The sequence below is a fragment of the Microcaecilia unicolor genome, chromosome 1 (genome assembly GCF_901765095.1).
Source record: "Microcaecilia unicolor chromosome 1, aMicUni1.1, whole genome shotgun sequence".
In the NCBI taxonomy this organism is placed as follows: Eukaryota; Metazoa; Chordata; class Amphibia; order Gymnophiona; family Siphonopidae; genus Microcaecilia; species Microcaecilia unicolor.
The window spans coordinates 641,482,372-641,552,068 of record NC_044031.1 but is presented as its reverse complement, the minus strand read 5'-3'; the positions used below and the strand labels follow the sequence as shown (position 1 = coordinate 641,552,068).

At 42.6% G+C, this 69,697-nt stretch overlaps 2 protein-coding genes across 2 annotated transcripts; both read left to right on the top strand.

The window, feature by feature from the left end:
• Positions 1-9,573: 9,573 nt before the first annotated feature.
• LOC115460526 (lectin-like) lies at positions 9,574-57,675 on the top strand. The gene is made up of 7 exons (XM_030190294.1): positions 9,574-9,629; positions 24,251-24,301; positions 33,189-33,307; positions 34,804-34,944; positions 40,629-40,743; positions 52,774-52,846; positions 57,508-57,675. The coding sequence occupies exons 2-7, from the start codon at positions 24,253-24,255 to the stop codon at positions 57,548-57,550; spliced, it is 540 nt and encodes a 179-aa protein (XP_030046154.1). The 5' UTR covers positions 9,574-9,629; positions 24,251-24,252; the 3' UTR covers positions 57,551-57,675.
• A 4,767-nt stretch (positions 57,676-62,442) lies between these two features.
• Positions 62,443-67,967, top strand: LOC115461177 (olfactory receptor 1020-like). The gene is made up of 2 exons (XM_030190808.1): positions 62,443-62,453; positions 67,028-67,967. The coding sequence occupies exon 2, from the start codon at positions 67,032-67,034 to the stop codon at positions 67,965-67,967; it is 936 nt and encodes a 311-aa protein (XP_030046668.1). The 5' UTR covers positions 62,443-62,453; positions 67,028-67,031.
• Positions 67,968-69,697: the final 1,730 nt, after the last annotated feature.

Below are 69,697 nucleotides of genomic sequence, written 5' to 3'. Positions count from 1 at the left end.
TCAGACCAGCAAAGGTGAGATAGCAGGAAAATACCGCTACACTTCTTTGGTATCAATCCTAATGGGGACCCCACAAAATCTTTTAAAGGAGGGAATTCAAATGGGCTCAAAATTCTTTGAAGTTATAACTCTTTTTCCCATACAATTTCCTTATATACTTACGTATAATCCTTATATAATACTACTTATGTTCTTAAGTAGTATGGTGCATTAGCACATTTATACATCAAAGGAGGACCGAATCACAAAATCCAAAGAAAACCTACCCCACAGAAACCAAACTGAGACTCCAACTGGATAGAACTGCAATCAATCTCTCAAAGCATCAACTTTAATGGGCAACTGGGCCTTGCCAAACTGGTCCAGATGATCCAACTGACCAAACTGGACTGGAGGTGGTGTTTATAATTTGGACTGTTCTGAATTTAGATTACATGAATGGGAAATTTGTGATCTGATCCCAGAGTGCTAAATTACCATTATTTGTCATATTTATACTTCACTCTCTTTGCCAGCTCTCTAGCGAGGCCTGGTTATTGTGTTTAGTCCCCCTGGATTCCATACAGCACACCTAAATATCTGCACAGGAATCCAGGCGTATTCTTTATAATGCACACAACTTAATTGTTCAACAAGCCAATCAGCAATGTTTAACAAGCAATTAGCAGCACTAATTTAAATTTATGCACGGTATTTACTAAGTACATTCTATAATGTAGTCTGTGGAAATACTACTGCGCAAATCACAAAAGGGAGCATGTCGAGGGGCATGACATGGGCATATCAGAAATCTATGCTTGTGCATGTGGAGATATAGACACTGGCATTTACACAAGCCCTCAGTGTAAATGGCCGGTTCTACCGGATCGGTGCGTATCTCGGTTTTCAATGTATTCTATATATGGCGCCTTGGACTTAGATTTTCTTTTGAGCAGACTGCTACTCCTATGCAGTAATCTGTTCCTGTAGCTTGGGGTATTTATATGAACATTGTGGCCAACCATGCTTTTTGCTTTCTTTTGTGTTTCATTAACTATCTAAAGTGTTTATTGAACAATAACAGATATACAGTCAGAATGCCAACTATTAAAGCAAAACCACCAACCAGATAAAGCCACAATTCCCCCTGCCCCTCAACAACCAAGCATGAAGAACCCCAGAGCCCCCCCCCCCCCCCCCCCCCGGACCACTAAAGAGTCATGCTTGCTGCCTCCTCAGAACTCTCTAACCTTCATGTTTGTGGTTTGTATGATGGTAAGCGCTGGTTGTTGCTTCCAAGGGGAGAAGGGCATGCCTCCAGCTCACAGCTGGCCTGACAGTCCCTACAGTGATGAGATGTCTCATCACTAACCAAATTTAAACAAATCAACATGAGTATGAAAGGCATTATATGTAGAAGTGGGAACAAAAGAGAGATCTCTATTTAAGACATTCATCTCTGTTTGGGTCAAATTCTTTTTAGAAATATTATTTACTCTGTCTTCTGGCCTAACTTCTCAATGTGTTGTTCTTGTGTTGATATGGTCTCCCTCTCCCTCTGTTGTAAATAACTGATGTTGATTTACTACATATGGTCTGTCTATAGCAGAGTTCCTCCTCTATATTTGACCTAATTGAAAAACCTGGTTAGAAATATTTGCACCAGGAGGGGTAGCATAGAGTGAGGCAAAGGGATGAAATGTCTCCTCTGAGTCACTCTTGAACCTCTTTTTGTTTTTCTCTAATAGTAGGACTTTGCACAGTATTTGGATGTTGACATTTCTCCCTAGACTCTATATTAGTATTCAAGGGTTTTCATGCAATAGACACATTTTTCCTGTATCGCTGTTTGCCTTTATGTCAGGGATAGATACTGCCATTTTTGTAATTTTCCTCATCTCTATGAAACTTTTCATTTTGCCAATTTGAGTTCTTTAACCAACTTATCTAAATTTTTTGTATAGTCTTCATATCAAAGGTCAAAAGAAACATTCCTATCTTTAAGCAGCCTCAGCTCATTATCAAATGTCTCTTTCACTTTCTTCTTTATTCTTACATGTCCTTAATAATAGGATCATAAGACCCAATGAGCATTTATTCAACATAACTTCCTATTGTTTCATAAACTGTTCATCATCTGTGAAGATAGTTGACCTCATGGTATTCTCTTATGTCTACAGCAATCAGGCAAAGTTGATCCATGCAATTCAAGTTTTGTCAATCTCTTAATTTAATTGCTTCCTCCCAGTGAGTAATTTGGTCTTCTAAAACTTCACTGTCACAAAACATGGCCGAGTCGGGCGTGTCAGTATTAATGTGTTTTATGCTTTTATGTGGTGAATAAAATTGAATCTTTTTATTTTCAGTCTTCTGGTTTCCTGCCTTTCTTGGAGTTGGCGGATCCCCTGTCCATTTGCTTTTTATGATTAATTTGTTACATTGTCTTATATATATATATATATATATATATATATAATATATATATATTATATATAATAATATATATATTTGTTTATTTATAGTTCTTGTAAACAGCATCTCATCCCTGAAACAGGGTCGCACAAAGTGATGTAAAATAATTTAAGTTACAGTTTAAATAAATCCATCTGCTCAGAGTGCTCACTGTACTCTCTACCCTTAGGCTTGGAATCTGCCTGCTTGTCCAAAGTGTTTCCAAATAACTTTTCCCTTTCTACTGCAATATAAATTCCTCTTAAGCTCTAAGCCTTAGGCCTCTGCTGCTTTCATCTGTGTGGTAACAATGGGTTGTTGTTCAGCAATTTCTTGTTTTGTGCAGATTACCCAATTTGATAGTTCCAAATTACACTTGCCCGAAATTCCGTATACTTCCTCCTATGTTGAGAAATGTGGGCATGTCAGGGACTTTCAAAGAAAGCTTGACATTTTTGAGGATCTTTTATTACTGTGAACTGTAAATTCAGCACATCACAGTTTGAGGACCTGCAGATTATGCTAAAACATGGTCCATGTCATGCATCTGTGAATGCCATTGTTATTACATTGCACTATTGGGATATACAATAAATCTTAAATCTGACAGAACCCTAAGTTCTCATCATCTCTCCTACTGGTCGTCACTGCTTCTTTTTCTCTTCTGGTTTTCAGCAGGGACTTTTCTTCTTCTCAGTGCATCACACAGTTCCTCAAAGCCTTTCTTACACACTCCTCTGACTATATAGGCTTCCCTCACACAGTGAAGCACAACTACTACTACTACATACCAGGACAAATAAGGGATAAGGGAATTACTTAAGGTGGGAATGGCACAACAGACATGGGTACTGAACAAGTGAATAAAGGTTAGGAGTTAAAAGCAGCTTCAAAAAGGTACACTTTTAGCCTAGATTTCAAGACGGTCAGAGATGGAGCTTGACGTACCGGCTCAGGAAGTCTATTCCGGGCATACGGTGCAGCAAGATAAAAGAAACAGAGTCTGGAGGTGGCAGTGGAGGAGAAGGGTACAGATAAGAAAGATTTACCTGATAAATGGAGTTCCTGATAAGTGGCCAGATGGGTGCATATGTGCCATGTATGACCCCAAGACAAATGGGAAATAGGCCATCTCATAGAAATGGTCATTGCTTGTTACCCTCTCAACCTTCCTTCAATCCCTGCCTCATTTTCTTCCTTTTCAGAAATCAATGAAAAGGAAACTGCACATTTTCTTTCCTCCTCCAAACTGACTGTTCCTCTGATCTTATTCTGACTTAGCACTGTCTCTCCTACTATCATCTCTTTTATGTCATATCCTCAGTCTTTCACTTTCCACTGCAACTGTTCCTGATGCCTTCAAACATGCTGTAGTTACTCCACTCCTCAAAAAAACTTCAATACACAGAGCGATAGGGGTTACATTCAAAGGATGTGGCTCATGACGCCCATAGTAGCACCCAGCACGGATACAGAAAAGTGCTAAAATAGGACCCACCACCAAACCAGGGCCATCATTTAGAAGATCTGTGGGCTCCTCAAAATCATATTCCAGTGCCTGGAACAATCTGGGGGAGAACCATTGCATAAGCTGGACAAAGTATGTCACATACGATATTTAAGGCATGTTGCTGGCTCCATTATATGGCACTATGGCACAGACAACCTCTTCCAGAAGGAACAAAGGTTCAAAACCAGAACAACCCACACAGGAGGAGCTATCCCATCTCTGACAGTTGGATCAAACAACAAGGAGTGAGCTCAAACTATACATAGGCATTTTACAGTGCTTCTCATTCTCACTGAGAGTGTGGGATGAAGAACGGTGAGCAGATGCCGGAGAGAGTGTGTACGTAGTAACTGGCTGGAGTGAGTGCAAGCAGTTTGGAGCCATTGTTCAGCATCCATAGGACCATGAGCTACCTCTCTTTTGCTTTTGATCATCTTGCCTTCTTCCCCACTGGGAGATTGCTGTCCCACCCCTAGTAACCTCACTGGGAGCATGGAGTGAGGGGTTGTGCTGATGAAGTCATGCCGACAAAGGAGCTCCTTAGGGCATTCATTTGGGCTTTTGGACATTGGTCTTTTGTTTTTCTGAGTGATAATTTGTGTTTTTTTCAATTTAATGTAAAATGTGTAGGATTTTGGTCGTAATGGGTAATGGCCATCATGTCAATTTGGCCTTTTGTAGGTCTATGGGAGGAAGGGAGCAGGTTTTGCAATCAATATCTATAAAGCAAAATGTGGGTATTAGGAGTTTGGGTCCTTTAAAGGTAGCACTGTTAAATACTCCATCTGTACAAAGCAAAACCGCATTGGTACTGACCTGTTCTCTAAGTATGATTTGGATATGTTAGGGACAACAGAGTAATGGTTAGAGACTTCTGATGTTGTGTTAGCGAATTACTGTTGTCTAGAGGGCTTTTTTATGGGAATGGGTGTTTAGGGAGAGTCAACGGGGGGGGGGATGTTTTTAATTTATCAGGCAAAGATTTTTGAGGGAGTTTGTGATAGAGCAGAGGTTATAGTAATAAGGGTAGGATGTGCTTAATCTGTTTATTATATTGCCTTCCTCAATTGTTTTGCAGAGGTTATTCCTCTCTGTTAACATTTTAGTATCTTTAGATGCGGATGTAAATAGTTTGGGGATTATGGGACATTTTAATATAGCTTTTTCCCCTGATATGCAGATATCCCATCAGTTATTTGATGCATTGACAACACTTTCCCTAGAGCAGATTGTTAAGGTGACCACTCATCCAGCAGGACATGTTTTAGATTTGGCCCGCAAGGGTGGATGTTGAGGCTAGGATGTTGGGATGGTCGGACCATGCTGTGTAGCTTTTTTCTATCCTGATGTAGATTGAAAAGAAGAGTATTTTTGCCATTTGCGATCAAAGTGACCTTGGGTAGAAAGAGATTTGTTGTTGGAAGAGTGGACCCTTTAAATAGGGGATATTTTGCCATTGCCCATCGAGAAGGTGGTATCACATTAAAATGTTACTTTGGAGCAGGCTTTGGATGTTGTTGCCCCTAGGAGAACCCTTACAGAAATGGGATGTTGTAGGTTAGTGCCCTGGTTATCAAATGAGATGAGGCAGGTTAGGAGGGAGTTGCGTCAAGTTGAAAGGAAATGGCAGAAGACCAGATATGAAGAAAAAAAGAGATTATATGGTAAAATTGTTAAAATATACCATTGCTGTAAAGAATGAGCAGGAACCTTACTTTCAAAATGTATTATAGATGCGGTGAACCACCCACATGAATTATATTGCGTGGAGCGTTCTCTTACACAGGTGCCATCTGGTGTTAAAATGGCATCCCCATTTGCACCTGAGGAACATATGGGATTTTATTTTAGCAGAATGTTGCCTGAATAGTGGCTAGTTTTCCAAATATTGCTCCATTGAGTGATGTACAGAGTGAGTTAGAGGATGAGTGGAATGAATTTCCTGTAGTGTGATTAGGAAATTATCACATCCGTCAACAGGATCTGTGATGGATGTTTGTCCTCCAGGTGTTCTGAAGGGTATTAAGAGCTTTGCTGCTCTGGAATTAGTGAAAAAGGTGAACTTGTTTTTGATAAAAGGGTATTGTACCTGTAAATTAAAACTGGCAACTGTTCATCCTGTACTTAAGAATTGAGGGTGGATGTTTTGTCAATCTACAGCCCTATTTCCACTCTGCCCATGTTGGCCAAAGTTTTGGAGCTTCCTGGCTATAATCAACTTGACAGTTTTTTGAAGGATCATTCTTTTTTGGACCCATTTCAATATGGCTTCCATAGGGCACATAGGACGGAGGTCTTAATGACTTCAACAGTGGATGAGGTACGGATAGGTCTGGAAAAGCATGTTAATTTCTTTTTTGCTTTTCTGGACACATCTGTGGCCTTTGATACATTGGACCATACAATTTTGTTCCAGAGGCTCCATGCTTGTGGCCTTGCAGGGGCCATTCTGAAATGGTTTGTATCTTTTTGCATGATAGGAAAGCTGTTATGTGGATGGGTGATAAACTGTCTGATGACTGGAATCTCTGATGGAACTGCATTTTGTTGATTTCGTTTTTGTAATTTGTCATAATCTTGTAATTTGTTAATTTGATTTTATGTATGTTTGCTTGTACTTCGCTCTGGACAAGGGCGGATTAGAAATAAATTCAAATTCTTCCCCATCTCTGCAAACCCAGGTGCCATGACATTCTAGGGTTCATGATGTCATGTTACTTCTGTCAGAGAAGTTCAGTGACCCATCATATTTCTTCCATGGAGCCCAGCATGCTCTATGGAAGAAAGAGAACACCATGGGACCCTATGTTCCACTCAAGAGCACTAGATAAGGCTGTGATTGTGGAGGGTGTCACATAGCTGACAGCAGGACCAAGGGACAAAGAGGCTGAGGAGGTGTCTGGCATGGCTTTGGAGGCTCATTATCCCACAGGTGTGTACTGTTGAGTGACAGCAGACATGTGTCTTTCTGTGGTACTGTGGTAACTCACTGTTCCTCTTTTCTTTCCTTGCAGGCAAATCTGCTGCTTAAACATGTCTCCTACCTCCCTTGCCATACCGGGGCAGCAAATGGCAACAAGCTCTGCCCATTCGCTTACCTCACAGGAGGTAACATCACTGGACTTCTGTTTTAAATCTCTGTGTTTTTCCACAGTACATTCTTCTGGTGCATTCCTCATCATGTACCACAGGAGCATGACAAAGGAACATGTTGTGACTCTTGTGTGCTCCTTTGTGCACTCCTTCAGGCTATCTCTCTTTATCACTGTTTTGTTTCTGGATGCCTCTTTCATTGCCTTCAATGTGGACTGCTTCCATCCTATCTCAGTATTGTTGTCACAATGTCATTGCTCCACTTCACACAGGCCTCACTCATAAGGTAAAACCCTCACTGCTTATTAACGTCATCTGTAGATCTGTATTGCCTAACCCCTTGACTAATATTCTTCACACCAGTTCTATAGCTAGTCCTCTGCCTCTACTACCTGCTTCACTCAATATTGGCCTTCTAGATATTGAGAAAAATACTAAATTAATCCAAGATTTTGTTCATAATGTTGCAAATTTGTACTACTGTTTGTGATACAAGAATTGTTCAAGCATATGTACTGTCAGCAAGCACCCCTCCGTGCTGTCCGCTCTTGTTGCGACACCTCTCCGTGCTGTCCGCTCTCCGCTCAACACCTCTCCGTGTGGTCTGCGCACAACTTAGCACCTCTCCGAGCTGTCCTTCTTCGCCCACACAATTGGGGCTAATCCATCTCCTAAGCGGAACTGTTCCTGCTCACTTGCAAAAAGTAATTCACAGTACTATTTATTCAGCAGAGTACTTTATTTCAGAGCACCACCAGCGGGAAAATAGTATGTCCTCTGTACTACAGCTGCTGGTCTCTGTGCACTTTGCTTCCCTTCTTCCCCACCCAACAGTCCCCAACAGTTCCGAACAGTTCAGTCTTGGAACTCCCTAACAACTTGAAAATAAACCTTTGAATCAGTCAATTCCTCTACTCCTTTCTCCTACTGCCTAGGAGATAGAGGCATTTTCTCCACCCTCGCTTGTCAGACACCAACACTCTGACAACCTCCCACTGAAATGTCCAGACTGACCTTCTTCAGGTAATTACCCTTTGTCCTGAGCAGAAGAACTCCATTTGCTCTTGCTCAGCCTCCTTCATGACATTTTCACTGTTCTCCTCCAGCTCCATCTCCTCCCACTCCATGGAGTCTTCCCCCACCCTCTCTCCCAGGTGCTGCTCCTCCACTTGATTATCCTCCATCTCCCAATCACCTCCTGACTTTTCTGCCTGCTGGGAGTTGGAGTGCTCTCTCATGTTCCCTCTCCCTTGCAAGTGCTGCTGGGTTCTGTAGTTCTCTTCCTTTCTTGCAAGTCTCCTCCCCCCTTTTCCCGGCAGAGAGGGCTCTTCCTTTCTTGGCTTACTGCCCCTGTCAGCTCTTCTCTACTTTCCCTCTACCTCCTCCTTACAGTACATACCAGCTTCCTTTTTCCATAAATGAAGTACTGTGGCACCATCCCCCACTTCTGAACCTAGCCCTGCCCCTGCCCCCTTCTGGTCCCACTCTCCACTTCAAGCCCTGGCCCCAGCCCCACTCCCAATTTCACTTCCTCTTCCTTTTTCTACAAATGAAACCCTGATGACACATCTAGGAATATTCCGATAAAACATCCCAGATATTTTTTGTTTTTATCACAAGAAGGGAAATGTTTCTTTAAAATCCAATCACAATCTGATTCAAGTAAAAAATTCACTACCAAAGTAGTTTTACCAGGTTGTTCAAGAAACTGCACAGATAAATCAGCTAAAGGAGGTAGGGGAACAACTGCCAAGAAGTTTATTTTCATCCCTGTCATCTATTACATTGTTATTCTCTCTTTTGTGTTTATGCTTTTTTTTAAATTGGTTATATTGTACACCACCATGACAGTAACTCCTAGGTGGTATATCAAATAAAAAGACCCTTGAACCTTTGAAGAAGGCTGATCAGGCTTACAGAATCCAGATTTTTCTGATTCCCTAAAATAATTAAGATCAGATCCCTCAGGCAAACAGATTGGATCTGATGAAGAAGGGCAACCTTCGAAAGCTAATCAAGAAATGTATTAAGTTATGTCCAATAAAAAAGGTATCATCTTATTTTCTTTTCCATGTTTTATTTTGTTTGATTTCTATTGATTATCTCATAGGATGGAAAGACAGAGTTTCTGTATATATGTATGTAAAACTTGCCTTGCAATTTTCAGCCTCTGTGCAGGTAGCAGTGCAATGAAGATATGACAAAATATGTTCTTTTTTGCTGCAAAATGTGTGTGTGCTTTCTATTCATGAATAAGGTATGCTCCAGGTGGTGCAAGGAGTTGGAGGAATAAATGTACTGTAGAAGTGTGTATGTGCCTTCGTTCCATGTAATTTTTTCCAGGAGTTCACACTAGTAACAAACATAATTAGACTATAATCCTGGCTCTCTGACCTATGTTTAAATCATTAATCTTCACCTGTTCTGAAGAAAGCTTTCCAAATTTGCATAGTGTTTTGTTCTTATGCCAGTGACATCATTGACTGCCAGGAGATATAAACAGGCAGTTTCTGGACCAGATGGCACTTCTCAGACAAACATTCAGAGATCCATCCTTTCTTCTCTACTGCAAAACAGTCAGAAAAACCAAAATCAGGTGAGTGCTTCTTGTTTTTGAATTTTATGTAAGATGTGTGAGATCTGCATTCCTGAGATCAAATCTTTGTACTTTCTCACATTCAACAAAAACTCCTAGTTAAAACTACTAGCTTTTTTAAAGATCAGTCATTCTCTCAATGTAGTGAAAGGATTTTGATTTTATGACACATGAATTTATATTTAAAAATTATTTAGGGCTCTGTTTACTAAGGCGTGCTGTAGACGTGCTAACTTTTTAGCATGTGCTAAAATAAGCACACACTAATGCTAAAGACATCCATAGGAATACATGGGTGTCTCTAGCATTAACAAGCGCTAAAAGGTTAGCACGCCTACAGCACGTCTTAGTAAACAAGGCCCTTAATATTTTATGTTTTACTTTTTTTTTTTAATTTGCATTTATAATGAAGCAGCACATAACATGAATAAGGAATAGGCGCCTGTGTTTACAAAGGTACGCTATAGGTGCGTTAGCATTATTAACACACGTTAAATGCTAATGCGCATTAAACGCTAATGCACCTATAGGAATGTATTGGTATATTAGTGTTTAATGCACCTTAAATTTATAGGCGCATTAAAAATGCTAACGGGCTTTAGTAAACATACCCCAGAGCTCCATACAAAACGAACAATTTATTTAACACATTTACCTCACATTTCCCACTTAGTTGCAGGCTCAATGTGGCTTACACAATACCGTAGAGGCAGGCTCTGGTTCGGTAAAATACAAATACACAATATAGTATTAGGCATGTAATAAACATAAATAAAAGCAACAAAGAAATAAAGAGGGGGTGGTGATAAAAGTCCAATACGGTCCATAGTTTTTGCTGTGTCGCAGGAAATAGAAAGTTAATTTGGGTCAGCGGGGTAAGTCTTCTTAAACAAGATGGTTTTCAGTGACTTCCTGAAGATAAGATGGTTGTGGATAGATTTCACGGTTCGGGCAAAGCGTTCCACAGTTGTGTACTTATGTAAGAAAAGCTGGATGCATAAATTGATTTGTATCAATATAAAGAAAATAAATTAAGGCAATCTTGGACTCCCTATTAGTCCACAAATTAAGAGAAAAGAGGAGACTTATTTCAGCAAAAAAGGGTAGTTGTTCAAATTAACAATTATAAAGGTAAAGGGAAAAACATTGGAGTAGCTAGACTGAAAAAAACCATATCATGACTTATCTAGCTACACTCCTTGGGTTATGGTAATCAGAGTTGTAAATAAGTTTAATAAGCTGTTAGCGGTTGCTGTGCGCTAATGCCGACACAGCCCATTCATTTTGAATGGGAAGTGTCGGCATTGCCATGTGGCAGCCACTTGTGCAGCTTAGTAAACAGGGGGGTAAGTATTTTCAAGGAAAACGCACAAAGAAATGCACTCCAAGGTTTAACACCTCAGAGCACATCAGTAAGAACTGTTTTCCTTTTTCCTGTGTTTCTTCAGAGACATCAGAAAATACCCGAATCTTACCACCCTAGAACAATTTCACAAGGTTTCTAAAATACAGTCTCATAATCCAATCTTTATCTGGTTCTAGAACAATTGTCACTAATAAAGTATATCTTGCTGTTTCCTCCTCAAGAGAGGTTTCTAACATCTGTGTGACATTTGTTTACTAACATTTGAAATACTACCTTTTCTGGAAAACAAGCTGACATTAACAATAAATTATATTCCACCATATACCTTTCGGTTGAATGCGGATCACACATCAAAGAAGACTGAACATTTCCAGGAATAACAAAACATAACCTAACAAAATAGAACACTGCTGAGCTACATACTCTATTTGATATTATTTAGCACAAATTTTCTAAATAGGTAAGTTTTAATCTGTTTGCAGAATTGGTTCTAAGAGATTTCAGACATTAAGATATCCTTAATAACCTTATCTAATGAACAGCCTGATATGAAAAAGAATATCAATTAGTCTAGTTCGCCTCATATTTTTTTAGTGAAGGAAAAGTGAAAAGTTCTGAAAATCCTGGTGACTCTTGTTTTATTAACAAAAAGAATGATTTAGGGGTCCTTTTACTAAGCCGAGTAGCGCCTATCAGCGGCATAATAGAAAGAGAAGGACACTCATCTTCTGACACAAATCGGGAGATGGGCGTCCTTCTCTCAGGGTTGCCCAAATCGGCATAATCGAAAGCCAATTTGGGCGTCTCAACTGCTTTCCGTTGCGGGGACGACAAAGTTCATGGGGGCGTGTCGGCAGTGTGCCAAAGGCGGGACAGGGGCGTGGTTAAGAGATGGGTGTTCTCGGCCGATAATGGAAAAAAGAAGGGCATCCCTGATGAGCATTAGGCCGACTTTACTTGGTCCAATTTTTTTCACAACCAAGCCTCAAAATGTTGCCTGAACTGACCAGATGACCACCGGAGGGAATGGGGGATGACCTCCCCTTACTCCCCCAGTGGTCACCAACCCCCTCCCACCCAAAAAAAAATCTAAACATTTTTCCAGCCTCTATGCCAGCCTCAAATGTCATACCCAGCTCCATCACAGCAGTATGCAGGTCCTGGAGCAGTTTTTAGTGGGTGCAGTGCACTTCAGGCAGGCAGACCCAGGCCCATCCCCCCTACCTGTTACACTTGTGGTGGTAAATGTGAGCCCTCCAAAACCCACCACAAACCCACTGTACCCACATGTAGGTGCCCCCCCTTCACCCCTTAGGGCTATGGTAGTGGGTTTTGGGGGGGATTGGGGGGGCTCAGCACCAAAGGTAAGGGAGTTATGAACCTGGGAGCAATTTGTGAAGTCTGCTGCAGTGCCCCCTAGGGTGCCCGGTTGGTGTCCTGACATGTGATGGGGATCAGTGCACTACGAATGCTGGCTCCTCCCATGACCAAAGGGCTTGTATTTGATTGTTTTTGAGATGGGTGTCCTCGGTTTCCATTATCGGTGAAAACTGATTTTGTCCATCTCTAAGGTCGACTATCTCAATATTTAGGTCGATCATCTGCAGCTTAGTAAAAGGACCCCTAGGTATTCTTTAAGGACTATTTCTTACGCAAACGTGTAGGCAAAAGAATTCCAGAGGGGCAGAGTCACAAAGAAAAAGGTAGAGCTATGTGTTGATTAGCCACAGAAGCCCTACAAAAGGTCCTATGTGACTTACAATAAAGATAAACCTAAACGAAACAGGGAAACTAGAATTGAAAAATGGGTAAAATATTGCATTAATGAAATAAAGTATAAAACTGACCAAAATTGAGGATAAAAGAAGTTTGGATTAGTTCAGTTCATCATGAATGGAAGAAGCATATAACATACATAAGGAATAAAGCACTGTACAAAACAAACAATATATAAAGAAAATAAATCAAGGCAATACTTAATGCATTTGGGCACCCTAAAGTCCCTATAAGTCTCCATAAAGAAGCCTAGAATTATTTGGTAATTAACGCATTTTATGAGTCATTTCTGCAGGGGATAGAGAGTAGAATAAGAAAGTTCAAGGGATTCAGGGAATGAATGGGAGAAATGATCTGGGATCTGGGAAAGGGGAGAGCTGAAAAGTAAATTCAGGTATTTAGAGGGAAGAAACAGGAAAGAGATCCTCTGCCTGCAGGAGTACTCCTCCTCCTCACATCTCTTTCCAACCTTCTTTTGTCCTAAATATCATACTTACATGCCTGCTTTTGCACCCCTTCCCTAATCCCCTCATATACCTCTCTCTCTCTGTTCCTTTCTCTCCTTACAACCAGTGGCGTAGCTACATGGGGCCTGAGGGGGCCGGGGCCCCCGCAGATTCACCCCAGGACCCCCCTCCCGGCGAACCCGCCCCCGCCGCCGCCTACCTTTACTTTTGCTGGCGGGGGATCCCACTCCCCGCCAGCCGACGTCTTCTCACTCCTTCCTGCTCTTCAATTTGTTTGCTGACGTCCTGCACGTAATTGTACGTGCAGGACGTCAGACTCAGAGAACAGTTCTGTTCTCCGAGTCTGACGTCCTGCACGTACAACGTGCAGGACGTCAGCAAACAAATTGAAGAGCAGGAAGGAGTGAGAAGACGTCGGCTGGCGGGGGAGTGGGATCCCCCGCCAGCAAAAGTAAAGGTAGGTGGCGGCGGGTTCGCGGCGGGAGGGGGGGGGGCGGCAATGTCGGCGGTGGGGTGGCGGCGCCGGGGGGAGGGCTAAAATGTGCCCCCTCCCCCGGGCTCTGGCCCCCTCCCCCACGGAAGGCTGCTACGCCCCTGCTTACAACACTCAATCCCTCTCTTACCCACACTTTTCATTCCCTGTCTCATACATCTAGCCTTCCTCATTCCTTCAGTTCCCCTTACCCCCATTATCCCCATATTTCCTCACACCCTAGCCTATCCTCCTGTAATTCCCCATTTCCTCCTCTTCCCCCTAGCCTTTTTCAACCCCAGTGGCCTAGTGGTTAGGGTGGTTGGACTTTGGTCCTGGGGAACTGAGGAACTGAGTTCGATTCCCGGCACAGGCAGCTCCCTGTGACTCTGGGCAAGTCACTTAACCCTCCATTGCCCGCCACATTGAGCCTGCCATGAGTGGGAAAAGTGCAAGGTACAAATGTAACAAAAATAAAAAATTTTCATGCTTCCATGCTTATCAAAATGTGCCACTGGAGACCTGCCTGAGATTTTGAACCAGAGCAGACACTCTACTAATATATAGCTGAAAGCATGAGTCAGGCCTCAGACAGCAGAGGACAACAGTGTAGCCCAACACATCACCACTCTCCTCCTCCTCCCCCTCAATTCTGGGTTCTTTCAGGTATCATTAATCATGCACACTCTTCTGGAAAGTATGCACTGTTCGTGAAGGGTATGTACTCTTTCAGAAGAATGCATTCTCTTTCCTGATAGTCTGTGGTTGTGTGCACTATTGTGTATGTGCAAAAAGCATGCATGCATGCATACACCTGTGGAAAGTATGTGCACTCCATGAATAGAGCACAGTCTTCATGCGTACTGCACACTTGTTCAGAAGAGTACATACTGTTTCCTGATAGTATGTGCTTGTGTGCACCATTGCATATGTGTAAAAAGTGATCACTACACAAAATATTGGGAAAGTGTGTGCACTCCATGAACAGTGCACAGTTTTCATGCACAGTGCACACTCTTTCAGAAGAGTGTATGCTCTTTACTTTTCTGGAAAAAAGTATATACTATTAAGAATATCTCTCCTGTGACAAAATGAAAATAATAATAGATTTACAGTGAATATTCTCTTCAAATGATACAGAAAACAAAACAACATTAAAAGTTATTGGCTGCACACCCCTTTTTAATAGAGTAGTGCATCACTGTATATAGATAACATCACTGAGCAGTTCACTGTGCAGGTCCATACTCTTAATTTAGGCCTACTATAGGACTAAGTAAAGGTATAAATTATTCATTTAGGGGGAGATTTCATAAACAGCATCCAAAGCAGTGGCAATCCTAGGTCGGCTGCCACTCTCCCCCCCCCCCTCAGGTGCAGTGGCGTCCATCCCCCCAGGGTGCAGCAGGACACCCCCCCCCTTTGGCGCATCAACACCCCCCCCTCCAGCACATCAACACCCCCCCCCCCCCCCGTGCATCAACACCCCCCCCCCCCCCGGGTGCCTTCTTGGCTGCTGGGAGCAGCCGCGCGCCTCTCGGCTCCGCTGGCTCCCTGCTCCCTCTGCCCCGGAACAGGAAGTAACCTGTTCCGGGGCAGAGAGAGCAGGGAACCAGCAGAGCCGACAGGCACGTGGCACCCCCCAGCAGTGTGCACCCGGGTGTGACTGCCCCCCCCCCCTGGGTACGCCACTGATCCAAAGTTAGATAACTGGAAGATATGCACTAAACTATTATTCTGCAAAGGGCACTATGCGCAGAGCACCCTATATGGAATAATAAAGTTTAGCGCGGATCTCACGCCTAACTTTGGGGTTCTTTTACTAAGGTGCACTAACAGATTTAGTGTGCGCTAAATGATAAGACACCCATAGGAATATTAACGTGCATCTTATAATTTAGCTCACGCTAACTCCATTAACGCACCTTAGTAAAGGACCCCTTTGGTTGCTGCAATTATGCCTGCTGAAACCCGGAGTAAATGCTGGCGCACAGCTAATGGCAGTTGGACATGTAAATGACCATATTCTATAACATTGCATCTAATGTCTGGGAACACCCATGTCCTTCCAATGGCCACACCCCCTGTTGAGTTTCACGCTATAAAATTTAGGCACACACTTTATAGAATAGGACCCAGGGAAGATCCTCACATAAACTCAAATGAGTGGCAATTAACACCAGTTATTGATTGTTAATGCCTCTTTAATTAGTTTATGTGCACCACAGATTTGGGCACACAAATTTTGATGACCTATACAGAATCTAAGGATTAGTTGTTGAATATCACTGCTAAATGGATAAGAACATAAGAGTAGCCATACTGGGTCAGACCAATGGTCCATCTAGCCCAGTATCCTGTTTTCCAAACAGTGGCCAAGCCAGGTCACAAGTATCTAGCAGAAACCCAAATCGTGGCAACACTACAAATCCCAAGGCAAGCAGTTGTTTGCCATATCTGTCTCAATAGCAGACTATACACTTTTCCTCTAGGAATTTGTCCAAACCTTTTTTTTAAACCCAGATACACTAACCACTGTTACCACATCCTCTGGCAAAGAGTTCCAGAGGTTAACTATTCGTTGAGTGAAAAATATTTCCTCCTATTTGTTTTAACAGTATTTCCATGTAACTTCATCGAGTGTCCCCTAGTCTTTGTATTTTGGAAAAAGTAAAATATCTATTTACTTCTACACCACTCAGGATTTTGTAGACCTCAATCATATCTCTCCCCTCATCCATCTCTTTTCCAAGCTGAAGAGCCCTAACCTGTTTAGTTTTTCCTTATATGGGAGGAGTTCCATCCCCGTTATATTTTATACCCCCTGTATAGAGCAAAAATAGCAACTATTAATTTCAAAAGCTGACATATTCTAATCACTCAATAAAGATGGAAGATAAGAATCTTCAATAAATATGCTTAGACAGACAATATGTAACTCAGTCACTAAAACTGTCCAAAACGTAAAATGTGTATTTGTGAAGAACTGCTCAGAAATATACAATGTCCCAAAGTGCATACAGCAAACATGTTTAGGCACCCTTACCTCAATCATCATACCTTCCAAGGTAATTCTTAGAAGCCTCATAAATCTTGCAATTCAGCACAGTCCAATAACATTAGAAGTCAAAAATACTTAGGGCCCTGTTTACTAAGGTGCGCTAGTATTTTTAGCAAACGCCGTGTAGGAGCCCATAGTATTCCTATATGGTTAGCATGCATTAAAAACGTTAGCGTGCCTCTAGCGTGACTTAGTAAACAGGACCTTTAGCTTGGCAAATGTACTCCAAACATGTAATAGGCTCTATGAAGGAGGCACAATGAAGGGTGTCCAAGTGTAAATTACATTGCCCAACCAGGATCCAGGATTTGGTTTCTTCAGGGGGGGAGGGGGGGTATAATAATCCAAACGAAAAAGTAAAAACAATTGTTATTGGCACAAAATAAAAAATAATTATATATATATATATATATATATATATATATATATATATATATATATATATATCATATATATATATATATGGACCCCCTCATATCAATATATATATATAAAATACCCAAATAAGAAATAAAGAAATAATAGAGCTACCAGGCTAGAAACTGTACCCGACTTCAACCAGATCAACTGATAAAAACGCCCAGGCTTGATCTGGTATTAAGCAATTCATATGACAACAAAGATTAAAACAGACCAATCAGTGCAATTAAAAAAAAAAAGCAAAATAAATTGGCCTATTCCACCTCTCTATTCAGCCCACCCAATCCAACAGTACCCCATTAAAAAATATATCTTTCTTCTTTCTATAGAAAACACACTGAGGCATTGCCCCCATGAGGCAAAGACAACACCTCCAGAATAGTAAACCGCTTACGATACAGGGAGGTAAGGAAAGACCCAGCTTGGAAAGAGATCCAAATATCCAAAAGTGAATTTTGGAACTACCCTGTTCCATAGACAGCTTAATATCAGGGTCACATCCATTTAGCCAATCAAAAAATTCATGCAATAAGGTCTGACCTCTCTTCCAAATAAGAAAAATATCAGTCAAAACTCAAGGATATTTGAAACTGGTTCTTTTTGGTTTGGGGATGAAGGCATAGAAAAGCTGGTTTAGCTGGTCACATGCTTCCTTGCTGACCAAGTGCTATGATACACACCCCAGAATATACTTGACAAGATTAAGAGGGACATTGTCTGAGAGTTTCAGGTGGATGGTTTTTCTTTTCTTAGACCCAGCCTCTTTGATTGCTGCCAATATACAGATCCTGTTCTTGAAGAATGGTGGTAATTAACTCTCCTGTATCCACCCAGCCTGCTTTTGTTAGGCTCTGGTTGACCATTTAACAGTTCTTTTGTTTCAGGCTGTCAGTAGTTTGAAGGAGGGGGATGGGCGGCTGGGCCAGATATGCTGCCTGAGCAAGGTACATTCAAAGTTTTAGCAAAACATTTTATCTATCTATATCTATCTATATATAGATAGATATATAGATATAGTGATATAGTGAGGAAGTGGTAACCTCCCTGATCAGAGTCCTAGGATCAACACACAAACCAGGAAAAGAGATCTTGTTAGTAATCCTAAGCCTAAAAATGCCCTTCATAGGAAGGACGAACCTCTGAAACCAAGTCCTGCCTCCCAGCCCAATAGAGGGGTGAAAAGTAGAAGGGAGGGAGTTGGGAAGGAAGGGGAGGAGACTGAGCTAACAAACTTCCAGCCAGATGAAAGTCCAGCAGCAATGGAGATGGAAGGAACCGGCTCAGGGGAATCTGAAGAAACGGAGAACCACAACCAAGGAGAAGCTATGGAGCTGTGTTTAAACATTTCTTTACTATTTTTGGTTTTGGAAAGAAAGTTTTTGTCCAAATACCTTGAAAGTTGATAGAGCAGCCGTGGGAGGGCCAGTGTGAGAATCAAACACTGAAAGGGAAGAGGCTGCTCAGCCTTGGCTGAAGCTAGGAAGCACCAAGAGCTGTATTTTCTGTTGTGAACTGTGACTATAATGCTTTGTGCTTTTGGGAAAAGGGGCATTGAAAGACATTTTTTTTCTCAAAGACTCCTAAGGAGCCTGAAAGGACTTAAGGGCATAGGCGCCCGGTATAAGAGGCTTGGGGAGGCTATGCCTCTCCAGCCACAGCAGGATGGATCAGCTGTTTCTATAGAAATGCTAAATAGTAGTAGTAGTAGTTCTCTGGCAGTCCTGCTGCTCTGGGGGGTTTAAATAGCAGCAGGCTGCAGTGAAAGCCTCTAGCCTTTTGTAACCAGTTGTAATTTGATTACCTGCTGGGAGAGCAGAGCAGGGGTGGTTGGCTGGACTTGTCCTGGGTTGCCATGGAGATATTTAACTAGGCTGAATTCCTGCACATGGGCACTTCATGCCAAAGAGAGTTGCACTGACCTCTGAAATTTTAAAAGTGCTAAAAATAAGTTTTAAAAATATTGAAAGATCATTTTATTTTCATTATAGTGTTTGGAATGTGTCCACTTTGAGAATCAGGTGCTCAACATTAAAGTTTATATTTATTTACTGACTTATGGCATTTTATCCCACATTAAACATGAATTAGGGGTGTTTGTGGCTCTACATGAGAATTGTCCCTTGTTTTATATTGTTGACAGTCTGCATTTTCCGTATGGGTGGTATATTGGTGTATTAGGTTCTGCCCAGTGTAATATTTATGGTACAGTAAGGTTCTGAGTGTGTTTTTGCACAAAGTTGTGCATAGTGTTTTGCAGTTGAGCGATTGTGCTTAGAATATGCTTTGAGCAACCACTTTATTCTTTGACATATGATACATATCTAATATCTAAATTTAATAAAAGGTATTAATTGTGACTTTTATTTTTATTTATTTATTCTGTGTGTTATCAGACAATTATGGATTTAAGCTCCACCCCTGGCCCCACCCCTAACCCCCCCCCTTTAGCCTCCCCAGTTGGGCCACCGACCGCCTATGCTTAAGGGGTTAAGAGGGGGGAGGAGGAAGCCCTGTTCGAAAGAAATTGGAGCAGAGTACTGCAGGAGGAAGTTGTTTTCTGTTTAAGTTTGAGTGCTGAACTTTGTCACCATTGATCTACCATGTGCCTACAGTTGTGGTAACAACAGGGATTTTTGAAAGAGAAATGAGAAAGCTGTAACCTAAAACTGCTGATAAGGACTGACTAACAAGGACACTACAAGTCCCCGTGACTATCTTTATCTATCTATCTATCTATCTATCTATCTATCTATCTATCTATCTATCTATCTATCTATCTATCTATCTATCTATCTATCTATCTATCTATCTATCTATCTATCTACCTGGGCACCCCACCCAGGGGTTGGAGAGTAGTACTCACTAGGGTATCTGGGACTCCCATGGTGAGCTTGGTCCTACAACTCCTGGATCATTTGTTACTGCTGTATCAGCTCTCCATCCTTGGCTTCCAGTAACTTAACTTTCTTGGCTACCTCTTCGGTGAGCCCTTTCAGCATTTCTTTGCACTGGTCAGCTGGAACACTCCTCTCCAACTGCATACCTGCCAATCTCCCACATTTAACGGGAGACTCCCACTTTGGCGGGTCATCTCCTGCACTCCCGCAAAAGCGGGAAAGTCTCCTGCTGAATTCCGCAGCTGCCACAACCACCACTTCTGTTGAGCAGCAGCAGGAACAAAAACAAGTGCCGCGCTGAGCCACAGCCACTGCCACCGCTTCTCTCCACAGCTGGTATAAGAACAAAAACAAGCATGGGGCAGCAGCAGCCTTCAGGCATGCACTGTCAGCTCTCCCATCCTCGGCCCCCGCTGACGTCAATTTCCAATTCTGGGGGCAGAGGACCAGCAGAGCCAACTTTGCATACCTGTAGGCTGCTGCAACCCCGTGCTTCTTGTTCTTGTGTCAGCACTGCTGCTGCAAAGAGGGCTAGAGGGAGAAAGGAAACATGGCAGGAAAGGGTAGGGGAAGGGGAAAAGGGTGTCCAGAGAAAGCAGAGGGTAGAGAAAGAAAGAAGAGTGAGGGCGCTGGAGGGTACAGAGAGAGACAGAGAGGAGAGAGAGAGAGATGGGGAGAGAAAGAGGGGACATAGAAAAAAGCAGGGGAGAGCCACGGAGAGAGAGAGGGAGAGAAAGAGGGGACATGGAAAAGAGCAGGGGAGAGACAGGCTGCTGGGGAGAAGGAAAGGGAGCAAAGGGGGAGACCCTGACTGGTCAGATAGAGAGATAAAGAAGAGAAATGCTGGATGAAAGGAGGGAGAGAAAGAGGAAAAATGATAGAAGGAGGGGTAGAACGAGGGAAGATGCTGGATGGAAGAGGGGTACAGAGAGAGAGAGGGAGAGAGAGAGTGAGATGAGTGGAAAGATGGGGAGAGAAAGAGGGCACATGGCAAGAGAGAGAGAGAAGCTGCTGTGGAGAAACTGGGGGAGACCCTAGCTGTTAGATGGAGAAATGCTGGATAAAAGGAGGGAGAAAGAGGGAAAATACTGGAAGGAGGGGACAGAAAGAGGGAAGACGCTGGATGGAAGGGTAAGGAGGGAAAGAGGAAAGACACTGGAAGGATGGGGAGAGAGGGGGCATGCTGTATGGAAAAGGGTCAAGAAAGAGAACTGTCTAGAAGGAAGGGGAGATAGAAGAGACAATGGATGGAAAGAGAGGGATACAATGGATAGAAGGATTGGGAGAAGGTAATGGGTGGAAGGATGGAGAGAGAAAGAGGGATGACATTGGATGAAAGGGTAGGAGCAGAGACTGTCCTTCTTTGTTAAACTGTACAGCGCTGCGTAACCCTAGTAGCGCTCTAGAAATGTTAAGTAGTAGTAGTAGTAGTAGTAGGAGAGAAAGAGGGAAGGTGCTGGATGGAAGGTTAGGGAGGAAAAGAGGAATCGCTGGATGGAAGGATGCAGAGAGAGAGAGGAGGAGAGAAAGAAGGGAGATGCTGGATGGAAAGGGGGAGAGGATAGAGTTAGTGAAAAACTAGAGAATAAGAAGAAGGGGCATGGGGAGAACAAAAGTGAGGAAAAGATGAAAAGCCATAGGCAGATGAAGTAAAAAGAGGGAAATTAAAGAATGGAGTCTAGAATTAGCAGTAGAGGAGAAGGAGACGGATAAGAGAGATTTATCTACAGAACGGAGTACCCGAGGGGGGGAGGCGTAGGGAGAGACGAGAGTGGAGAGGTACTGGAGAGCGGCAGAGTGAATACACTTATAGGTCAATAAGAGAAGCTTGAACTGAATACAGAAACAGATAGGGAGCCAGTGAAGTGACTTAAGGAGTGGGCTAATGTGAGCATAGCGACTTTGGCGGAAGATGAGTCGCGCAGCAGACTCCTCCCACTGACTGGGTCATAACCGCCTCTGGGCGAGTCTCCCGCTCTCCAATTATCCCCAGTGATTTCTAGGTTACTGGAACCACACTCCTAGTGGTCCCACAGTTCCCAGAAAGCACTCACAGACCCAACACACAAACCCCCAGGATTCTTTATCAATCCAGACAATCAAGGCGAACAAACAATTATGTTTATTCTCTTTAGAAATATTGAACAGTGGAACAAAATAGTGCAATTTGCAAACAATAACAGGCAACTGAAATAAGGATCAATCATAACACTAACTAAACACTTGCATACTTCCTACAAAGTACCTGGGGAGATCAGGGCATATATCTGTTCATAGAGCTTCAGCAAAAGAAAGCTCTCTCTCTCTCTCTCTCCTTCTCCCAGGCTGAAACTGATGCAACAGCCAGCATCTGCTGGGAAATGTCAAACTCCAGGCCAATCAGAGCCCAGAACAGTCAAGTTTCAAATAAAAATTGTTACATCACTACAGGCACACAGCCTCCAAACAATGAACTCATGGGCGGACGCATTCCAACTGAAGCTAAACACAGAAAAAACACAATGTCTCATCCTGTCCTCACAATACAACACAAACAAACCCAATACCATAAACACCCCAGACTACATCCTTCTGGTCTCAGACAGCCTGAAAATTCTGGGAGTCACAATTGACCGAAATCTCACACTCGAAGACCATGCGAAAAATACAGCAAAGAAAATGTTCTACTCAATGTGGAAACTTAAAAGAATCAAACCTTTCTTCCCGAGGGAAGTATTCCGCAGCCTAGTACAATCAATGGTGCTAAGCCATCTAGACTACTGCAATGCCATCTATGCCGGATGCAAGGAACAAATCATTAAGAAGCTTCAAACCGCTCAAAACACAGCAGCCAGACTCATATTTGGGAAAACGAAATACGAAAGCGTCAAACCCCTAAGAGAAAAAACTACACTGGCTCCAGTAAAAGAACGAATTGCGTTCAAAGTTTGCACCCTGGTCCACAAAATCATTTACGGAGAAGCCCCAACCTATATGTTAGACCTTATAGACTTGCCTATTAGGAACGCAAAAAGATCATCACGCACATTCCTCAATCTCCACTATCCTAACTGTAAAGGGCTAAAATATAAATCCACATACGCGACCAGCTTTTCATACATCTGCACGCAGCTACTACTACTACTACTACTATTAAACATTTCTATAGCGCTACTAGACTTACGCAGCGCTGCACAAATTAACATGAAAAGACAGTCACTACTCAACAGAGCTTACAATCTAAATTGGACAGACGAACAGACAGCTAGGGGTGGGAGAGCTATGGAATGCATTACCGAAGGCCATAAAAACAACGCAAGACCTAACCATCTTCCGAAGGCTAATGAAAACAGATATTTTTAAGAAGTCATACCTTAAACATCCATTTAAATACTAAACAACAACACTATACACGATCTACACAAAACCGAAATCTTATCACATGACAAGCACTACCACCGTAAACCTTATGTCAAATAGGGTCTCTGTATAGTCGATGACCCAACATAGGTTATAATCCAATTTATTACTCAGGAACCTTCATGCAATGCCATAATGGACTCTTCTCCACCATGTATGTATACCATGTATATATACCATGATCTGCTCCATATATGTTATGTTTCATGTATGTTACCATGTATGTATGCACCTTAACGCAACACAATTTGCAATTCTATTACCCGGAAATGGCAATCGCCATTACAGCAAATGTAAGCCACATTGAGCCTGCAAATAGGTGGGAAAATGTGGGATACAAATGCTACAAATAAATAAATAAATAAATAAATATTATCTCTGTGCCAACTAAAAGAAAGAGAAGTCAGTCCTCTGTAACAGCTTTAAGCATAAACATGCACCATCTGCTGGCCAAACTAGAGAAATACTCTTCAGAATTAATTTAGGTAGGAAAATGTCCAATACAGTGTACAGACTTAACACACACTGTTTCTTCACAGAGGGCTTAATTGAACAAATGAAAACACAATTTAAAGCACTGTCACTCTAAATAGCAAACCTTGCTTCATGAATTATGATAGCCGAATTGGCCTTTCCCTTCAGACCACATTTTTCAGTCTTTATGGGTGAAGTAGGAGATATTGCTTCTCTCATACAGAGTATTGGTTCTCTTCATCTATACAATACTATAGCTGACCTGCTAATCCTCTTTTTCTCTCTTTAGAAATGAACTTCCCTACGTTGCTGTATCTTCTGGTTCTCTTCATTGTTGGAGGTAAGGCTGTCCTGCACCACAAGTACATGTTATGATCCTACTGGGACAGGCAGGGTAGTGACTTGGTCTTGCTCCTGATTGGCCATGTCAGGGATTGGGCTGACGTCTGAGGCAGCTGACGTCAGATTCCAGACCCTATTTAAACATACCTCTGCCTGCATAGGATGCTCTAGCATTATCTCTTTCAGCTGTGAACTTACCTTGTTTGTCCTTAGTCTGTGTCTGTGGCACAGGGTGAATTTTCTTTGTTGTTTGGTTGCCATTTTTCCCTTTGTGTTTGTTCTGTGAGTCTGTAGCAGCCAGATTTTTCTCTGATTACTTAGTTGATGTGCAGCTGTGTTCAGCTTCTCGGTGTCCGTTGCTTCACTGTGTTCCTTGCCTTTACTTCCCTGCTGTGTGTGCTGGCTGAGTCCGTGGTAAGAGCTTACTTCCTTTGTCTGGATTTCCCTATTAACCCTTTATCTGTTGTATCTGTTGTTTGGTTCTTGTGAGCACTGCTCCTTGTCTGACCTGTGTACCTAGAAGCAGTCTCTCTCTGTAGTCTGCTTAAACCCTTTACCTGCTGTATCTGTTGCTTGGTTCTTGTGAGCACTGCTCCTCATCTGAGCTGTATACTAGAAGCAGTCTCTCTCTGTAGTCTGCCTTACCCTTACCTGCTGTTTGCAGATTGCTCCTTATCTAGCTGTGTTGCTTTCATTGTCTTTTGTGTGGTTTCCCTTTTCCTTATTCTTGCTGTAGCTCTTGTTTGGATCCTGTGTAGGTCACTCCTTCGTTTAGCTGTGTGGCACTGCTTGGGTTGCCTCTCTGCATGAGTTCCCTTATTCTGATTATTGTCTGTATCTGTGTGTTTGGTCTGGTGACCTTTCGGTGGTGTCTGTGTGTGTGGTGCTGTGTGCATGGCCCGAGTGCCAGTCCCTTCCGGGACTTTTCTCTGTTCTTTTCCCTTCCCTTGTGTGTGACTGGGTTCCAGTTTGGCCTTGCGACCTGTACGCTTGGACTCTGTATGTGTGGGTTCCAGTTCGGCCTTGTGGCCCGTATGAGTGGTCTATTTTCCTTTCTGGAGGTGCTCACTGGTCTCCCTGAGTGTGCTGGGCTTAGCATGAGCTTGGTGTGCAAAAGGCCTCGGCCTAGGCCCAAGGGCTCACGATCAACCTTACATACATATTGTCCAGAAGGCAGAGCAGTATGTTGAACACTAGGGGCCCTGTTTACAAAGGCGCACTAGCGTTTTTAGTGCGCACTAAAAATTAGTGCGCTCTAACCATCTAGATGCCCATAGGAATATTATTAGCATCTACACGGTTAGCGTGCTCTTTTTAGTGTGTGCTAAAATGCTAGAGCTCCTCGGCAAACAGGGCTCGAGGGAAGCCAGGGTTCAAATCCTGAGGCTCTTTGTGACATTGGTCATTCGTTTTACCATTTGCTGCCCCAGGAAACCAACATATTGTAGATTATAAACACTCTGAGATAGAAACTAACTGAATTTTAACTCACCTTTAGCAATGGATTTTGAAAGTAATGAAATCCTAATCCAGCACAATTCATTTTTCAATAATACATTATTCCCTGCATAAGGTATGTTTTTTTTAAGCTGTACTGTACTGATAGCTATTCCAGTGATTAAATACAATAAATAAACAATGGTTAGATCTGTGACTTATGAGTCTTTAGAATTCAAGTACCCTTTGGTAGCATTTCTCTGACTTTCTTGTCAGCTTTTCTCCCTCTATTCATCTCCCTTGGGTCATTCTAAAAGTTTATACACCTCAATCACTAGGATTAATGTTAATCCAGCTAACTAAAGGGAGGTAATTTAACAAAGCTTTTCTTGCATTTAAAGCATATTATACATCCTGAAAAGCACTCTTTCAAAGGGGTATATGTGGTATTCCAAGCCATTATTAGCTAAGGCTGGATTAGTGGTTTTATAAAATACCTTAACTAAATTAATAAATATAGAATAGATCATGACAGTAGATAAGGACTATTAGACCCATCTCTGTTGATTCTACACAATATCTGATCTCATTTCCTTTCCTTATCATGCCACTAAGGTCCATTTAACACAAGCATTTTTGGTTTCTGCCATTGTTCTGATTTCTACCACATTTTTTTTTACATTGCCTTAGAGCCTTAGCCTACCAGCTTCATATGATGATGTTGTCATGGGGCTTCACATTCTATATTAGAATTGTAAACCACTGAGATCTGATAAAAGTTCAGCGAGTTATCAAATGTTAATAAAACATGAAAACATAAACACATACAAAATGCTACTTGGTTGAGGTATTATGTTGGCACCTTATTGAGCAGACTGGATGGACCGTCCAGATCTATATCTGCCGTCATTTACTGTATTACTGTGTTATTTACTGGAACTTTTCAGAAGATGTTCATATCACAATTTATTTTCCCTCCTTTCTTAAAATCATAAAAATAGCTATACTGGGTCAGACTGCTGGTCCATCTAGCACAGTATCTTGCTTCCAACAGTAGCCAATCCAGGTCACAAGTACCTGGCAGAAACCCAAATAGTAGCAATATCCTATTCTACCAATCCCAGGACAAGCAATGGCTTCCTCCATATCCATCTCAATAACAGATTATGGACTTTTCTTCCAGGAACTTGTACAAATCGTTTTGAAAGTCAAATACGCTAACCGCTGTTACCGCATCCTCTGGTGAGTTCCAGAGCTTAACTATTCTTTGAAATAAAAAAATATTTCCTCCTATTTATTTTAAAAGTATTTCCATGTAATTTTATTGAGTGTCCCTTGGTCTTTTTACCTTTTGAAAGAGTGAAAAATCGATTCACTTTTAGCCATTCTATACCACTCAGGATTTGGTAGACCTCAATCATATCCCCCTCAGCCATCTCCTTTCCAAGCTGAAGAGCCCTAACCTCTTTAGCCTTTATCATTTTGATCGCTCTTCTTGGAACCTTTTCTTATTCCACTATATCTTTTTTGAGATCAGGCGACCAGAACTGAACACAATACTCAAACTGAGGTTGCATCATGGAGCGATACAGTGGCATTATAATATTGTTGGTCTTATTTTGTATCCCTTTCCTAATAATTTCCTAGCATTCTGATTTTGCCTGCCACTTCACACTGAGATTTCAGGGTATTGTCTACAATGACATATAGATCTTTTCTTGGGTGCTGACTCCTAAGGTGGACCCTAGGGGGTGCCTCATGCTGAGGCTCTTGCAGTCAGTCTGAGCTGAGAAGTTGAGGAGGGAGGAGTTCTGTTTGTAGGCTCTGAGAGTGGAGGCGGAGGAGAGGGAAGCTCAGCCTGACTCCCAAATGGGGGAGAGGATGGGTCCTGGGGGGAAAAGAACTGGCAAGTCCCTGGCTGCAAGGCCTGGTAGGCCTAGAAAGAACCCCAGGATGAGAGGCTGGAGGTCCCAGGCACCTCTGGCTTGAAAGAGAGAGGCCTGGGGAAGGAAGAACAGGATCTAAAAGCCCAAAGTAAGCCCAGAAGATTCAGGAACAAGTCCAAGAAAAACCTCAGAGGACCCAAGCACAGCTCCAGAAGGCCCTGGAGTTGCAACAGCGGGGCTTGCAAGTAAGTCTGCAACAGCAAACCATGACACAAGTGCTGTCAGGGCAGCGGGAAGAATGGGGGAGCTTTGTGGAGAAAGGCAGAAGGATCCTGTTTGGAGGAAGTGGGGAAAAAGAGGATCCCACTAGAGAAGTAAGAATAATGGAGGAGTCTAGTGGGGATTCTGATACTGAATCTGAAGACATATGTGGCCCAAAGATGGAGAGAAAGCTGTTGTAGAAAGAGTCAGAAGACTAATGAGTTTAGAAAAAACAATGGAAAGTTTGAAAAAGAGACTTAAGAAAGCAGAGTCTATGACAAAATTGGTTCCAAAAGAGTTCCAGAGACAATATAAAGAAGAGGAAAGAGCTGTGCAGGAAAAGCTGCTGGAAACATAGAAAAAGTTTCAAGAAATGGCTGAGGCTCCAGGCAACCCACTGAGGGAAGTGTACATTAATAGAGCCAGAATGGCAGCCATGCAGAAAAGAACAGTGGTTTTTAGAACTGAGAAGGCAAGCCAGAAGTTCCAGGAGGAAGGAGAGAGGGGAAAGGAACAGAAATGCAAAGGCAGGACAAAGAGTGCAGCTCTGTGGGAAAGCTGCCAGAGGTTGTAGAACAGCAACGCACTAAAGAACAATAGTTTTCAAAAGGAGCAAAAGAAGGGAGCAGTCAGTTTGCATCTACCATGGAAGTCACACAGGCAGTCTGTGGAGAAACAGACCAGTCAGATTTCCAGCTGATTGGCTGTAAAACAAAAGAAGGAAAATAGCTTTAAGAGACTTGTACCCATAAAAAAACAGAAATTGTTTTGCAAGAAAAAGAGGAGAATCAGAGGGCAATGGAAGTGGAGGTGCCCACAAGTAGGCACTAGAAACTGTGGAATCTTTGAGCAGTAGAGAATCTTTGTTGGATGGTCTAAAAGGTCTGGAGGAAGCTTGGAAGGAGGAATCCAGGCAAGGAAAAGGTACTGAATCGACTGATTTGACAGAGGAAAAGATGAAGCAAGCACAGTGTCTGTCAAGTGTTTTGAATGTAGCTGGAGAAAACGTTGGAGAAAAAATGGCGGAGGAGAGCGGTGTTTCCCAGCAAGAAGAAGTTTGGTTGAGCAGTGGGGTTTCTCTGCTTGCCGGGCTGGATGAGAATGAAGCAGAGCAGTTGGAGCCAGAGGGACATATTGTCAGCTGCAGTGGCATCAAATAAAGGAATCCCCAATCTGTGAAAGTGAAAGTTTACAGTGCTTCTGTAAGGGAATTGGAACCCTTATCCTTGCAGTATGCAGAGGAGGTAGAGACCAGCAGTCTTTTCCGGACAGGTGCAGGTCAGACGACAGCAGGAGGAGAAGTGAGAGGAGACCCATCGCAGAGGACAGAAGTAGCAGCAGGCATGCTTGCTGGTGATCAAGAGAAAACCAATACAGAGGAATTCAATCCGAAGTGGAGAAATGCGGGGAAAGGTACATCAGATCCTGATTGTGGAAGAATGAGGAGTGTGGCAAGAGTCCAGGAGCAGAACAACATGGTGGAGGAGTGTATACTTCACCTGGATACAGGAATGGATTGGGCCAAGCAGGAGAAACCAGGAAAAAGGGAGGAGATAGTCATCAGTGCTGTGGAATGCTGTGTTTTGGAACAGAGAACTGAGAAATCCCAAGTAAGTCAGTGGAATGGAGGGCAACAGCTGGTGAAACATCAGATCAAAAGAGGACAGAAATCAGGGGGACTGTAGGAATGGAGGAGATACCAGGAAAAAAGGGAGGAGACAGTCGTCAGTGCTGTGGAATGCTGGGTTGAAGGTACTTTGGAGCAGAGAACCGTGAAATCCCAAGTAAGTGCGGTAGAATGGAGGACAACAGATGGTGAAACATCAGATCAGAAGAGGACAGAAACCAGGGTTCTACAGGAATGGAGGTATACAGAACTGTGACTGAGGGGCATCGGGTGGGGGAGGAGGGGAGGGAGGGAGGGTGGCAACAACAGCATGAGGGGTGGTAGGGTGATGCAAATATTATGTGAAGGACAACATGTGTCAACGTTTTTGTGTGAAGGAGAAGGAGGGAGGGGAAGGGGAGAGGGGGAAGGCAGAAAGGAAGAGGGGAGGCAAAAGGGGAAGCAAGGGAGTGGGTCAGGTTGGGGAAGGAGGGAGGGATTGTCTTTTGCAGAGGTGATGGGAGGGGGAAATAAGGGGGGTTGGGGGGACGAGGTTCCCAGGAGAATTGGGGAGGCTCTTCAGTTAGATGTCGGAATGTGGTACAGTTAAGGTGGGTGGGGAGGGTGCGATGCCAGGGAGGGAGAGGGTTTTGAGGTTGGTTTTGAGCCTTGGCTTTCTCCCAGAAGACCTCTTTGCATGCATACACCCGGTCAATGTACCTGAATATGATATCAGTTTTTTGACGCAGCGTGGCATGGAAGTCTTTTGGGAGAAATACGAGGGGGTAAGGAACAAGGGGGAGTGGAAGGGTTTTAGGGTAGTACCAATAAGCACACCAGAACTAGTGGAGGTCACACTTCTAGTAAGGAATGAGTCAAATCCAAGGTGCAGAACTGATGTATTGGTTAGGCAGGTATGCAGACGTTAGGGTCCCATTGAAGAAAATTCCAGACCCTAGCAGGGTGTGGGCAGGGGGTTGGAGGGCATTGGTAATGCAGAATGGGTGTATGATTGTTATCGACCAGGACTGTACCAGCATACTGGGACATTGTGATCACTGCTATTTTGAAATACTTCTTGTGGATGGCCAGATGCCAATCGACATTACAGAAAAGTTTACTGTCAGTGGACACAATGGTGGGGGACGTGCTGCGGGAGGTTTTTTTCCTGGCACATTTGGAGCAGGAGAGGTTTGGGAGGGCAAGGTGGGAAGGGTAGTGGAAGCATGTACGGTTGAAACTTGATTAGATATGTTTTTGTTATTTTAGTGGTTTTCGTTTTCTTTTTGAACATTTGTATAAAAGTAGGTTTGTTATAAATGATTCTAAGTTTCTCCAATAAAAACATTCCCTATCATCAGGTAATTATCATTTGGATTATTCTTCCCAATGTACATCACTTTGCATTTGTCCACGTTAAATTTTATCTGCCATTTGGATGCCCAGTCTTCCAATTTCCTAAGGTCTTTCTGCAATTTTTCACAGTCCGCATGTATTTTGACAATTTTGAATCGTTTTGTGTCATCTGTAAATTTAATCACCTCACTTGTAATTCCAATTTCCAGATCATCCGGTCCCAGTACAGATCCCTGTGGCACTCCACTATTCATCATCCTCTATTGAGAAAAATGGCCATTTAACCCTAACCTCCTCTAAATACAGTAAAGACTTAATTATCTGATCTAAACAGGACTGACCTATTGTTGGCTAAATGAAAGGTTGGAAACTATGGAAAACATTGTAACCCCTCAAACAATGCAGAAACAAGCGCAGTAAAAGCAGGATTCCAGCTCACAACAATAGCAAAAGTAGGGTCCCAGGTTGGAAAATGGAAAGAGAAATCAAACAATGCAGAAACAAAAGCAGTAAAAGCTCACAACCGCGGTAAACGTAGGGTCCTGGATTCTGAAAATGAAAAGAGAAGTCATGTGACATCACCGAGAAGGTCTGTTGGATATGCCAGATGGTTGATCAGCAAAGATAGCAACATATTAAAAGACAAACTTTCTCTAGCTTATCTAGGCCTGGAAAGAATATGCACTGTACTTTAGAAAAAGCTTACTGAATATGGATCCTTGTATGAAATACATATAAGGGCATGGAACACATATACATATTTGGTAACATGTGCAAATGAGTCATTTTATTAAAAAAAAAAAAACAAGTTAGAGAGCAGCTCAACCTTTTGGCATTTTGAGGCCATTTTCAATTATGGAAAACGTACTGGTGTTCTATTTGCCCGCTTGAATTCCTTTGCCCTTGGTGGCCCTATTTCTCCTAGTCCATAAGACTCTACAATCCCACCAATCCTCTTATCTATCCCACCATCTGACCTCCTACTGCCCTGCTTGGCCTCACTGCTTCTCACAACATTTTTTGTTACAGGTCCCCACCCTTCGCTCTTTCATCTCTTATCTATCCGTTCTTGAATATTTAGTGTAATGGAGCCCACTGTTTGGAATGCACTCCCCCAGTCTTTGTGATTAGAATCCTCTCTCCCTGCCTTTAAGGCCCAACTTAATGCTCTTCTATTTGCCATTGCTTTTGGCTCTGGCCATGCTTCGTTGACCGCTGGCTTAGATGGGACTCCATACTGGTGTCTCTCCTTCCTTACCTCCTTTGATTCCTATTACTACTTGTACCCTCTTCTCTGGGTAGCCTCTGCTTTCCCTTTCCTGCCATTTTTCTAGTTCAATTTCTTTTTACTATAATGGTGTGATTTTGGATGTTGTAAAGTGCCTTGATGAAATGTTCCCCTAGACAGTATATCAAATATTAATAAACTTGGAACTCCTGAAGGGTAAGCACAAATCCCTTCTTCAGCTCTCCTCCCAAGATCAGGTCCAAACGAAGTAGGTACAGTTTTTTGATGAATGTGTCTATTGCTATTGCAAAATATGGAATACATGCACACTTTGAAGGTCTGACCAATCCATGCTCAGAACATGATCTCTTAAAATCTATACATGCCTTGGGCATACACTTAATAGTAGCACCTGTTCTACAACAGATACTTTTGCATGTATGCTAATAGACACATGTGAATGGCTTCTTTTATACATGACAATATCAAAAAAGAAAGTCAATTTGCTCTATGCGTTATGTAAATGGAAAGTAGATGGGGACTTGCTGAAATTTAAAGAAAAAGCCTCAACTACCCCGAGGAGAGTCCTGGACTTTTTTTTAGCAAACCTCTAAAGGGGTGGACATGGCCCAGTATTGAATATCCGGTAACGGTCATTGATTAAAAAAAATCATTGACTGCCACCAGCTGAATATTGACCAGTATATTTCTATGTAATTTGGTACAGATTCGGATTTGAGATTTTATTACTCAACTTTTTTTTCTAAATCTGAGATTAAGGTGAGATATACGCAGGTGCACAAGTTGTTTCCCTGTTACTGGACTTACATTTTAGGTTGTACCTGAGGCAATGCAGGTCGAAATAACTTGTCCAATGTCTTAAGAAGTGTCAGTAGGAGAAGCAGGATTTGTCCGCTCATGTTCCTGATTTTTAGTCTGCCGCTCCAACTATATATGATCATATGAGTTGTGGTTCTAATATCATTATTTCATCCTCTTCTCCCTGTTCTATAGTTTCATGCAGTCTGTTAACTCATAATGAGCTGCTAGGAAACACAGATAGCATACAAAATATAAATTATTATATTAATATCATTATTATTAATAATAGGTAACTGTACCAGCGAAAACTGTCTGTGTGCTCAGGGATTCTGTGCCAGTGGTTGGGTGCAGTATAAAGATGCCTGCTATGCAAATTTTACAACTCGCTTGTCTTGGGCTAATGCAGAGGTAAGAAACACATTCCGCTGGATTCTATATAGGTCACCCAAATTTGGGCAAGGATCCCAGATCTGCACATAAACTAATTAGTTAATGAGATGTTAATAATAACTGGTATTAATTGGCACTCATTTGGGTTTATGCATGGATCTGCCCTGCTCTGTATTCTATAAAATGTATGCCTAAATTTTATAGTGCACAAATCAAAAGGGGGTATGGCCATAGAAAGGGCATGGTCGAGTCAGGTGTGTTCATAGAAATTAGGTGCAATGTTATAGAACAGTCATTTATGCACCGTGACAAAACAGTGGATTTTTAAGCCTGTAAAACTGTATTATTTCTTGAAGTGTATTTCTGTAGTTTTGCCAGCAGGTGGTGCATATTTATGTTTAAAGCTGTTACAGAGAACTGACTGTTCCTTGTTTAGTTATCACAGATAAGAGGTAACCTGCAGTGATGTGGCCAGGTATTTTTAAAACTTGTTGTTCTGGGCTCTCATTGGCCCAGGAGCTCAAAATTCATCTAGGCTTTTTCTCCAGTCTTAGCCAGGGAGAAAAGACAGAAGGGTCTCTTTGCTGAGGCCCTGTGAACAGTTATATTTGATAACCTGTAAACAGCTATATGTCCTGAACTGACCAAGTACTATTTAGATAGTAAACAAATGTTTAGTTAGTTTTATAATTGATCCATATTTCAGTTATCTGTTACTGTTTGCTGATTGTACCTTTTCTGTTCATTGTTCTAATTTTTTCATGACAATAAACATTTGCAGTTTATTGCCTCTGCTTCTCTGGACTGATTAAGAATCCTGATGGTTGTGTCTTGAGTCCGTGAGTGCTTTCTAGGAACTGTGGGAACACTGGGAGTATGGCCCCAATAACCTAGAAATCACTAGGGATAATTAGAGAGTGGTAGACTCACCCAGAGGCGGTTGAGACCCAGTCGGTAGGAGGAGGGCGCTAGTGTAAAGCACAAGTGGTAGGTGTAGGCGGATCTCAGCTGTGCTGGGAATAGACCTTCTAAGTGGCCGCGGGGTAGTCCAGGTGGGTGGCTAGACATTTAGTGACAACACCGAACTGCCATTAGTTGCACTTCAGCATTTAAACCAGGTTTCAGCAGGCATAAGTGCTCGCGCCTAACTGTGAGTGTCATTTATGGAATTCCGCCCGTTCTGTTTGTTGACACACAGAGGACAAGAAGATTTGGTTGTATGATTTTTTAATTTATTCACATTTATTTTGAGTCAACCTTAGTTTTCTTTTAAATTATCCAAAGTATTTCACTATGAAAGTTGGCAGAGATATCAATGAATATTGTTATTCAATAACAATGGATGAAACCAGTAGGGTTTGGTTTCTACTACATCAAATTAGTTATTGTCTATTGTCTGTCTTTAGCTCATGCATTTGCTATGTTTTTCTCACATTCTCACAGTAATCAAGAAAAACCCTTCAATGCATAGGTAGATCTAATACTAATATAAACTTTCTTCTTGTTTGTCTTAGACCAAATGCCAATCACTAAATTCTCATCTGGCCTCCATTCATTCTGTAGAGGAAAATGACTTTATTTATGTTTTAATGGGGAAAATACACAATCATGGAACTGGACAAGCCTACTGGATTGGAGGACATGATACTTTCAAGGTATAATCTTGCCTATGTATTTGTGGAAACATCATAGCAAGTGCATAATAAATTATAATGAGCAATAAGAAGCCCAAATATTGTAAATGTTTGGGACTGCTGCTTTTTAACATATTTATAAATGACCTAGAGAAGGAAATAAATAATAAGGTAATCAAGGGTCTTGTTTACTAAGGTGCGCTAGCATTTTTAGCGTGCACTACCTGTGTAGGTACCCATAGGAATGCTATGGCCACCAACACGATTAGCACGTGCTGTTTAGTGCCTCTAATGTGACTTAGCAAACTGGTCCCTAAATTTGTTGATGATACAAATTTATTCAAAGTTGTTAAATTGCATTAGGATTGTGAAACATTGCAAGAGGACCTTATGAGACTGGGAGACTGGGCATGCAAATGGCAGGGATCCCCGCTCACCCCTATCCTATTCAATTTCTTCATGTCCTCTCTTGGCTCAATATACCTGGGACTAAGTGAGCTACTACTATCCTATGCGAACGACATCCTGCTGTTCTTACCAGTAACCACTTTGAATAAAGATCCTATTCAAACCGTAATAATTGGCATAAATGCTGTTAGCACTTGGGCCCTGACCAATAAACTGAAATTGAATGCGCAGAAAAACAAGATCCTGTGGTTCAGGAATCAAGGAGTTTCGTTCTCAACTTCAATAACTCTTTCTGACGGTCAAATCTTTGTAGTCGAGTCTGAAACCAGAGTGCTAGGGGTCTTGCTTGACTCCTCCCTCACCTTTTCTTCCCATGTCAACCAGCTATGAAAGGAAACTTTGTTCAGAATGAGACAGCTATATCTAGTCAGATGATTCTTTAACCAAAAAGCCTTTTCACTGTTAGTTCAACAGTGGACAGTATCATGGACTCATCAAATTGTCCTGGCGTCCTATATCAGAAAGAATTAGGTTTAAAGCTGCTTGCTTAGTTTTTGCATTTGAATTGCTGACTAGGGTTTCTTCACTATGTTTGGTCCAGTCTAACAGACTAAAAGAACTGATGCTAGCACCACCGTTTCATAAGGGAATTTGATATATATAAATATATACATAAATATAGGGAAATTCTTATGAACCTCAGTATGTATGCGCTGGAAGAGAGGAGGGAGAGAGGAGACATGATAGAGGCGTTTAAATATCTCCAGGGCATTTATGTACAAGAAGTGAGCCTCTTTCAACTGAAGGAGAGCTCTGGAACGAAGGGGCATACAATGAAGTTAAGAGGGAATAGGCTTAGGAGTAATCTAAGAAAGTATCATTTCACAGAAAGGGTGGTGGAGGCATGGAATGGCCTCCTGGTGGAGGTGGTGGAGTCGAGGACTGTTCCAGAATTTAAAAAGGCATGGGATAAGCATGTGAGATTGCTTAGGAAAAGGGAGAGTTAGGGGTTACAGAGGATGGGCAGACTGGATGGGCCATATGGCCTTTATCTGCTGTCATGTTTCTATGTTTCTATATTGGAAGATCTTTGACTTTTTAGTCCCTGTACTAGGAGTTACATTATGGAACTCTTTACCTATTACTATTAGAACAGTCAATAGCTAACTTAACTTCAGGAGGAGCCTAAAAACCTTTCTCTTCCCAGTGACCATTTCATAGTTATCCATATCGACTTCTGTTTCCTCTAACCATCCATAAGACTATCCTAAGATGTTCTTTGTCATGCATACACTCTGACGGTCTCTATTTTTGTCCCACCTAGAATGTAAACCACACTGGACCCTAGAAGGGGGATATTAGCAGTATATAAGAATTGATTTTAATATGAATTTGAATCAAGTAACCATGGTTAATTATGTACACACAAATCATGTTTTATTTTTGATTTGGTCATCACATATTAAATAATTATTTGTAACCCTAACCTCCACCAGGCTCCAAAGAATACATTAGTGAGAGTCTATATTTTAAAAAATGCTTGCAGAGCATTGCAATCAGAGAAGGGGAATTTATTAAGCAGATTTTTGAATTTTTTCAAATTCCTAATAGAAATAGCGAGAATATAATTTTATTTTTTAAACAATAAGGGACCCTCTTACTAAAGTGCAACAAATTTGTAGTTACTGTGTGTTAGTGGCAAAACTTAAGACCGTTTTACTAAGCTGCATTAAGCAGCTAATGTGGGTTTTACTACACATTAGACCTTAGCAAACACATGCACTAAAATCTACCGTGTTAAAAACATCAACACAAATCCCATGCTAGCTGCTTAATGTGGCTAGAGGTGATGCGTGGGCCTGACATGGACGGTTGGAGGAATGACCGGCTGTGTGACAGCTCGTGCACAGATCATTACCATGTACTAGCTGTCATGACGATAGTGTGGCTGCAGTTACTGCCACTTTGAGAGGAGTCCAGTATCATGGCCACAGCCCTAATGTGGATACATCACTTACCGATTGTTGCCAGATGGCGAAAAATTTTCCAGACCAAAGTAGCCTGAAGTAGCCCCAAAATAGCTGAATATTAATATGAAGGATGATATGAATATAAATAAGTCAATATGAAAATTAATATTGTAATCATCGTAATCATAATCATCATAATAAGTAGCATAATCATCATAAGCATAATTAGCATCAGCAGCATCAGCATAATAAATCATAATCAGCATCATAGTAACATATAGTAACATAGTAGATGACGGCAGAAAAAGACCTGCACGGTCCATCCAGTCTGCCCAACAAGATAAACTCACATGTGCTACTTTTTGAGTATACCTTACCTTGATTTGTACCTGTCCTTTTCAGGGCACAGACCGTATAAGTCTGCCCAGCACTATCCCCGCCTCCAAACCACCAGTCCCGCCTCCCATCACCGGCTCTGGCACAGACCGTATAAGTCTGCCCAGCACCATCTACGTCTCCCGCCACCGGCTTTGCCACCCAATCTCGTCTAAGCTCTTTAGGATCCATTCCTTCTGAGCAGGATTCCTTTATGTTTATCCCACGCATGTTTGAATTCCATTACCGTTTTCGTTTCTACCACCTCCCGCGGGAGGGCATTCCAAACATCCACTACTCTCTCCGTGAAAAAATACTTCCTGACATTTTCCTTGAGTCTGCCCCCCCTTCAATCTCATTTCATGTCCTCTCGTTCTACTGCCTTCGCATCTCCGGAAAAGGTTAGTTTGCAGATTAATACCTTTCAAATATTTGAACGTCTGTATCATATCACTCCTGTTTCTCCTTTCCTCCAGAGCATAATTAGCACAACCAGCACCCTAAATTAAAGTTGTTAAACTTACCCTGGGTGGGGGTTCTGGGGTCCTTAGGGAGCATTGGTGGCCAATGAGAATCCTTTCCTGGTGGTCCGGGGATCACAAGGGCAGGAGCTGAGCTGTTGGTGAGCTTCCCTGATGCTGCCTGGCAGCAGAATGAGGTTTCCCCAGTCTGGGTGCCCATGAAAATGGCCCAGTTGAGGCCTAGTGCTGGGTCTAGCAGAATACTCTCTGGAGCTGGGAAATAGGCCCAAAGTGAAGCTGGGGCCTCAATTTTTGTGTTGCAATTTTTTACCGCTGGTGTTGGAAGTAATTCAAGAGGGGATCTGAAGTTTAGAAGGGCCAGGTGCAGGTTTTGGGGGCCCAAATTAAAGGGTGTTTTTTTAATGTTGTGGAACTTGGGCTCCAAAAGCCATTTTAAATTTATTTTGGGGGGGTCTTTGGGGGTTTGGGGGGTTCCATAGAGGTGAGTTAGGTACATTTGAACTTTGGATGCTGTTGTTTTATGGCTAAATATGGGAATTTTGGGTGAAGAGGGCCTGCTCTCTGGGGAACATGTGATTTCAGTTTTCGTTAATTGGGGCCATGAGTGGATAAATTAATTAAATGGTTTACATGTTAATTTGTGGATTTTGAGGTATTTTAAAGTTCTTTTATTGAGAAAAATGTGTGGCATCTTAGAAAATTCGTATTGTTAAATTTAAAAAACACTGGAATATTGGTATAGTTGTGCTAGTACAGCAAGGGGAATTTTGGTGACGTTTGCTTTTTGTTTTCATATATAAATATTTGAAAATGTACTTTTCCCATTGAAACCTACGGGGAAAATTAATTTCAAAATGGAGATTGGTGTCTTCAAAATTTGAAGCGTGCATAACTGCCCTAATTAACTATTCCAAATGCATGGCTATCATTAGATGAGGGTCTGAGAGAGGAGCATGTGACATCATGAATGATGTCAAATGAGTCAGTAACCATAGATACAGACTCTGTCATTTTTTGAGATATAAAACTATTACAGACTTGTCAGAAAGATTTTGAAGCATGAGGGTGTATGTCAGAGTGGCTGGCGTGTGAGGCCTGTAAAAGTAGGAAAAATTAGAAAAGCATTCATTTAAACTTGAATTTAGAGATTATACGAGAAGATTGCATGTAATCTGACTGAGTTTGGAAATTTTTCTGAGAGATTTCCTTAGGGTTTTTTTTTTGTCTTTCAAGAGAGTGGACTGATTATACTGGGTCCTGTTTGTTTAAGTAGGCCAGGGACAGGCCGTGTGATTGTGGGGAACAAGCTATGTGACAGTGAGTGTTACACAAACTGAACTGAATTAGACCCAGCTAATTTATCATTAATCACTTACCTGAGAATTTGCCATAGAGTCTGAATAATCTCACATATATCTGAGAGGTTGTACTGCTTACATCTGAAATAAAATATTAGGAAAGCATGGAATGTTGCTCCTAATTGGGTTTCTGCCAGGTACTTGTGACCTGGATTGGCCAATGTTAGAAGCAGGATACTGGGCTAGATGGACTATTGGTCTGACCCAGTATGACTATTCTTATGTAATACTTCCATTTTAAAGTGAAAAACAAAACATCTGAGTTCTAAAAAAAAGTTAATTTGAATGAAATTTTACTTCTTTGATGCTGTAGTTGTGAAGAAATTCTGTTTGAAGTTCAATCCAAATTCTTTGCTTGAGAAAAATTTTAAGTAACAGCTTACCACCTGTAGTTATAAAAGTGTGGGTTTATCCAAATATGTTACACTTGCTAAAACTTGCCACATGATTTTAAATCTCCAAATTATTATAGATAACACATGTAATTAATATCAATTATTGTTAATAAACACTTTGGGCCCTGTTTACTAAGGTGCGTTAGTGTTTTTAGCGTGCCTACACTTAGGTGTGCACTAACCATGTAGGCGCCTATAGGGATATTGTAGGCACATACACAGTTAACGCACATTAAAAACGTTAATGTGCCTATAACGCTGCTTAGTAAACAGGACCCTTTATAATAATTGTACCACCTTCGGGCTCTGAGTTTGCATTAATCCATTTAGATTTCTTTTCCCTGTATGTTTTTGAAACAAACAAGCAAGGTTAGTTTATATTTGGCCCGAATTCTTTGAAATTGGTGTCGAAGTCTGAGGTAAACTGGCCCAACTACATAAAGTAAGACTGACACCGGGTTGAAAGGAAAGCTGGGTTACTTTATAGTTTTAGATATCCATATCTTGGCTTTATAAAATCAGGATTCGGATGACCATGCAATATGGATGTCTAAATACTGGTTTTCAGATGTCCAAAACATGGATCCTGCTTGAAGGGAAAGATAAGTTTTTGTGGACCTTTCCAGTCCTTTATTTTTATTAATCTTACTTTCTTTCTCCTATAATTTTTCTATTTCATACAAATGTTTTCTATTTCTAAATTTTTACTTTTTAAAGGAGGGGAAGTATATGTGGACTGATGGTTCTGCATGGGATTTTGCAAAATTTGGCTCTGGACAACCAGACAATTTGGGAAATGAAAACTATATTGGCTCTTGGTATCCTGAAAATGGTGAGTTCTATGTCTTCTCTCACATCTATCATTCCTTCCTAATGCCTCTGAATCATCAAACCAAATATTCCCTTAGCCTGTATTTATATTTTCCTAAACATGCACAGACATGCTTCAGACATGGAAAAGTTATGCTTTCAATCAGTTAAAGGGGTTAAATATAAAAATGTTTTTCAGGCTAATTTTTCTTTTACAGCTGCTAACTTTAGATATTAAACTGTTAACAGGTTTTTCTTAGCATCTGCTCCAGGCCATTCCCAAGGAGTGGGTAATTAGAAGGGTTAGGTACACTTCTAAGGACTGAGATCTACTTGAAACTTGTGCATAATAACCTCTGTGCAGTTCTGCCCTCCCCCCTGCCCCAATATTTCTCAGTCTCTTCAGCAGGTGGTAGATAGGTCTGGGCAGTCCTGTCCCTTGCGGCCCATTTCGGCTGCTGTGCCATCCTGTGATTTGGGAATTAGCTTGTTGAACAGCATAGGATATAACACATACCTTTGTTTCTGTTAAACAAAACAAAAAAGTGTTCTAGGAGCCTGTCTGTAGTGGGGCATTGGGGCCAGGACCCACTACAGACAGGCTCCTAGAACACTCGGTAGTACATACTCCAACTCTCTTGGCTCTAATCCTCGACTTCTCTTCACCACATTGAACTCTCTCCTCAAGGTGCCCCCTCCCCCAACTCCCCCTTCATTATCTCCTCAGACCCTTGCTGAATTCTTTCACAACAAGGTTCAAAAGATAAACCTTGCGAGATTCCAAGATGGCGGCCGAATAAGACATAAGGAAGGTAGCTCCGCTGTTATCCGCTCTACTCCTGAATATTTTTGCCTTTGACTACTTTGAAACTTTAAATAATATGCCTAAAAGGAGAGGTAAAGCGCGAGCAAGCCCCGTTACTCCCTCCTTACCTAGAGTCGGAACGATGGATCACTTCCTTTTACCGGGCACATCGACGGGGACTGCTTCGCTGCTTGAGGGATTAGGGAGAGGTCTCCCGTTCCCCCAGCTTGAACATGAGATATCTTTCAGCCCCGAAATGAGGCTTCCTCCTCCCATGCCGGCTACGACATCGATTTCGGACCAGAGTCCCCTTGGTGCGCAAGTCGCGACGGGGTTTTCTGGCAAGGGCCCTGAGTCGACGCCTGAGAAGCCGAGGAATCCTTCTGTGGAGAACGCAGAAGTGAAGAGAGGAGAAGTTGTTCCTGTGGAAGAACTTGGAGCAGTGGGAGGTCAATCAGCTCTGCCTACAACCCTCATAACTGATTTCTCAAGTAAGTCGTTTTTACCTGACAAACCTCAGCAAATAACGTTGGATAATATTTGGGAAGCGCTTGTAGGCTTAGAAGCCTCAATTACTCAACAGTTTACTCAGTTAAATAAGAAATTCACGTTAGATAATGAAAGGATAACTGAAATGGACATGAAGTTAAAATCTGTGGGCAAGGAAGTTGAAACTAACTCTGTTGCAATTAAAAACTCTCAACAAATACAAATAAATTTAATTAAAGAGAATATGTATCTTCAAAATAGGATTGAAGTACTAGAGAACTACCAACGTTCAAATGCCATCAGACTGATAAACTTTCCTAAGCAAGTTGCTATTTCCGCATTGATAACTTTCAAGCAATATTTAATAGAAGCTTTAAAAATCCCAGAAAAAACACATCCACCTATTTCAAAGATTTTCTATATAGAACCGTTTCGCAAGAAAGATTCTCTACAAAGTGAGGAGGTTAAAGCTCAACCACTGGACTTAAATTTGACTCAGATTATTGAAGGAGACAATGAGGGTTTAACAACTGCAACGCTTAAAGTGATTTTCATACTCCAACCGGACAGAGACTGGATACTCAAACAATTTTTCCTGAATAAGAGACCTGATTTCCTAGGCTGTAAAATCAGAATGTATCCGGATGTCTCAAGAAATACCCAAAAGAAAAGACAGGAATTTCTGAAACTGAGATCTAAGGCAATACAACTTGGAGCTATTTTTTGGCTGAACTTTCCCTTCAAGTGCGTGATAAAACTTAATTCAATTAAATATATATTTTTTGAGGCTAATCAACTAAACTCTTTTTTGCAGACAAAGCTGAAAGACTTACAACCTCCATTATCAGGAACATTAATAACCTCAACCCCATAAATAATGTATATTGCTTGGTACGCTTAAATCAGCCTCCATTTGTTAGATTTTGAAGTTGTCTTCAAAATTGAATTATTTTCCTGAAAATTGTGATAACTCTCCCCAATATTGTGGACTATAGACGAGAAATGATCTTCTTGTTAATATAATTTTTCCTTTCTTTTCTTTTTTGATGTATCTTTAAGAAATTTACCAAGATACTAAATCGTCTTTATCTGTAATCAAGATATTATGCTTGTATATACATTGAAATGAATAAATAAATAAAAAAAAGATAAACCTTGCTTTCTCTACCTCACCAGCTCTCCCTCCACTAGTCCGTTCCCCTCTCTCTCCTTCCCCTCATTCCCTTTCCTCCTTTCCTGAAGTTACTATTGAGGAAACTACACTTCTCCTTTCTTCCTCAAAATGTACCACCTGTTCCTCTGATCCCATTCCCACCCACCTTCTTAATGCCATCTCTCCTACTCTTATTCCTTTTATCTGTCACATTCTCAACCTCTCACTTTCCACTGCGACTGTCCCTGCTGCCTTTAAACATGCTGTGGTCACACCTCTCCTTAAGAAGCCTTCACTTGACCCTACTTGTCCCTCTAATTACCGACCCATCTCCCTCCTTCCTTTTCTCTCCAAATTACTTGAGCGTGCTGTTCACCACCGCTGCCTTGATTTTCTCTCCTCACATGCTATTCTTGACCCATTACAATCTGGTTTTTGCCCTCTCCACTCAACCGAAACTGCGCTTACTAAAGTCTCCAATGACCTATTACTGGCTAAATCCAGAGGTCAATATTCCATCCTCATTCTTCTTGATCTTTCCGCTGCTTTTGACACTGTCGATCACAGCATACTTCTCGATACCTTGTCCTCACTTGGATTCCAGGGCTCTGTCCTTTCCTGGTTCTCTTTCTACCTCTCCCTCCGCACCTTTAGTGTTCACTCTGGTGGATCCTCTTCTACTTCTATCCCTCTGCCTGTCGGCGTACCTCAGGGTTCTGTTCTTGGTCCCCTCCTCTTTTCTATCTACACTTCTTCCCTTGGTTCATTAATCTCATCCCATGGCTTTTCCTACCATCTCTATGCTGATGACTCCCAAATCTACCTTTCTACCCCTGATATCTCACCTTGCATCCAAACCAAAGTTTCAGCGTGCTTGTCTGACATTGCTGCCTGGATGTCTCAACGCCACCTGAAATTAAATATGACCAAAACCGAGCTTCTCATTTTCCCCCCCAAACCCACCTCCCCGCTCCCCCCGTTTTTTATTTCTGTTGATGGCTCTTTCATTCTTCCTGTCTCCTCAGCTCGAAACCTTGGGGTCATCTTTGACTCTTCTCTCTCCTTCTCTGCTCATATCCAGCAGACCGCCAAGACCTGTCGTTTCTTTCTTTACAACATCCGTAAAATCCGCCCCTTTCTTTCCGAGCACTCTATCAAAACCCTCATCCACACCCTTGTCACCTCTTGTTTAGACTACTGCAATCTGCTTCTTGCTGGCCTCCCACTTAGTCACCTCTCCCCTCTCCAGTCGGTTCAAAACTCTGCTGCCCGTCTCATCTTCTGCCAGGGTCGCTTTACTCATACTACCCCTCTCCTCAAGACCCTTCACTGGCTCCCTAGCCGTTTTCGCATCCTGTTCAAACTTCTTCTACTAACCTATAAATGTATTCACTCTGCTGCTCCCCAGTATCTCTCCACACTCGTCCTTCCCTACACCCCTTCCCGTGCACTCCGCTCCATGGATAAATCCTTCTTATCTGTTCCCTTCTCCACTACTGCCAACTCCAGACTTCGCGCCTTCTGTCTCGCTGCACCCTATGCCTGGAATAAACTTCCTGAGCCCCTACGTCTTGCCCCATCCTTGGCCACCTTTAAATCTAAACTGAAAGTCCACCTTTTTAACATTGCTTTTGACTCGTAACCACTTGTAACCACTCGCCTCCACCTACCCTCCTCTCTTCCTTCCCATTCACATTAATTGATTTGATTTGCTTACTTTATTTATTTTTTGTCTATTAGATTGTAAGCTCTTTGAGCAGGGACTGTCTTTCTTCTATGTTTGTGCAGTGCTGCGTATGCCTTGTAGCGCTATAGAAATGCTAAATAGTAGTAGTAGTAGTAGTAGTAGTAATGCTGCAGGTCCCTTCCCCCAAACACACACCTAGCCCTTTGAGTCATGGCTGCTTTGGCCCCCTCTCCCTTTCCTGGGAGGGGTTCCTTAAGGCTTCCTGAGCAGGCTGGGAACAACTGTATTTTTTTTTTTTAATCTCTGCAGTACTTGAAAAAGGAGAATAAAGAGAAAAAGATACATTAAAGAAAAACACAGAGTTCAAGACAAGTTCTGCCAGCTCTACAATTTGCTGCTCCACATTGCTTATGGGAACTCTTCTGCAGTCCCGAGTCTGCCAGCTGTGCAGGCCGTGGAGTGTCTTCTTGGCTGCGTGGACCACGTGTGCACTGATAGTGGCTCCCTCCAGAAAACTGAAGCACTGTGCAGCTTGCACTGCACGTCGCATGATTTACCCCCTTAGCAGCTTGTACCGTGTATGTGAAGAGGCGTCGGAGGGCACTTCAGCGAACTTGTCCACTGTGATGGAGTCTCCTGAGACTGGGTTGTCTGGTGCAGGGAGGCCTGGGGTGAGGAGCTGTTGTCACAAGAGTCGGAGCAGTTGGAGCGGGTGCTGCTGGTGCCATTTTGTTGGTGGGAACTTCAGCAGCACAGGAGTCAGCGCAACAGTTAATGCAGCAGCCGCTCATGCAGCATGATTCCCCTTTGGTGTGGCACCCACAAGGATGTTGTGGTGGTTCCTCCCTCTCTAGCTCTTCTGTTCTTGCTGGAATTTGTTCTGTTGCTCCATCAGGCCTTCTGCCTGAAGCAGAATAAACCTGTTTCTGAGGCTTTGATGGCTGTGGCTGCAGGCAATGGAGGACTGTTGGATCCTTCAGAGCCATTGACTTCCATGGCAAAGTCTCTGGTTCCAGGGCTGTCTGGTTTGGGGACCCAGTCCTTGGTGCTGCACAGCCCTTTGGGGGCCAAGTGCCCGCATTTGAGTGTGGAGCAGAATGTTCAGGAAGCCTGTGACTTCCTTTCTCTGGAGGAGGATCTGGACTAAGGTCAGGAGTGACTTCCAGAGTCTCTAGAGGACAGAGAGGACAGATCTTTCACTGCCAGGAGCTGCCGCTACTGATGGCTCAGGTGCTGCAGAATCTGAGGCTCAAGGAGGAGGCTCCTTCAGTTCCCAGGAAAGGGAAAGGGAAATGGGACTTCATATACCACCTTTCTGTGGTTTTTGCAACTACATTCAAAGCAGTTTACATAGTATATTTAGGTACTTGTTTTGTACCAGGGGCAATGGAGGGTTAAGTGACTTGCCCAGAGTCACAAGGAGCTACAGTGGGAATCAAACTCAGTTCCCCAGGAAGGGTACGTGTGCCACCCAGCGGGTTTTCCCTTTTAATGAGGACCTCAAGGAGTTTGTAGATGCTCAGTGGCAGCATCCAGGAGCGCCCTTGCAGACAGTGAGGGCCATGGCTCGCCTTTACCAACTTCCTTATGAGCACCAGGAGTGTTTTCATTTACCAAACGTGGATGCCCTGGTTACATGCATGACCAAGAAGACAGCAGTTATGGTAGAGGGTGGTGCTGCAGTTACGAATCCACAGGATCACCGTATGGAGACTCTCATGAAGTGGTCCTATGAGGCAGTTATGAGGCACGTGCTTGTTTCCGCTGGGCAGAGGAGTTACTCGATGCTCCTGAGAGCACGTCAGAGGACCTCATTATTTTGGAAATGGGAACAGCTTTCCTGTTGGGGATGAGATCTGTTTGGGGAGGACTTGGACAAGTTGGCGAAGGATTTAGGGAATTTGAAGACTCCTTGGCTGCCAGATTCTTGGGCTCACTTTGTTATTTGGGGAGTTTCCCGAGGGTGTCTCAGGGGCATCTAGTGCTCTCACCAGGGCTGATTTGCCAGTTCTCAGCGAGGTCATTTGTGGAACCACTTCAGGTCCTTTCTGTCCTTTCGGGGTGGACATCACGAAGATTGTGAATGAGCCAGGGCACTACCGGGGCTTCCCACTCTGCACAATGAAGGTTTGGGGGTCCGGGTCCAGGCTCCAGATCCACCCATTCGAGGGTGGTTGCAACATTTCTATTGGACCTGGACCCACATCACCATGAACCGATGGGTCCTGGACCTTCTCCAATTCAGTTACAGTCTGGAATTCCATTCTCTCCTGACAGACCTGTTCATCAGTTCATCTTGCAAGGCGGTACAGAAGTCCATGGACATGCGTCAGACCTTGGATAGGCTTTTGGAGTTGGAAGCAATAGTACCAATGCCTCTGGCCAAGAGAGGTTTTAGCAGATATTCCATCTACTTTATGATCTCCAAGAAGGAGGGGACTTTCCATCTCATTCTGGATCTCAATGGAGTAAACAGGGCACTCAAGCTTTCCCCGTTCCACATGGAGACACTGCGATTGGTCATTGTAGCTGTCCACTAGGGGGAGTTCTCTTCACCTTTCAGAGGCATATCTCCATATTCCGATCCATCTGGCCCATCGCTGGTTTCTGCATTTTGCGGTCCTCGGTCAACACTACCAGTTCCGTGCCCTGCCATTCGGGCTGGCGCCAGCACCATACACTTTTTCCAAGGTAATGATCGTGGTGGCTGCTCACTTGCGCCAGGACGACTGGTGATTCAGACCAAGTCCTTTGAGGAGAGCAGGTGGGCTACCGATTATGTGGTTGGTCTCCTGAGGCAGCTCAGTTGGGTAGTCAATGCTGCTAAGAGCAGTCTTACCCTGGTGTAGTATCTGGGGTACCTGGGTGTGCACTTCAGAACCCTCCTGGCAAGGTGTTTCCTCTGTAGCACCACATCTTGAAGCTGCAGGCACAGGTCCATCAGCTCGCTCGGCTGTGGCATTTATTGGCGTGGATTGTCCTCCAGGTATTGGGTTCCATGGTAGCAACAATCGAGGTGGTGCAGCGGACGCGCATGCGCCATTCTCAGTTGGCGCTATTCACTCACTGGTTACCAGTGCTGGATGACCTCCAGGCCCATATCCCATTAAGAGAGCAGGTGTGGGAATCCCTGAACTGGTGGCTGGATGGGGTGGACCTTAAGTCCCTGGAGTGGACAATGATTACCACAGACACCAGTCTCTCTAGTTGGGGGGGGGGGGGGTCCACTGCCAGGGTCAGGTTTCCCAGGATCTCTGGTCTGCGCCTGAGTCCTGGTGATCCATCAATCATTTGGAGACCAGGGCCATTCATATGGCTCAGGTGGCCATCCAGCCTTTGCTTCTCAACAGTGCTGTGCGAGTCCTTTTCAACAATGTGACAGCAGTGGACTACATCAATCATCAAGGCAGCAAATGGAGTTGTCCTCTGGCCCTGGAGGCAGCGGAGTTCATGTCCTGGTCAGAGAGCCATCTGTGGTGCCTGTCAGCGGTACATGTGGTGGGGGTTACCAACTTAGAGGCAGACTTCCTGAGCAGGAATGTGTTGGACCAGGTGAGTGATCCCTCTCTAATGCAGCATTTGGGTCATGGTGAACCGCTGGGGGAAACCTCAAATAGACTTGATGGCCACATTCATGAATGCCAAAGCTCCTCGGTTTTTCAGTTGTAGGAAGGAGCCAATGTCAGATGGCCTCGACGCCTTGGTGCCCACGTGTTTGTGTGTGGCTCTATGGGTATCACACCAGTCCTCAATACCAGCCACACACAAACCCATCTTGGTGCAACCGTGGCCACATCAGGGCCGCTCATTGGTCAGGTCCTTAAGCAGATAGAGTGCCATTGCGGACACATGGTTGTCATTGCTTCAGATTGGCCTCGTTGGCCTTGGTATGAGGATCTCCAGCGGCTTGTGACAGGCAAGCCCCTTCATTTGTTTTTGGAGAGTCCTCTTCGGACATCCATACCAGAGCTGTTGCATTTTCTACAGGATGGGCTAGAGAACGGGTTGTCCCTTTCTTTTGTCTTTCCTCATATGGGATAAGTTCCATCCCTTCTATCATTTTGGTTACTGTTCTTTGAACTTTTCTAATTCCGCTATATCTTTTCTGAGATACGGCGAGTAAAATTGAAGGTTGCACTGTGGAACAATACAGAGGCATTATAATATTTTTGATCTTATTTTACATCCCTCACCTAATAATTCCTAGTTATTGGATACAGTAGGATTTGATGGGTTTTGGAGGGCTCCCCATATAATATAAGGGGGTAACTGTGAGATGTGTACCTGGGACCTTTTGTATGAAGTCCACTGTAATGTCCCCTAGGGTGTCCCACTGCTCTGCTGGGATATCTGTGTGGCCAGTCCACTAAGAAAACTGGCCCCTCATACATCCCAATAGCTTGATTTTGTGCATTTTTCCCTTGAATTTTTTTTTCCATAATGGCCTTAAAATATAGACACACTGAGTACAAAAACATCTAGCAAATGACCATTTTTGAAACAAAAAATTGATCATTTTTCTGATTTACTACTGGATGTTTGTAAAACGTCTAAAATCGGATTTAGATGTCATATCAAAAATGCTCTTTATAGACAACTCAAAACAGCAAAAGTAGAGACTGACAAATGCGCAAACCAATAGCGAGATAATATAAAAAACCAGTTTATTCAGAATATTCATATCAAGGACCCGACACGGTCCGTGTTTCAGCACAAAAGCGCCTCCCTCAGGGGTCACAATCAACTTTCTGCAAAAAACAGGACAAATTAAAAACATAATATTAAGAGATTTCAAATCAAATATATCCGCCTTAATAAAATATGTAGCCAAACATATACAGACATTCATAATAGTATTGCACATTTGTAAATATAAAATGATAAATTATGTAAAAAAATGTTAATATATTATAATTATGTGAGCAGATATTGTGGACAGAGAAACACCAAACAATGAAAAGTGATAACTGTCAAATAAATGACTGATAAATGAAAGGCATAGGTCAGGCTGATGAAACATCAACATATATATTTATCCTGATCTAATAGTAAAAAAATACATTCATACAACTTGAACAAGTAAAATACGTCAATACATCATGATCCGACACCATTTAATACTACATTATATTTACATATTAATTATAAATATAATTCAATGAAATAATGTCAAACCTCTGAGAAGAAGCTGATAGGGTTGAATAATTCCTTTATGTATGCAAGTTAATCCACTGTAAAAGGATAAAAACATTTTTAAAATACTACAAAGGGATAAAATTCCTGTTATTTCATAAAAATGTAAATCAGTTAAAATGGGCCATTCTATATATATGTATATAGATCACCATCTTTATACAAAACATAGGTGTATATTTTTGTCTATTTGAGCAGGGACTGTCTTTCTTCTGTGTTTGTACAGCGCTGCGTACACTTTGTAGCGCTCTAGAAATGTTAAATAGTAGTAGTAGTAGTAGTAGTAAAACATGTATTTATGTCTAAACAGGCAAATGCCTAAGTAAACTATTGGAATGTGTTGTGCACTGTAATACCTAAAATTACTGAATATGTATCATTCGCATGAAACGTTCCAAAATAGAGGGATAAAGAGTATATGTCACATATTGACACTAGCTCACATTACCATCAAGATGTGAAGAGAACGAGAGAGCTATACAGCACTCCAAAAAATATAGAGTTATAAATCAAATAACTGAAGAAATAATTATATAGTATAAATAAAATGCCTTCCACAGAGAAAAAATGTATATACACAAACATACCGAATGGATAGGTATACAGAGGAAAACTACAAACAGACCCATTGCACCAAAAGACAAAAAGAAAGTGTGACCAATAAATGCTTGAAAAACAGAACATACTCTGAGTCTAACTTAATTCAATAAAAACAATGAAGCAAGAAATAAATACTCCAAAAAAGATGAGAAATGAAGACCACAAAACAATCCTGATCAAACAAAAATCTTACCAGAGAGAACAAAAGAACAGCCAACCGATCAGTAAACACCATGTGACAAGAAACAGAATGCCAGGAAATGGCGCCGAAACACGGACCGTGTCGGGTCCTTGATATGAATATTCTGAATAAACTGGTTTTTTATCTCCCTATTATCTCCCTATTGGTTTGCGCATTTGTCAGCCTCTACTTTTGCTGTTTTGCTTTGACTTTCCGTGGAGGCTCCTCCTGTCTTCTTGGATTTGCTTTATAGACAACTATGAGGTTCATTTTCGAAAGAGAAGGATGCCCATCTTTCGACACAAATCAGAAGATGGGCGTGCTTCTCACAGGGTCGTCCAGATCGGTATAATCGAAAGCCGATTTTGGTCATCCCCAACTGCTTTCCGTTGCAGGGACGACCAAAGTTCAAGGGGGTGTATCGGAGGCGTAGCGAAGGCGGGACTTGGGCGTGCCTAAAACATGGAAGTCCTCGACCCATAATGAAAAAAAAAGGGCATCCCTGACGAGCACTTGGATGACTTTACCTGGTAGTGTTATTCTTACTACCAAGACACAAAAAGGTGTCCAAACTGACCAGATGACCACCGGAGAGAATCGGGATCACCTCCCATTACTCCCCCAGTGGTCACTAACCCCCTCCCACCCTCAAAAAATGTCTTTCAAAATATTTTGTGCCAGCCTCTATGCCAGCCTCAGATGTCATACTCAGGTCCATGACAGCAGTATGCAGGTCCCTGGAGCAGTTTTAGTGGGTGCAGTGCACTTCAGGCAGGTGGTGGACCCAGGCCCATCCCCCTCCCTACCTGTTACATTTGTGGAGGAAACAGCGAGCCCTCCAAAACCCACCACAAACCTACTGTACCCACATCTATCGTAATGGTGTACAGTTGTGGGTAGTGGGTTTTGTGGGGGGGTTGGGGGGCTCAGCACTCAAGGTATAGGAGTTATGTTCCTGGGAGCAATTTATGAAGTCCACTGCAGTGCCCCCTAGAATGCCCGGTTGGTGTCCTGGCAAGTCAGGGGGACCAGTGCACTACAAATGCTAGCTCCTCCTGCGACCAAAGGGCTTGCATTTGGTCGTTTCTGAGATGGGTGTCCTTGGTTTCCATTATCGCCGAAAATCAGAAACGACCAAGTCTAGGGACGACCATCTCTAGGGATGACCTAAATTTCAAGATTTGGGCGTCCCTGTCCATATTATCGAAACAAAAGATGGACGTCCATCTTTTTCGATAATACGTGTTTCTCCGCCCCTCCATTGGGACATTTTGTGAGGACGTCCTCAACAAAACTTTGGTGTCCCTTTCGATTATGCCCCTCCACATGTCTTTATAAAGTAGTGTCTAAGTAGGCACCTCAGCCTCTTAACCTAGGAACCCTGTAATAAATATACCTTCTGTATTCTATGGCATTACACTAGGAAATAGACTAAGGAATGAGTAAAAATAGTGCCAGACAGACTTCACAGTCTGTGCTCTACATATGACAAATCAGATGAGTTGGAATGGGCTTCAACAGCAACTCTAGTAATTATGAAGAAGGGCCAGTGCCAGGCAGATTTCTAATAGTCTGAGTCCCAAAATTGGGAAAGATGGAATGTGTATTTGATACCACATTCATATGATATGCTATCAGTGCAAGTGGGGAAGACATCTTAAAGGGGAACTTAGTGAGTAAAATTGCTAACTGGTAATACTGTTGGGTTCGTTGGCTCAGTCATAAATTGATAATGAATTTAAATGTTGGGCAGACTGGATGGCCCATGCAGTATGTTACTATGATTAGGCAAACTAGTTTGATCCTATCTTTACCTCTTATCATTCTTTATATTACAAGGTGCCTTTCATGTCCCATGAGTGCCACCGTGAAATTTAGAACAAAATTGTTGGGGTTTTGTTCAAATTGTGAGGTCTGACAGATTTTCTTTCGTTCTTGTTTCAGATCATATTACCTGGAATGATTACCCTACAAGTTATTCCTTTCCATTTGTCTGTAAATACCAACTAAGGAACAGGTAAAGGAGCCTCATTCCTCCATAACATCTACTATGATGGTATAGAAATGCCATTTTCTGAAGCACTTTGTTAGAAATATATTAATTGCAGGCTGCTTTTGTGCTTTCAGACCATTCTGCTGATCCTGTAAATCTGTTTCAGAAATAAATATGAATCAAAAGGATTCTTTATTGTCATATATTATCACCAAGAGATATGAATAGTATCTAGCTTAAAAATTTGGAGGTAATTTGCTAATTTCTCCAGAGGAGCAACCTGGCAAATAAGGTTTGGCAATTCACTCCAGAAGAAGGATCTGTTCAATTGAACAAATATAAGTGAACTTCATGTAAATGAGCAAACAGTGAAGAAAAATATACCCACTCTGCTCCAAAACTCTCATAGGCCTTTATTTAGTAAATTGCATTTGGGTTTCTTATGCTTGTTAATTGGAAACTTGGAACTCTAAAAGCAATTAACATGCTGCCTTAATATAATTGCTCTGCCTCTGGGTGGGCCTGAAGCTTCGATAGTGGAGATTTAGGTATGTGCATGTTAATCTTTTTGTGCTTCTGGTTGGTAAATCTTTGAGGTCTGCCATGTATACCGGGGCCTCCCCGTGAATAATTTTATGAACCAGGGTGCAGATTTTGAACACAATTCGTTCTTTGATTGGGAGCCAATGTAGTTTTTCTTGTAAGGGTTTGGCACTTTTGAATCTCGTTTTTCCAAATATGAGTCTGGCTGTGGTGTTTTGGGCGGTTTGGAGTTTCTTAATATATTGCATTGCAGTAGTCTAGGTGACGTGTAGTACCATTGATTGTACCAGTCTGCGGAATATTTCCCTCGGGAAGAAAGGTTTTACTCGTTTGAGTTTCCACATTGAGTGGAACATTTTCTTTGTTGTAGTTTTCGCTTGGCTTTCTAGCATGAGGTTTCAGTCGATTGTAACTCCGAGAATTTTCAGGCTGTCTGAAACAGGAAGGGTGTAATCTGGGGTGTTTATATTTGTGGGTTTGTTTGTGTTGTATTGGGATGAGAGGATGAGACAGTGTCGTTTTTCTGCGTTGAGTTTTAGTTGAAATGCATCCGCCCATGAGTTCATGATTTGGAGGCTGAGTTTGATTTCGTTTGTGAATTATGTTAAATCATGTTTGAACGGGATGTATATCGTGACATCATCTGCGTAGATGTAAGGTTTAAGGCCTTGATTGGATAGGGATTTGGCTAGTGGGGTCATCATCAGGTTGAAAAGGGTCGGTGATAACGGTGATCCTTGGGGTACACCACATTCTGGTTTCCATGGTGATGATATGGTCGAATTTGATATCACTTGGTATGTTCTTGTGGTTAGGAAACCCTTGATCCAACTAATTACACTTCCACTGATCCCAAAGTATTCTAGGATGTTTAGCAGTATTTTATGGTTACCATGTCGAACGCACTAGACATGTCAAATTGTAGGAGAAGTATGCTTTTGCCTGTTGCAATTTCTTGTTTGAATTTGGTTAGGAGAGTAATGAGTACTGTTTCGGTGCTGTGGTTGGAGCGAAATCCTGATTGTGATTCATGTAATATTGAGAATTTGTTTAAGTAGTCAGTAAGTTGATTGGTTACCATGCTTTCCAGCAGTTTGACTACCAGAGGGATAGATGCTACCGGGCGGTAGTTGGTGATTTCATTTGCTTTTTTTTTTTTTTTGTATCTTTGGGTAATGGGGTGAGTAGTATGTTACCTTTGTCCTTAGGAAAAAGTCCATGTTGCAACATATAGTTTAGGTGTAATGTGAGGTCAGCTATGAAGCATTGATGGGCAGATTTTATTAGGTGGTTGGGGCATGTGTCCAGTTTACAGTGGGTCTTGGTGAACCTGTTAATCGCTTGGGTGACAATTTCATCGGTAAGGAGAGCGAAGTTTGACCAGATTCGGTCTGCTGGGTATTCACTGAGGATTGGGTCCAGGCAGTCAATGAATTTTTCAATTTCAGTGGTGTTCTGTGATAACATATTACATAGGTTTACTATTTTGTCATTGAAGTATTTAGCAAGTTGGTCTGCAGATGGGGTGTCTGTGTTGGTTGTGGTAACCAATGTGGTATCTAGTCATTTGTTCACGATAAAATCTATTGTACTTTTTTGATATCTTGCCAAGTACTTGTGACCTGGATTGGCCACTGTTGGAAACAGGATGCGGGGCTTGATGGACCTTCAGTCTGTCTTAGTATGGCAATATTTATATACCTATGTACTTAGTTATGCAAGTTCTCTGAGATGTACACCATCCAGTCCAGGCGATTTGCTGTTCTTCAGCTTGTCAGATTGCCCCATTATATATTCCAGGTTTACAGAGATTTGATTCAGTATCTCTGACTTGTCAGCACTGAATACTTGTCACGTTTTCAAGGCAGGAACTAGGATTGTGAGCCCTTGGGCCACTGCTGAGGAGCAGCAGTGGCAGGCAAAACCACCCCACACAGGGATAAGGCAGAACTCTGACAGCAGGGCCAGCTAGACTTCACCTGCACTTGACCACCGTTCCTCAGGAGTTGAGCCCCTGGGTGCAGGTGGCCGGCAGGACTTACCGGACAGGACAGGAAAGGAACTGGAAACCAGCAGGATACACACAGGGACTAGAGCACACATGGAGGCTAGGCAGAATACTAGACTAGGACTCTCAGACAGACAAGGGACAGAACTGAAAGCTGCAAGCAGCCACTGAAACAGGGAAGAAACACAGGCAACCAAGAACTAGACAAAGACACACAACGAGAAACAAGACTGGGAAACAAGCAACACAGTACAAGAAGCTACACAAAGACTAAACTAGAATCAGGCAAGAATACAGACTATAATCTGGACTAGGCAGAAGTGCAGCAGCACCCCAACATACCAGGGCCTTAGGTGATGCAAAGGCAAAGCAGAGAGTTCCAAATGGCTAATAAGCCCAGCAGCAGCTGAGATTCAGCTGCAGCAATCACCAAGTAGCTACGGGTGCTGTGCAGGCTCAAACAAGCCAAGCAAGTCTGGCAGGCCGGAAGATCCGGTCTGGACTGGGCTGAAATCTGGAACGGGAAACAGCACACAGACAATGCAATGCAGCCACCAGGTCTGGCCACCAGAGGGCAAGAGGAACACAAACCAAAACACAGGCAGAAAGCATACTGAAGCACAGAGAGGCTTAACACACACAGGTGCAGTATAGTGGAGAAATCAGAGCCATGCTGGAAGCAGCCAGCACACAGAGACAGAGACAGAACTAACTCATAAAGACCAGACAGATGCCAGCTTAGAAGCTGACCACCAGAAATAAGGTAAGCCTGAGAGTGGTCACGACCACAGACGTGACAGTACCTCCCCCTCAAGGCTCCCGAAAGAGAAGGGTGCCCATCTTCCGACACATCTCTCAGGGTCACCCAAATCGGCATAATTGACAGCCGATTTTGGGCATCCTCAACTGCTTTCCGTCGCGGGGACGACCAAAGTTCACGGGGGCGTGTCGGCACCGTAGCGAAGGCGGGACTGGGGTGTGATTAAGAGATGGGCGTCCTCGGCTGATAATGGAAAAAAGGAGGGCGTCCCTGACGTGCCCTTGGCTGACTTTACTTGGTCCATTTTTTCTTGTGACCAAGCCTCAAAAAGGTGCCCGAACTGACCAGATGACCACCAGAGGGAATCGGGAATGACCTCCCCTTACTCCCTCAGTGGTCACCAATTCCCTCCCACCCTAAAAAAAAACTTAATTTTTTTTTTGCCAGCCTCAAATGTCATACACAGCTCCATGACAGCAGTATGCCGGTTCCTGGAGCAGTTTTAGTGGGTGCAGTGCACTTCGGGCAGGTGGACCCAGGCCCATCCCCCCACCTGTTACACTTGTGGTGGTAAATGTGAGCCCTCCAAAACCCACCCAAAACCCACTGTACCCACATGTATGTGCCCCCTTCACCCCTTAGGGTATGGTAGTGGTGTACGGTTGTGGGGAGTGGGTTTGGGGGGGCTCAGCACCCAAGGTAAGGGAGCTATGCACCTGGGAGCAATTTGTGAAGTCCACTGCAGTGCCCCTTAGGGTGCCCGGTTGGTGTCCTGGCATGTGAGGGGGACCAGTGCACTACGGATTCTGGCTCCTCTCATGACCAAAGGGCTTGGATTTGGTTGTTTTTGAGATGGGTGTCCTCGGTTTCCATTAGGGCCGAAAACCGGAGACGACCATCTCTAAGGTTGACCATCTCAACATTTAGGTCAACCATCTCTAAGGTCGACCTAAATGTTGAGATTTGGGTGTCCCCGACCGTATTATCGAAATGAAAGATGGATGCCCATCTTGTTTAGATAATACAGGTTTCCCCGCCCCTTCGCAGGGCCATCCTGCAAGGACGCCCTCATGAAAACTTGGATGCCCCGTTTGATTATGCCCTCCACGTGTTTTTGCTTCCAACACAAATCTAGTACGTGTGTAATTCTCAGGTCCAAATCAGGGATTTTCCTTCCATACTTATTCAACTTTTGCTCCTGCTATTTGACCTGAACTTTCACTTGCTCACTATATTTAAATATTCTGTAAATTTTTATAAGGACTGATTTATCCAGTGAGACAATAGTATACCACAGTGTCTGCAATCCCATAAAATATATATTGTGTATGTTGCATTTTTTCTTATTTCTAATCACTTACTTTTCTTTTGCAGAATATGCTGTGACTCCGGCTATATAAAGCCAGTGAAGACTTAATTCTGCATTTTGCTAGAGAGAAGAGAAGAAGACTACAACCATTGATTCATGAAGAGGAAGAGCTGATAGATTGATAAAACTGCTTTGTATATATTCATTATAATCATAGGAATAATCAAATTGTTATGGGGCTATAATTCTGTCGTTGCTGTCAGAATAAAATTATTTTTAAAAAGATCATCTTGCAATTCCTGCCAGTCAATTTACACAAACTTAAAATAGCAAATCTTTGCCCTAAGAATTTATTTTTCCAGTTTCAAAAAGGAAACGGTCCCCACACAAAAAAAATGAACCAAAAAAATAAGCAACAAAAAAAAAAGGTGCTACAGAAGCAGAAACGTCTTTTTCTATAGAGGTCTAATGTTAAGGGACAGGCAAAAGACCCACAATTTTGTTCCTTAACACCGTTTTTTTCTTTCAATTATAGCAACATTGTGGTTGTTCTGTTTGTTCATTTAGGAGCCTTTTTCCAAAGGTGCAGTAGGGCTACTACACGGGTAGCATGCGCCAAAACAGCGCTACTGCTGGGTGCACCCAGGTACCGGGTGGTAGTTCTGATTTTGGCATAAGCCTTTACCTGTGGTAGAAAATCATTTTCTACCACAGAGGGTGTTCCGGGCGACAATCAGCAGTGCGGGTTCTTTAGCATGCACTGTCCGGTTATTGCTGAGTTAGCGCGTGAGCCCTTACCCCCTTCTAAATAGGAGGTGGTAAGGGCTCACACAGTAAATGGACAGGCACTAATTTTTCACTTAGTGCCTGGCCATTATTGTCACAAATGTAAAATTGGCTTTTTGGCAGCTTGCCTAATAGGTGGCACACAGGAAAACCATGGACTACAGCTACCGTCAGCCACCTTTTAGCATGGCTTTGTGAAAGGACCCCTTAGATGTGTAGAAATAATTGTCAACAATTTATAGCTGATATTTTTTCTTGAACTAGCCCAGTACCACTTCCAGTCTGTGATGTACTGAGTTAGGCCAGTAAAAGTACATCGCCCGCAATATATTTGCTAACCATTGTAGGAAATAAAAACCTTGGCAAAGAGATATCCTAGCTCAAAACTATCATACTTCCTTTACCTTAAACACCAAACTATATGTTTTCTTTAAATGTGTTTACTCATTTGTTTTGCTGTCTTCCTTCTTTGCCCAAAAAAGAAGAACAAACCTTTGCGATGGAAGACAAAAAACCCCCCAGCAAAGGTGACAAGCAAAGCTGACAAGCAAAAACTCCAAAAAACTGAATTGTGTGTAGTAAGACTTTTATTGGTTGGTAAAAAGACTACATAATCATGTTTTGGCCACAAGGCCTTCATGAGGAGTCTGTTCCCAACAGTTGATATGTTTGTAAGCAATAGCACTGGTTAACATGCGATGAACAGGTTCAACAGCATGAGTAATTCAATGAAAGGCACACCGTCTGGTGTATAGTACACAGAAAATTTTACAAATGCTACATCCGTTGAACCTGTAACGGCCAAAATACGATTTGTGTTGAGTCTTTTTACCGACCAATAAAAGTTTTACTCCACTTTGTCCTGTTTTTGGGACTTCTTGCTTGTCACCTTTGCTGTTGTTTGATTTTTTGTGGTTTTTTCTTCTTTGCCCACCCTTCACCAGCTCATAGTCAAAACCTCCCTTGACAGCTGTAGCCCCTTTGCTGAAGCGAGGTTGAAAGGGAAGCCAGTGTTGAGACTTATCCATCAGTACTACACATTGCCAACAGGGATCAATCTGTAGTGGCGGTTAATCATTTTCCATTCCCAGACCAGAGCTCATCACCTTATGGTAGACCCAAAATCTGCCAGACTCAGCTAATCTTCACCTCATTCATGATAGCCTGCAATATATGATGCACTGATCCCTAAAAATTATGGGAGTCAATATTCAGTTGGTGGCAGTGAGCATTTTTTAGCCACTGGGGGCATTATTCCCTGATATTCAATGCTGAGCCATGTTTGGGCACTGGTGTTAAATATCCTGGTTTATGCAGCCGGCTATCTCTTATGCGGTTAAGTGCAATATTCATCACTTAAGTGACACCGCATAAAGATAGGACTGAGTTTTATATGTTACGATTTAACCACTAAAGTTAGGCGGTTAAGTGCTCAATATCGAAATTTAACTGCGTAAGTGCTGACTCTGCTTACTGACCCACCCATAAAATAGTCAACTTTGAGTTTAGTGGTTTGTGATCATATTGAGAGGCACTGACCATCAGAGGATAGCTTTGAATAAACAACTTAACCACCAGAAGCCATTTCTGGCCAGTTAAATTGCTTTGAATATCAACCCCACGAGTGGCTGGCCATCTTTTTCGATAACACGGTTCGGGCAGCTGTTTGTGGCGCCGCCAAAATAGATCGCCGGCAATCTTTCGCTGGCGCCGTTTGATTATTCCCCTCCTAGTGACTAAATATCCAACACTCTCAAGTTGTAAGATTCAAAGGACCCACCTCCAACATATCCTATCAACAGATCCAACTCTTCTGTTTACTACTGACAATACAGCCCGTATTAGAAAATGGTGTGACTCTACTCTTGTTGAAGGTAAAGCTGCGTCCACATTTTACAAACTTTTCAGAGATAACGTTTTTACCACCTTTAATGATCTTCTTAACTCCTGACATAAAGACTTTGATGATAAAACCTTGTCTCCTGACTGGCCTACCATAATGTCCTCTGTTAATAGACCATTACTCTCGTCTGGAATGTTACAGTCGCTCTACTTTTTTAGTCAACAAGCATTCTGGACCCCTTGAAAAAAAGCCAAATTAAGTCAACATGACTTATGTTGACATTGCTCTTCTACTTCTGGCTCTCTTAGACGGCTCTAGTCAGTTCCCACCTGGACAGTTCCCACTGGACAGTTCCCACCAACCAATTCCCATCTGGACAATTCCCACCTAGGACAATTTCCACTGAACCAATTCCCACCACACCAAGGAGGACAATTCCCACCCATAACCCAAAAAATACAAAACACAATAAGACAAATAATCTCCTTCCCTTTTCTCTTCCACATAATTTGGGGGGGGGGGCAGTACTCCCCTCACACACTCCACACAACATTATCTTTAACACATCCCTTTCCCCTTCCAGACATGCAGTTCATGGGGGGGGGGCAATGCCCCCACACCCCCCAAACTAGGTTTCAACCTAATTCATGTTTAATCTGGGATCTAAATATCATAAGTAAGTAAATAAATAAATAAATAAATAAATACAAACTGCAGTTCATGTGGGAGGGCAATGCCCCCACACACCCCAAACTGGGTTTCAACCTAATTCATGTTTAATCTGGGATCTAAATATCATAAGTAAGTAAATAAATAAATAAATAAATAAATAAATAAATAGATAAATACAAACTGCAGTTCATGTGGGAGGGCAATGCCCCCACAACCCCCAAACTGGGTTTCAACCTAATTCAGCCCCTCAAAATGACACACTGATTACAATTTATAACAAATTACTACTCTACCCATGAAAAGTTATTCCATTAATATATGTTCTCTGTGTACATCCTTATGCTGCTCTAACCTTGTTTCAGACACCGTAAAAAAAAAGCACCGCAAGGACTTATGGGACCCCGATACAAGAAAGAAGTTACAGTCAGTACAAAAAAAAAAAGGCTAGGGAGGTTGGGGAATGTCCGTAGGGGGGGGGGGGGGGGAGTCCTTGATGGGAATTGTCCCGGTGGGGGGAGGGGATTGTCCTAGGTGAGAATTGTCTTGGGAGGAATTGGTGGGTGGGAACTGTTTGGTGGGAACTGTCCGGATGGAAACTCGCCTGATACCTCTTAGACATATGTTATTTGATTGTACCCCTGTATGTATATTTTGGACAAACATATGGCAGACCATTCAATCTATCACTAACTGTTTATCTCCTCTGATTTATGCCATTATTATTACAAGATCTCAACATCCATGCTTTTGTTCAACTTCATGTGTTCCTAAACTGATTGATATTTTCTTTGCTATCGGAATTCAACATATTTAAAAAAAACTGGAAATCAGCAAAATCACTGAACTACACTTTTTAGTGGAATACAGTTTGCCTTTTCAAACAATACGAGATACATGTATCTGAAAAATGACTCAATCCCTCTGCTGCCAAGCAAATGTGGATGCCAATTGACTCTTCTTTGCAAAATCATTAATTTTCTTTTATGTTTGATATGGCAATCTCCTCAGATTGTTCTATTTACTGTTTTAGATTATTTTACTGGATAATTGTCTAGTACAGTTCAGTGTTACCTGTATTTCTGTTTTTAAAATGCAATAATAAAGAAATTGAGCTAAAAAAAAAGAGAATATCTAAATTTACTAAAGTCTATAAACTATCATTAAGATAGACTTGAGGGAATCTGCTGCTTATCTCTAGGGATAAGAGATAAAGAATCTTACCACATTTTGGGATGTTCTAGGTACTTGTGTCCAGTATCGACCACTATTAGAGACAGCATACTGAGCTAGATGAACCTTTGGCATGACCCAGGATGACATAAACAAATTTTTTTATATGGATGAAAATCTGCTTGTTGTTTCAGACAGAAAAGTGTGGCTTAATTAGATATCCCTTGGTATCACACTGATATAGAGGGGCATTTTCAATATGACATCTAAATCCGATTTTGGACATTTTACTGATAACATCCAAAGATCAAGTGGCAAACATAGGGGGTCTTTCTAGCGCACGCTAATGATTAATGTAGCTAAACACTAGAGACGTCCATAGGAATGTATGGGTGTCTCTAGCATTTAGTGCACTCTTATTTTTAGTGTGCCTTTGTAAAAGGACCCCATAGCAATTTTTGAACCAGAAAAAGTATTTTTATTTTAAAAAAAATAGCCATTTCTAGACGTTTTGTGTTCGGTGCACTTTTCTTTTGTGACTATTAAAAAAAATCCAAGGGAAAAATGCACAAACATATCTTTGGGACATATGGGGGGGCCAGCATTCTTGGTAGACTGGCCACAAAAACATCCCAGCAGAGCAATGGGGCACTGCAGTTGACCTCACATAAAAGGTTCCAGGTATACATCTCACTGTTACCCCCTTATATTGTATGGTGAGTCCTCCAAAACACACCAAGAATCTACTGTACCCAACTATACACCACTACAATAGCCCTTATGTCTTCAGGTGTCACCTCTATGTGGGTTCAGTAGCTTTTTGTGATTTTTGGAGGGCTCACACTTTCCACAATAAGTGTGGATATGGGCCTGGGTCCCCTCTACAGTGTACTGAACCGACCACTATGCTACTCCAGGGACCTGCTTGCTGCTCTAATATAACTTGCCATAACATCTGAAGCTGTCCTAGAGGCTGGGATATACTGTTTCTTTCACATCTTTGGGGGTGGGGGGTGGGAGTGGGTCAGTGACTACTAGGGGAATAACAGGGGGTGGGGGGGGGGAAATGCTTTAATCCCTCCAATGGTCATATGGTCATTTAGGGCACTTTTTTGTGACTTAGTTGTAATTGGTCTAGATCAAAACATCTAATTTTTAGTCCTGGATGTCTTTGCTTTGTTCTATTATAGCAGAAAAATGTCCAAGTTTTGGGAATATCCAAATCCTGCCCCCAACACTCCCCCTTGTGATTTGGACACACACTGCAGATGAACTGTATAGAAAAACATCTTAAAATGGGTTTTAAAAATAGCAATTTGGACATTTTGGACCAAAAAAACCCCATCCACCTGCCACTTTGTGCCATTTTTTGGTTGTTTTTCTGTTTTGAAAATGAACCCTATAGTTCAATGATGGGTGAAATGAGGGTTAAAAGCAGAGACAGTGAGGCATATACTGTATATACCTCAGTTCTTCCTGTTGTAAGAGGTGACATGAAGTTTAAGGGTATTTATTTGTAATCAAGATACAAAATATAGCCGGAAAATGTGTTTTGGGGGTTCTACTAGTACTGGGATATTGCAAGTTATTCTTTGCTCAACTGAAAATTGTTTTCTTTAGCATACTTCAGGGATACAGTCCCACAGGTCACAACATCTACAATATATATTAACATGTAGTATTCACATTATGCGTAAGACTGCCGGAGTCCAGAAGAGCTGCAACCTCCTAGCACAGGTACTAATTTACATTACTGCTATGAGACAAAACTGATAACAATGATCTGTATATGAATAAGTGCCCTCAGCACCACTGTCTGTAATGTATCTTAAGGTGGCTAAGCAATGAAAGTAAAAATATCTGGGTGTCTTCAGCTGGCTGGATTCAGTGGTACTGATGTCTGGATATATTGTTAAATATATGGCTAAAGATAACCAGATAACCTTCCTGAACCCTTACGCCAAGCCCCCTCCCTGCCCGTCTTCAAGTCTTTGCTTAAAACCCACCTCTTCAATGCTGCGTTCGGCACCTAACCCTGACCGTTCAGTGAATCCAGACTGCCCCAATTTGACTGCCCCTATCGGACCGACCGTTCACTTGTCTATTAGATTGTAAGCTCTTTGAGCAGGGACTGTCTCTCTTTGTTAAATTGTACAGCGCTGCGTAACCCTAGTAGCGCTCTAGAAATGTTAAGTAGTAGTATATTATTTCCTAGATTTCTGTTTTCATGTTAAAATATTGTTTTCCACTGATTTCTAAGGTAATGGGGTCAAATATGTTTTTTCAATATACTAAGGAGAGCAAACATTCAAGCTTAAATTATGATGGCTGCATGTTCAAATTGTGTCTGTGTATCACACCATGCACTGCAGCTATAATCATAACCTGGGAGAAAGTGAGCCATCTTTCCATAACTGAATGACTGTCAGAGCTAATCAGGAAGTTCCTCAATTCTATCTAGCACTATTTATGGGGTAGACAATTTTCAAATCCCTATTTATAGGGGTAAGTAGGACTAGGAATTAACAGCTTTCTCACTTTTATGGGGGTAAAAAGAGGGCAGTGATGGAGAAGTATGTAAGGTGGAGGAAGGAAATAGCAAATGTTTCATAATCTACTTCCCAATACTTAATTATTTTAATGAATCTCAGATCGTCAGAGATTGTAGCCCATATGAACTTCAAACAGCATCTACAGGCTATATATAACATAGATCTTCATCAGTCTGTCTTATTTTACTTATTCAATTTCTCTATTTTGTTTTCAATTTTTTTCAATAAAGCATCAACTTCCAACATCTATTAGCAGCTTCTGTGATATAGTTTATATTATAAACTTATTAAAATTTATGTTATTTGAAAATACTGTAGCTTAAATCTTATTTCTTCTTAAATCGTATTTCCCAATTAGCATGTTTATTATTAGCGCAGGAGCCCTTTCCACCATCTATTTTGTAGGTACTAGGGACTCCTACACTAATCAGTTAGCGAGTGATAATACCCTTGTGCTAACCAATTAGTGAAGGAACACCTACTCTCCACCCATAAACACATCCCTGTGTTAAAAAAAAATCAAAACTACTTTTAGTGCAAGATTGGCGTACTGCGAGTGGAAAACTACCATGGGATATCTCAGTGTATCCCATGGCAGTGCTTTTTGGTGCATGGAAGGCACATTCTGGTGCCTACCACCGCTTAGTAAAAAGGCCCCGTAGATTGTTAAAGAACACGCAGAGATTTAAAAAATGTTATAATCTAGGCCAGGGGTGGGAAACCATGGTCCTCCAGGACTACAACCCACTCAGGTTTTCAATATTTCCACAATGAATATGCATGAAATTAGTTTGCATGTATTGTTTCCATTGTATACAAGTGAATTTCATGCATATATATGTAGGGATCTACATCAATCCAGGTTATTCTATATCCCATTGCCTAAGAGCCAGTTCTGTGGGTGCCAGTGGGTGCTGCACACCCCTAATATTGAGCTTCATTGTATCCAGGGAGAGGTAATTTGTATTGTGTTTGGCAACTCTAATCGTTTTGAAATGATGTCCCAAGGGGTATAGTAATGTTCAGAACTTGTTGGAATATTTACAGTGCTGCTTTCTTCAGAAGTAGGGTCCTTGTTGAGCAGGAAAATTGAGGTGAAAAGGAGAAACAGTTGCTGGAGTTAGAGGACACTGTAGCCAAAGGGGGAAGTGATTGATGAGGTAAGATTTATACTCACATTACCCCAATAATCTCACTTTTCTGCCTTTGGTTTCTTTCATTGGGTTGGCACCTCTTCTTGTCAATTTAAACTTTCTCTGGGTAGCAGCAACATTCAGTCACTATCTGGTTAAGGTTATCCAGATATGTCAGCCATAGAAACAGCCTATATGAGATGTCTATTTTTTCTGCATAAGTCACATCAAACATATAAATGGCAAGTGACCGACTCACCTGCAAATGCGCAGTAGAGACTTCCCTCTCTGTCCCGCCCCCGCGTCAAGACGTGATGACGGAACAGAGAGGGAAACTGTGCTGAGGAGTGCACCACACGGAAGGGGAGGGAGGGAACCGACGAGGTCACTACCGCTCCCCCCCCCCTGAGGTCGCCGCTACTGCTTCTCCCCCCGGGGTCACCGCCGCCCCCTCCCCCCCGAGGTCGCCGCCGGCCCCCCTCCACCCGGGCCCTCTCTTCTCCATTGAACTTACAGTGCCGAAACCGCAGCAGGCAGATCAGCTCCCGTTGACCTTCCTTCCCTGCCTGTGTCCCGCACTCGTCGACGTTACATCACACGAGGGCGGGACACAGGCAGGGAAGGAAGGCCGATGGGAGGCGATCTGCCTGCTGCGGTTTCGGAGGTGAGGCGCTGTACATTTAATGGAGAGGACAAGGCCTGGCCCGGGTGGAGGGGGGGCAACGGCGACCCCGGGGGGGGAGCAGTAGCAGCGACCTCGGGGGGAGGGGCAGCAGCAACCTTGGGGGGGGGGAGGGAGGGGAGGGCAGGAGAAATGCTGGACATGGGAGGTCTCAGAAGGAGGGGGGCCTTGGAGCTGGGAGAGATGGACGGAGGGGGTCCTTGGAACTGGGAGGGAGGGCGGGGGGCCTTGGAGCTGGGAGGGAGGGAGGGACAGAGGGGGGCCTTGGAACTGGGAGGGAGGGCGGGGGGCCTTGGAGCTGGGAGGGGAGGGGGAGGGAAGGGAGCCTTGGAGCTGGGAAGGAGGGAGGGACAGAGGGCCTTGGAGCTGGCAGGGAAGGAGGGAGGATGCTGGACATGGGAGGTCAGAAGGAGGGGGGCCTTGGAGCTGGGAGGGATGGACAGAGGGGGGCCCTTGGAGCTGGGAGGGAGGGACAGAGGGTCTTAGAGCTGGCAGGGAAGGAGGGAGGGCGGGGGGCCTTGCAGCTGGGAGGGGAGAGGGGAGGGAATGGGGCCTTGGAGCTGGGAGGGAGGGAGTTAGACATCAAAATAGAACATACCAATACTCGCCCATTTTAACGGGCTTAATGGCTAGTGATAGTATAAAGTATGGCATTCAATAAAATGCACTAAAACCAGGACTAAGTTTATTTGTATATATTTTCTTTCTCTCTTAAACCAGCAACAGATGTCCATTGCTCTATCCCTGGGAAATGGAAGACAAAAACCAAACTTCTATTACTGAGATCATCCTACTTGGATTTTCTGATCTTTCTAAGCTGCAAAATTTACTTTTCACTGCTTTTCTGGCCATGTATGCACTCACTCTACTGGGGAACATTGGTATTATTATACTAATTAGGATTGATCCTCAACTTCATACACCTATGTACTTATTTCTTAGTAACTTATCTTTTGTAGATATCTGTTATTCCTCAACTGTCACCCCAAGGGCACTGGCCAACTTTATAACGGAGAAAAAAAGCATGTCCCTGATTGGCTGTGCTACACAGTTCTACTTCATTGCCATGCTGGCATCTGCAGAGTGTTTCCTGCTCTCCGTGATGGCTTATGATCGTTATATAGCAATATGTAACCCCTTACTCTATACTGCTGTTATGACTAAGAAAGTCTGTATTCAGCTGTTAGGAAATGCATATATAATTAGCTTGACCTATTCCTTGATACAAACTGGCAATATTTTCTCTATGTCTTTTTGTGGTTCTAACAAGATCAATCATTTCTACTGTGATGCCCCTCCTCTATTGAAACTGTCTTGCTCTGATACCTTCTTCAATGAGATAATTCTGTCTACTTTTGCTTCAATTGTCACTCTTTTAAATGCTGTGGCAATATTTCTTTCCTACATTTATATAATTTCTGCTATCCTGAAAATTCGATCTGCAACAGGGAGACAGAAAGCCTTTTCCACATGTGCTTCTCATTTTATGACAGTAGTTTTATTCTTTGGGACTCTTGTCTTCATGTATGTATCTCCTAGCTCTCGTTATTCTTTGAACAAAAATCGGTTAACTTCTGTAATATACACAATGGTAATCCCTATGGTAAATCCTATGATCTACAGCCTCAGGAACAATGATGTCAAACGAGCATTGAAAAAAGTCTTGGACAAAAAATTGAATTTTTAAGCAAAGAATTTCCTTGTATGACTATGCTGAAGCAGACAAAAAAAAAAAAAGAGCTCTGATATTCAACTATATTTCTGTATGTTTGATCTGATTTCCTATATAGGTAACATTTTTCCTTGGTAGTAGTCTTGGTGTTTCATTAGTTCAGTTAAGGTAAAATGAAATTGATCATGCAGGTGTTAAATAGATGGGTGCAGTTGTACTCTATAAAATGTGGAACAAAAAACATGAAGCCGACCTTGATGAAGAAAATATAAGGTGGAGGGAAGAAATAGCAAAATCTATGCACATCCAAGCATTGACTTATGTTGGTGGAGTGTTAAGGTTTGCACCAACTAGTACTGTATGGAATGTAAATGACAAAGTGAAAGAGAACCTCCCTTGCCGTATCTGTGACCAACCCACCATTACAAACTACCTTCAGTTCAGAAAAGACCTAAAGACCTACCTTTTCAGGAAATACTATTAGTAAAATATGCAGTAATCATTCTGGAACAACAATATACGTGCTTCTACTGTTTCTCTCTTTGTGCCTCTGTGCTGTGCCTCTGTATTTATCCAATCCCAGTTTGTCAAAGTGCTGTGTGCTGCTGCTGGATGTCAGAGTGCTGTGTAGTGTTGCTGGGTGAGTGAATGCTGTGTACTGTTGCTGGTAGTGGGGCAGTGTCTCAGTAGGTGGTGCTGAGCTCTGTGGTAAATAGAGGTGTGCACAATGGTGTTAGTGGGGTTGAACCTGTAGAGATGAGACACCTGCACAAGAAGTATGGATCTGCTGAATGCTCTTGCACTTGAGACTTTGCTGGATGTACCTGAGAGTCTGGAGGGGAGGGCTAGGAGGAAGTACCCCTATCAGAGAGTTTTCAGGCCCAGGACCCAGTTTCTGGACCTCAATGACCAGGAGTGCCTTATCAGGTACTGCTTTGATAAGGGATGCCATATAGAACCTCTGTCAGCAGTTAGGGCCCCACCTCCAGGCTAAGATACGGTGGGAAAATATAAGCCTGGAAGGGCTGTCACATAACACCCTAGCGCTACCTCAGAAGTTCTTGTGGCACTAGGGCCATAATCCCAGGGGTCCCACAGTTCCTAGAAAACTCTTAGTCAGTCAAGAACAACAGAGCTAACTAATAGGTTTTTTTATATTTAAGAAAATAGAACAGTGAATGGTAAAGGTTTTAAACAGCAAACAGGGACAGGTAAAATAAGGTTTTGGTGTTAAATCTAGCTGAACACTTTTTAATACCAAGAAATACCTGGGGAGATCAGGAAAAGAACCTGCTCACAGGAATTGAACAGGGCCTCTGCACAGAGATTTACTATTACTAGCACTACATCCGTAAAATCCGCCCCTTTCTTTCCAAGCACTCTACCAAAACCCTCATCCACACCCTTGTCACCTCTCGTTTAGACTACTGCAATCTGCTTCTTGCTGGCCTCCCACTTAGTCACCTCTCCCCTCTCCAGTCGGTTCAAAACTCTGCTGCCCGTCTCGTCTTCCGCCAGGGTCGCTTTACTCATACTACCCCTCTCCTCAAGACGCTTCACTGGCTCCCTATCCATTTTTGCATCCTGTTCAAACTTCTTCTACTAACCTATAAATGTACTCACTCTGCTGCTCCCCAGTATCTCTCCACACTCGTCCTTCCCTACACCCCTTCCCGTGCACTCCGCTCCATGGATAAATCCTTCTTATCTGTTCCCTTCTCCACTACTGCCAACTCCAGACTTCG

Coding starts and splice junctions, on each gene's coding strand:
- LOC115460526 (XM_030190294.1), top strand. CDS start 24,253: ATGAACTTCCCTACGTTGCTGTATCTTCTGGTTCTCTTCATTGTTGGA. Junction 24,302..33,188: donor GGTTCTCTTCATTGTTGGAG/GTAAGGCTGTCC, acceptor TATTAATAATAG/GTAACTGTACCAGCGAAAAC. Junction 34,945..40,628: donor GAGGACATGATACTTTCAAG/GTATAATCTTGC, acceptor TACTTTTTAAAG/GAGGGGAAGTATATGTGGAC.
- LOC115461177 (XM_030190808.1), top strand. CDS start 67,032: ATGGAAGACAAAAACCAAACTTCTATTACTGAGATCATCCTACTTGGA.